The sequence below is a fragment of the Cupressus sempervirens genome, chromosome 5 (genome assembly GCF_028749045.1).
Source record: "Cupressus sempervirens isolate cs-2001-9-10 chromosome 5, ASM2874904v1, whole genome shotgun sequence".
Lineage (NCBI taxonomy): Eukaryota > Viridiplantae > Streptophyta > Pinopsida > Cupressales > Cupressaceae > Cupressus > Cupressus sempervirens.
In genome coordinates, this window is record NC_143122.1 from 182105896 (window position 1) to 182177984 (window position 72089).

Genomic DNA, 72089 nt, shown 5'->3' on the forward strand with positions numbered 1-72089 from the left:
TTATGTACCCAACATTAAAGAACTTTGCTTTCTACATGCTGTCCCATGGGTCGCCTCAAGTCCTGGGTCAGCGTACCATGTTCCCTCCCTTGGACAGCATGCTGGACCTTGGAAAGCGCGGGGGGGGGGGGGGGGGGGGGGGGGGGGAAGTAGGGTTTAGGGTAGGTGTTTGTAGGGGAGCTTGGGTTAGTAGGTAGGATATGGGGGGGGCGGGGGTTAATAGAGTTAGGTGATAGTTAGTATGGGTGTTAGGGTTTAGTCTAAGTTAATTTAGATTTAAGTTAGTTTAATTAGTATATTTTAGTAAATTGTTTTTGTTTGTTAGTTTAATTTATTTACTTTGTAAGGTATTTTAAATTAGTATGTAGTTATAGGATTAATTGAATTAGTTAATTAGTTTAGGATATGAAAGTTTGTTTAGCTTTTCTATTGTTGATTTTGTAAGTATAGTTTATATTAGTTTAAAGTATTAAAGTTTTTAAGTTAGTCTAATTTAAGTTAAATTAATTTTTTTTAAATCTTTTTTTTGTTAACCTTAACTTTTGCAAGGTCTTTTGCTCAAGTTTTAATATATAATTAATTTAGTATTATTCATTTTAGTATTAGTCATTAAAGTTAGTTGTTATTTAATCTAGTTTTGTTTAACTTTGTAAAGGTAAATTTAATTATTTTTATATCAAATTAAGTTAGTTTAGTATCAAATTAATATTAAATGTAATATAGTTTAGGTTTTAATTAGTTAGTATTTTTTTTTATAGATATATTTTAATATAGTTTAGTAGCAATTATAGTTATAATTGGGCGTTAATTGAATGGTGATTTTATTAGAATTAAAAGGATAAGTTCAATTTATAGGTCCTATCATCATTTAACTTGTGGAACTATAGTTCTCTTCTAATATGTTTTAAAATGTATTATTGATTTATATTTAGTTAGTACATATTAGATTTAGTTAATTGTTAGTGAATGTAATTTAAATTTTGTAAGTTTATGATAGTTTATTTTTATGTTAAAATAGTCGGAATGTTTAAGTTAATAAATTTTAGATATATTTATATTCAGTTTTAATTTTAGTTAATTGTTTTCTTAGAGTGACTTTCCTATATCGATTAATTTGTAAATTGATAATTGTCTAAAAGTTTTGTAATTGATGTTGGTTATATAACTCCAATGAATCTAAACTCAAATACATTACATTGTCATTTAAATAATTGTTTCTTATTGTTGAAAGTTAATGTAGAGAATCTGTACTAAAACTTTTATCTATCATTTCAAACTTAGAGCATGTTTAATTATTAATTATTACTCAAAAAAAAAAGATTTTAGAGTGTGTTTTTTCCCTTGTAGTTTGGGCATGACAAAAGAAATCTTATTGGCAATTCCAACCTATCAACTTTCTTATTCACATCTACCCATAAACATCAATTCTAAATTGGAAAACAAATTGCGCAACTTCTTTTGGAAAAGAAAAAAATAGCCTTAATCAGTTGGAGCAAAATATGCAAACCTAAAGAATTTGGGGGTTTAGGAGTAAAAAATCTAGAATCGCAGAACAAAGCTCTAGGCGCAAAACAAGTATGGAGATTGTATCAAGAAAGGGATAGGAAATGGGCCAAAATCATTTTCAATAAATACCTCAACCCCTTAGACATAACTTCACTATTTAGAATTAAAAACTCGCCCAAAGGTTCAACAGATTGGAATTTCCTTATTAACAGTCAAAATCTGATCTCAAAGTACCTTACTTGGGGCATAGGGAAGGGTGATGAAGCTCTGTTTTGGGAAGACTCTTGGAATAGATACCCCCCTCTAAGTAGTTTAGACTTTTCTCTAGAAGTAATTTCTCACCTCAAAAGTATATGGGGGACAAAGGTGATAGATTATATAGAGGTAACATACTTAGATATGGGTAAGTTATGGAAATGGAAATCGTTATCTGAATGTGGACTTAATCAACTAGAAAAGGAGAATTGGAAAACATTCTGAAGAATCAAACTATAAGAATTAAATATAGGAAGGACAAGTTAATTTGGGCAACATCAAAAGATGAGATATATAATGTTAAAGAAGGATACAAAATGATCACAAATTCGTAGAGATGGGAAGCTAACACCCTTCCTATTAATTTATGTTGGGATACAATAGTTCTTCCTAAAGCAGCTATGTTCCTCTGGGCAGCCATGCAAATGAGAATTTTAATTGCAGATAGAATCAGGAAAATGGGATTCAAAGGACCCTCAAGATGTATATTATGCAAAGAACATGAAGAAAATGCAGAGCACCTCCTATATGCACGTAAATTTTCTCAGGAATGTTGGAGGTGGCTCCAAAGAAAATTAAATTGGACTTCCCCACTAGCAAGCAAATGGATAGATCACTTACTAGGCTGGCCTAAAGATGCCTCTAAGAGAGTATATGGTAAACTATGGAATATCTCCCCAGAAATCTTAGTATGGGAAGTCTGGAAAGAACGAAATTGGCGTATTTTCCTAAATCAAAGTCTATCTAAGCAAGCCCTCTATGCAAAAATAGAAGTGGCTATTTTAGAAGTTATGAATAGTGATCTTAGGAAGAGATCAAGAGAAGAAGGATCTTTCTCTGAATGGGATGCTATAGTCAAAAAATTATGGCCACTATTGATCAACCCTCCACTATATTACAAAAAGAAAAATGATCTAGCCAGAAAAACATGCAAATGGGAACCCCCACCACAGGGATGGAAGAAATTGAATTTTGATGGGGCATCAAGAGGAAATCCAGGTAAAGCTGGAATTGGATGTATCATAAGGGATGAATCAGGTAATTGGCTAGTAAAGAGATCTAAACCTTTGGATATGGCATCAAATAATATTGCAGAACTTGAAGCAGTAGAAGAAGGAATCAAACTTTGTATAAAACTAAAAATATAAAAAATTATGGATGAAGGGGATTCCCAAATTATTATAAACGCTCCCAAAAAGGGAGTAACCCCAAATTAGGCATTAAATTCTAAATTAGAAACTATTATCAAATCTCTTTCAAAATTTGAAGAAGTAAGATTCTCTCATATCTACCGAGAAGGCAACAAGGAGGCCGACAAACTAGCCAATTTAGGAACTGACAATTTTAATACCTTAATGTTTAATCATAACCTTTAATCCTTTATTGGAATCGATTTTATCATTGTCACTTTATTTCTTTGCGTGTGAGCTAACTTAACACGAATTGGGCATAGTACCCAATTTGGAGAAAAAATCTCACTCTCGAGTGATATAATCTTTGGAATGATGTTTTCGAGAGGTACCTCAACACCCACTAGGACGTCTTTGCCATTATTATGCATCTAGAGCTTTCTCCCCTTCATATTTATTAGTGAATTATGGGCCCTATTTTCATTCTAACTTTGTTAATGAGCAGTATCAATAGAGCTGTAGACGGTGGTCTAATTTAGGTTTCCATGGATTCCAATATCTACCTTTTTCATGCTTTCAAAAACTGAACAATGGCTTTCTGTGGGCCGATAAAACAAGAAAGGTGGAATAGGCTTCTTAGGCAAATTGATGATATGAGCTGAGTTGCAATGAGCCGTGCATTAGGAGAAGGGATATTTAACTATGAATACTCTTGGGGGACCAACAGTGACATTATCAGGCTTTAGGTAGGTTTCCTAGCTAGGGTTGGAGTGGAAAAATGGGATATCATTAGGCTGACTTGTAATATCTTCGACAACTATTGGTTGATTGGACTGGAAATCGCGATTGCCAATATAGATGCAAGGATCCATATTCCTCTCCCTGAGGCTTACATGGAGTATGAAGTGGATAGTCTGGAACTAAATAGGAGCCCGAGGAATCCATGTTTGGTAATCAGGGATAATATCCAATTTTTCAGACAGTGGCTGAGAATAGAATCTAGCATCAACTTCCTGTTAAGATGGAAGGGAATCATTGAAGACCTAAGCAGGGATTGGCTCACTAATTACCTGAGGGCTTATGATGCATACATTCACTCGGATGCAAATCTTTCCAACTTAGAGGACGTGGAATTCTGCCTGCCCAATTATGACAAATCTAGCAGGGGAAGATTGACATACAAGTTTCCCCTAGACTCAAAAGCCACAACTTTGCATGAAGCCTCAGAAATTATTATGGTTTTCAATAAAACTTAAAAGATGTTTGTAAGCATTTAGGTCATTTTGTATGATATGTCGACCTAGTATTATGGTTCTTAGCATTCTGTTATAGGCACAGGTATTCACCTGTAGACAACTCATCCATCTTATATCTTTGGTCGAATAGTAGCATTCAAGACACATTTTAAATTCTGTCCTTTACAATGATAAACAATATTACTTTTTGTTATTGTGTATTTCATCTATAATAGAAATGAAAATAGTTTTATAGCTAATTTCAAGCCTCAATATCTAGTTGTGGTTACATTTATGGATATCATCATCTTTTTAGATTTTTGTTGAAATAAAGTAGTTAGAACTTGTGGCTCGCCCCAAATTTAACTGGGTGACATGTGACTTGTGCATTTATTTTTAGTTACTCACACAAATTTGTGATCAGGGAACACATTTATAGTATGGCTTTCGTGACACTTTGGTTTTATCATTTGTTCGACTTCTGTTTTTCCCCCATTTACATCTACTTCATCTCAGTTTGCTCCCTCTGGATTCCCTTTAGAGTTTTATTAATTTTCTTAATGTTAACCCACATTATTGACAAATATCAATTAAATATTTAATTAACTATCATAAATAACTAAGATTAGAATTGATTTAAAATCCTTATCAATAAATATAAGAAATTAACAATAATATCACTAACTTTATTAAAAAAATTAATTTTAAATCATCATAAAACAAAATTAATACTAATAACATTTATAAATACATTAACCATTCAATTCATTAATATCTCTTTATCATATAAAATTATTTGGAATTGGCTACCCCTGGTTTCTTGACAAGGATATGATGGATTTATCATTGTCTTCTAACCCTTAACATATTTGTTGGTTGTTTGTGTTGCTATGTGATCAGGGACTCTGTAGCCAATTTTTAAAATTTTCAAGTTGCACCTGAACGCTATAGACATAGTTTCCTAAATTTCATTATGATGTAATAAATTGGGGTATCCCCCTTTTATCAATGTATAATATAGGACTTTGGTCCTAGGCAAGACTGGAGGTTTTCTTTCCCCATTCTTTACTACCAGAGCCCATCAGAATGGTGGACTACTTGTACCTTTAAATTTTTTTTTTAATTAATAAAATTAATTAAGGCTACGGCTGTTTACCAATAAAAGAAAATAAAAAATAGAAAACCTCTAGTGTACAGACACCATAATTTGATCAAAATTTCAATTCTTTTTTTCTTTAAAAAAAATTAAAAATCAAAAGAATTGTATGTAGATTGATGACATATAAATTAATTTAAGAAAAATCATAAAATAAAAAAAATAATTAAAGTTTTAGTGAACCTTGTTATTTTACATTTAGATACCACCTTTGCTTAAAAAATAATGCAAAAATAGTAATTAAAATAATTACACTATAAGATTTATATTTATGAAATCAGGATAGTGAGAACTCTAATGAGTTTTTATTTCATAAAACAAATTGATTGGGAAGACCCTCTAAAAATTATGGCAAGGCCTAAATTTGTCAATTCAATGCCTTTGCCAAATCTTGAGAGGTCAAGGCATAGGCTTGGTCTCACCAAGACTATTTAGAATTGAAGTTCGAGGTGGAAGAAAAAAATCCTGCCCCATGTTGTAAGAAATAGACACCCATTTTGAAAAAGTATTTTCAACGTTTAAAATGCATTTTAAATCCCAACAAAAAAAAAAATTTGAATTTTTTAAAAATGAGCACCCATTTAAAAAAAATAAAAAATGGGTACCTGGTATTTGAAAAATATGTACCCATTTTTGAAAAAATCATTTTTAATTTTTTTTTCAAAAACGAGCCTCTGATTTAAAAAAATGGGTACCCATTTTTTGAAATTCGGATTGGGTATCGAAGCCTAATATGGGTGCTTGTTTCTAGGCATGATCTCAATCCATAGACTTCTACATAATTGAGACCCATCTTTGTGCACTTACTTGATAATAATAAGTGTTTTTTCCACTATTGCCAAAGGGGGAGATTGTTGACCCCAAAGGCAATCATAATATTGTCAATTATTGCAAAATACTTAGTCATTTACTATGAAATATTGGTCAGTCATCACTATGACCAAGAAATCATATAGGGCAAGCTATACAAAGAAGAAGTGAATAAGTTCAGTATTTGTCAAGGTAGTTATAGTTGTCAAGTGCACATAAGTGTTTCTAAGAAATCCATATGTGACGAGCATTTCAATGGTTGTCGATTGATTCAAGAGGCACCATCCATCTAGAAATTTAGAAGGTAGATTTAGTATTGGTTGAGTCAAGATCATGCTATGGGACAACATGAAAGAACAAGTAGAGTCAGTTGCCAGGAGCTATATGTGTAGAGAAATACAGTTTTGGTATATGAGTTTAAAATGACACAAACTCTTATGTAAATTGTTTGCTGAGCTAAAAATGTGTTTTTATGATCGAAGAGTGAATCATGGAGGTAATTGCACCTATAATACATGCAGGTATTCTTTGAGCTTTGTGGATTTGTATTGTTCAAATCCTTCAGTGATGTATGTGTACATCTCATATAATTGGGTGGTTTGATAAGACCACCTAGTTATGATTTGTATCAAACTATTTTTAAAAATGTATCACAATAAAGAAAAGAAACATAACTAAATTATGCACAAAGTAAAAACTAAATAAGAGTGTGTAGAAAATAAAAAATGTTCATGAAAATAAATAAGATTGTGATCATAAATAAAAAATGCACAAAAAACCTCTCTATAACACATTATAAAATAATGTTAGTACAAAAAATGGCATAACATGATGTACAAGATCTTGAATTGTTTGTAAAATGGTAGAACATTTACATGATGTATTTAAAAATAATGAAATGCATCCAATAGATACTTGCAATGCATAGACATGACCATATCCTAAAAAACATATAGATCAATTAAAGTGAAGTCATCTCATACAAATAAACATTGCTTATATGTTTGAAAGACAATATAATCAAGCATTTTATGAAATATGAATGTATTGAATACAATATACTTATAGTTGGAAAAATTTAATAGATAGAAGAGAGGAAATCTAAAATAATTTTCCAATCCCATAAGTATTACAAATTTAAAAATTTGGACATACATTATTAGTCTTTTAAAAAAGTTAGGATCTTAATTTGACAAGATACTAAATATACCAACAATTTTTTAAAAGAAAAATACAAGTGCTAGAAAGTGGACACAAATACATTTTAAATACATGAAAATATTAGAATAAATAAATTTGACAAAGAATGTTTTAGAGATATTTATTCGCCCATACAACAGATTTGTGTCATGGCTCACTAAATGGATTACTAGGTCTTTAATGAAGTATCACCGTAGATGTCTCTTATTAGGGAAATAATTACTAATGATAAAGTTAACACTCACATAACTAATTCTAGTGGAATGATTAAATATTTATGGAAAAAAAATCAAACCTCAAACCTTTCAAACAATTTATAAGCATATGGTTAATTGAAAGGGAAAAAAATAATATAGACATGCATTGTTTCTTTTTCTTTATCTATTTAGTGGAATAGATTGAAATGGTTTCAAAGAAAGATCACATGGAAGGGATTGCATTACAAAAATTAAGAATAATTGAGAGTCCAAATTATTAACTTGAAAAAATGACATGACATTCAAGGTTCACATCAAAATTTTCCAATTTTTCATGAAAACAATTAAAAAGATGGAAGTTGTTGTTCCCTTGCTTAATGCTTGTATTTTATTCATTATGAAATTGTTGTGACAAAGCACATGACCTTTTTTCCCTATTCACTCCACACATAAAAAATTCTACCACAACTTAGAAACAATAAACCATCTTCTTTGGACATGTCGTCATACTTAAAAAAATTGGTAAATTTTTTATCACCATATTTAATAAAAATTCAAATAGAAATCAAACTCTTTAAGACTACAAATTGTTCACATAATATGATTTAGAACTTATTTCATCAACATATTCTTGTATATATTTAGATGCTCCATTCTAAGACCATTTCTTCTAGTTTTTTCTTCTAGAAGTGATTATGCATGGTATATTTTGCACTAGTCAAATCCTTCTAAAGTCTTCATGGAGAAACATAGCAGCAATTGTAGGCTTTATATAAGATTATCCAAAGTGTGGGCTTTGGCTGATTTTTTTTGATAAAATGTCTCTTTTTTCAATGTTTAATATCATTATAGAAGAGCATGTTCTTGTACTCTTAGAGAAAAAATAATCTTCTCAATCATGATATTTTGTCTCTAACTAATCTATTTAATTTTCATAAATTAATTTGTTCCTCTTCTGGCATTTACCTATTTTAAACTTGTTCTTTTTATAATACGCTCTTTATTATATTAAATTAATATATATATTTTAAATCATATTTTATACCTACTATTTGAAAGAACTCATATTCTAAGAATTTTAAAAGTCACATATTCTAAATTGTAAAATACTATAATAAAAGAATTATGTCCAACACATGGGTTAACCCTTAAAGATTTGACATAAGTTTTATATTATTGAACGAAGCAGACTTTTAAAATCGAATGTAACATCTTTATCCATGTCTACTGAATGTCTTGATAAGGTTTAAAGAAATGAAGAGAAGTTGAAAATAATTGTTTTTAATACAATGCTTCAAATATTTTAAAGCGTGTCTCCCTTAAATTATTCCCTTCGCCTCATCTTTCATACAATGGATAAAATCTATTTTGTTGCTCATATGTAGCCCTCACGGAGAAGAGAGTTTATGAAGTGCTTACCAACCTGTGAATCTTGGGCTTCTACTATCCACCCTTTTTTTATTGACTTTTTAAACCAGTTAAGATCTTGTGCCTTATCAGTAGAGGATGCAAACTCTTTGAAGACTTCTGAATCTTGGGTCCACATGAGTATATGTACAGTATACCTAAATGCAGAGGACTGGATGGCGTAAACATGACCAAAAAATGTCACTTTAGTGTTGCAATATAGATGCGTTATTAGGTATAGAAAAATGGTGCCTTTCGGCTTCTGATAACCCTCCAACTCAGCGCTCTTTAAAATCCTCCACAATTTAACACCCTCGAATCTGCCAGCAACTCCGTCCTGCGTACATTTAAAGGAAACGCGCTGGTCAATTTTATCCAATTTCGTTCAATAGATATGCAAATGCAGGAGTAAATAGAATATAACTGACCAGTTCATCTACTTTCTTCGTGTTCATAGATGATTCGAAAAGGACAGCAGTTGATATACTGGGAGCACAAGTCTGCAAAATTGGCAGTGTCAAAAAAAAAATACTATTAGGTTACTGTGATATTGTTATCAGGATTTAATTTATAGTATTTGAGTCAAAATATCACACATTAAGATTTGAATCTTAGACTAAAAGTGTTAAATAGTCAAAGTTCACTTATTTTTCCAAGCTTATTTCTTCCTTAGTGGGTTAACCATGGAGAGTACACCGTAGTTGAGTAGTTTCAAGCTAGAGTAGTACTGAGATGGGTGGCCTCCTGAGAAGTCCCGGTGCTTCTGTGAACATCATCTTATCAAAAATTAATGCAGTAAGTCAGTTGCCTTTGGAGTCAAATGTCCACCTACCCACCTGATAGCATTCAACTTGGGTTGTGAGTTCAAATTTGAAAATGAGAGGGAAAACATTTATGCCAAGAGACAAAAGGAATGAATTTGATTCATTTAGTAAGCAGAAGAGAGTTGAAGAAAGCATAATAGAGTAGAGCACAGAGTAGAGAAGGAAGACGATCAACAGATTAAGTCAGAGTTCAGAAGACAGAAGGAAGTTTCAGTTTTGTGTTTGCAGTTGCATGTATTGGATCCTTTTGTTATTTTGTAAGTTCATTTTTGATTTGTCTTGTGAAGTAGTGATTGTTCCATGCATTGTTGTATGTAGCCATTAGTTTTGTAAGTTTAAAGTTTAAAGTTTTATCAGTTTGAAGATTTCTAAGGTTTTCTGGTTGAAACTGAATGCTCCCAGATTTTGTAATAGTTTCAAGTTAGTTCAATAGAAAGCAAGCAAACAAGCAGGCATACACATCCTTGTTGTCCCATTCTTCTATTCGTCATTGCATGGCATTTTGCATTTGATTATTTCATATTTGAAAGCTTCATCCTTCGACTCTTTGCATTTTAATGGTGGAAATATCTAGGCTATAAGCCTATAAAATAGTCCACTTAGTTTAGTCTTTAACCGAGTTGTCTCTCTGCTATTCTTACCGAGCTCACTCGATATCCTTTGTTGCCGAGCTCCACCTTGCAACGGTGATCAAGTTCACTTGGCATCTATACTGCTGAGCTCACTCAGCATACTCTGTGCCGAGTTGCCCTTTGTACTGAGCTACTCAACTCCTTCATGCACCGAGCTCACTCGACACCTATTCTCTGTCAGTTGGCATCCTTTGTGTGCCTAGCGAACTGTCACTCGGTGCTTTCTTGTGCCGAGCGAAATTATTAAAGGTTGTGATTTATTTTGTCACAAAATTCAATGAGTGCTAAGTGTTCCATCTATTCTAATGAGAGATGGATTCGGTGTGAATCGCTAATCATGAAACATGAGTCAATGAGTTTGACTTGAAAACTCATGCAAATGATCATAGAGGTGAAGCGCTGGGACTTTCTGGGAGGTCATCCATTCCAATGGAGTACCCTCAAAGGTTAACCCACTCTTCTTGCAACCCCATTTTCAAAACCTTCATCAAGTACTGTATCTTATTAACCATTCATTATAAAACCCCTTACGCTCATCAATCAATTCATTCTTATAGTTATTAAAGACAAATAAATCTGTTTTAGAATTAATGAATAAGTTTTGACATCTACGACTCACCAAAATGTCAGTGCAAGTAGATCTGGGCAAACTAGCGAGCGAGATCTGAAGATAAGACAAGTTTTGCAACTGCTCCAGCCGGCCCTGAATGCTCTACAATTTCGAACACTTGTCGGCCTTAAGTACTTCCATTAACTTGAGACCATCCAGATTAAGGCCCCGTTTGGTTGCTGGAATATGAGTGGAATAGGGAAACGAAATTAGAATATGTTTTATATTTGTTGTTTGGTAAGCTCAATCAGAATTGGGAATAGGAAGACATATTCCAATTTTGCCCCTAAAATGAGCATATGTCTATGCCAAAAAATATCTGTTATTGGAATAGGCCATTTCCATTCCCATTTCGATTTTCCATTAAAAAATATTTTTAATTTTTTTAAAAAAATTTTTTTTTTTTGAAATTTTTTTTTTTTGAATTTTGTTTTTTTTTTGAATTTTTTTTTTAACTTTTACTTTTTGAAATTTTTTTGTTAAAATTTTTTTTAATAACATTTTTTTAAATTATATCTATTTGTTTAATTAAATGAAAATGAAAATGAATTAACTAAAAAAAAAAAAAATTAAATTTTTTTTAGGAAAAATGTTTTTAAAAATACAAAACTTAACCTTATTCCTATTCTATTTTTGTACAACCAAACAATAGATTAACATATTCCTAGTCGAATTCCAAGTGCACCAAACATGATTGGAATTGCCTATTTCTATTCCCATTCCTCATTTCCATTCTCATTCCATTTTTCTATTCTAATTTTCTATTCCTATATGAAGAAGTTTAAGTCCCACTAGAGTAGCGAGGCCCGCCAGTATTCTTAAACTTGAACAGTTGAGGAGGTTCGGCGTTATCAAACTGCATGGTAACCTACTAATCTCTCTCAAATATGGGCTCCCAATATGCAATTCTTCCAGATTTTCCAGCTGTTGGAAATCCCGAGGCAATTTTGTGAGTTGAGTACGAAGCACATTTAAGTACTTTAACAACTTTTGAGCCTTTGTTCCCCTGGGTAATTTTTTGAGCATGGAGCAACCTTCACAGTCGATGTACTCCAGTGTGGATATTTTCCCCAGATTTCGGAGGACGAGCTTCCTGCAATCTCTCAGTGCTAAATATTGAAGTTGAGATAATTCTTTAGTAAAAGAATCTGGCAAAACCTTCAAATCGCTACAACCACAAAGATCTACATGTCTCAAGTTTCTTATTTCTTTGAACTTGATTGGGAGTGTTTTCAGGCCCGCAATATTTTGCAAAACAATCTTGCCCAAGCCCTTGAAATCCAACATTTCTAACCACGCCTAAAACCACTGCCCACAAGTTGAAGGAATATGACGTCGCAAAGAATATGATGGCTTTGAGGTTGAAGCTTTCTTTCGAAAACCAGCTGTTGAAGAATCTGCGAAGGAGGCTGCAAATATTGTTTTGATCATTACTAGTATTTACACCTACAAAATAGAAAAAACTCCGATGAAGTTGAAAAGCTGGGTCGAGGAATGAAGGATGTCCATACCTCACGATCATAAAACAATTTGTATAAATCTCGAAGGGTGACACCATGAACTTCCAACACTCTTAAGTTTGTGAGCAGCAGAGTAGGAGGAATTGAAGGAGTTGAAGTGCCCTTGGATTGATGCAGGCGGAACCATATCAAATCTCCGGACATACCATTGAATCGCTCAAGAGTAGAGCTTTCAATCGCCAGAAGTTTTAACCCGCATATATTTTGACTTTGCGAATATGATAGCAACCAGAATAAATCTTTGCTCCCTATTAGAGGATCTGGGACATCTCCACGAATTCCTCTTATATTGAACTTATCACACAGAAGCATCAACATAGTAAAACATTAATTTAGTAATTTATCATGAATATAGATATATTTTTAAAAATACTTTGGAAACAAATGCATTATAAGTTTGCAAAAGATGCAGGTCTTCTAAACAAGGTACTAACAGCTAATTAAGAAGCTGCCTCTATTAAATGCACACGACAACTCAGGTAGAGATGGTGGACTGAATAAGTTATCCATAAAACTTATAAATATTTTGGTGAATGAGATCCACAAAATCCTATTTTAATTTGTTATACAAGAATAAAGTATACATGAAAGCAATATGTAAAAGTCAAGAACTATAATACACTTTACATATTGTGAAACCCTATGTTAAGGGAAACTACTAATTCAAATATATAAATATTTATAAGGGTGACATTGATTAAGACAATTTTTAAAATAAAATAAAAATATGTACATGGAAACAGACTCACTAATAGAGAATTCGTCATCCAAATAAAGATGAATAAAAGAGAAATGATCAATGCTGTTTCACCTCTTCAACTTGATTGAAAGATTTTAAGATATCTTCCGCTCACTACTTCTAGTAGCTAACACATGAAAGTTCACAGTACATGACACAACAGTTCAGAATTAGTCATATCTATGCAACCATGGAGTCTTTCAAGTTGTAAATCCTCATCATAAACTCCCTTAACAATTCATCTTTTATTTATACCATCCTACATTTGTGAAATCTTCCAAGTTCATTTGAACATCTTAATTGAACATAATCCAAACTAGATTGGTATTTAAGCATTCTCGTAGAGTAAAAGAATGGAAAATGGGCTGCATCGCATCTTAACTAGGACCCAAAAAATACTACTTGTATCTTACTCTTCAATATACATTCACACCATCATTTTAAATAGAAGTGTAAGCATCCAAAGAGAGCCAAACTTAGAGTAGACATCATGAAACATTGAACACACACCTTAAAAGCACAAAATATTGTATCATCTGAACTAAACAAAGAAAAAATAATATAAACGTAAAGTCAAAACTATGATATCGGAAACCAACTATCAAAGAAATGTAAAGTACACATTTCTCATAGTAAACTCAATCAAACATTATTTCATATTGGTAACAACTAATTCCTTTGAATTGTGATTTGAAGCCCAAAATCCCAAATCAAATGCCTCTAAACACTACTGAACAACATATTTGATACATATTTGATTTGTGTGAAATAAATTTGTAGTATAGAAAAAGTGAGGAGCATAACTTTCAATTCTAGTACACATAAAACATAAGATCACATACATAAAAATTAATCACTAATAACAACATAAACATGTTCACAAAAATGAAAACATCAATAACTCATCCATCTTCTACTTCTACTCAAACCTACAAAACATATCACAGGTTGCCATTGATAAAAATATATTGACAATAGAAACTTTCTCATACCTCATTCTTTTCCAATAATAACCCTTTTACACCTAAGTTTATCTTCCTTTGAAATTAATGGTAAATGTAAGACTCAATTGCACCTTCTCATTCTACTCAAACCCCCATAAAGAATACATATGAACCCACAACTATTCTTAGCTTTGTCTAAACGGAGCTAGACTAACTCACTAGACTAATACATCTCTACATGTATCTAGTTTTGAAAAGGAGGTGCAATAACATTCCAATATCCTTCAATATTTGTTTAATTTATAATAACCATGTGCAACAAGATGGTACAATAATATTTTAAACTTTTATGGTATATAAAGATATTGGGTCCTATTTCTTAATTGACTAAGAAACCAACTAGGGTTCAAGGAGAAATACAAGCCCACTTGTACTTTTCATGTCATCCACACAACTTGCCCAATCTACATCAAAGTACACAATCAAATTGTAATGATATTTCTACAGATTTCATAATCCATAGTCTTCAATGCCTCTCAAGTATCTAAAAAATATTTTTACAATAGAAACATGTGTTTCTCTAGAAACTTGTTTGAGTTTAGTACAAAGGTAAACTATATGGATGATTTCCAATCTCGTGTGAGTATTACACAATATTTTTTCAAACATTTATTTATATCTACTCTTATTTATTTTAGGACATTTGACAACCCACAGCTACCTTTGGTAGTGTGGCTACCAAGATCGTGACCCCTTTTTGGGGGTTGATTAATTATTTAAAAGAAGTTATTAAATTTTTAATTATTATTAAATGTTTAAAATTAGCTTTAATTTATATTATTATTTTAAATTTAGTTTAAAAGAAAATTAAAATAAATTCAAATTCAAATTTAGTTATTATTAAAAGTGACTTAGGATTATTAAATGTTTGAAAATATGTTTATTATTTTAGTATTATTTAATTAATTTATATTCTAATTAATGTCAATAGGCATTCTACAATGGCAGAAATGGGGTGGAGTGGGATGTTGTAAACGTGTTAATGTTAACATTTATATTTCTAGGTTAATTTTTACAACCATTTACATGTCAAAATCCTAATATATATTATAAACAAATTATATTTTAAAAATAATTAATAAACATTCCATTTAAAATATTTTCTAAAATTATAAACTTTGTAGATATAAATAATCATTTAAAAAAAATTAAATTCCAAAAAAGAATGAAGATACATAGAAATATAAATATAAATATTTCTAATATAGTAAATTAAATTTTAATCATTTTATAATGGATATCTATCAACATTTCTTTAGATAGATTTGTTTAAGATATCTATACTAGTTTAGTTAAATTAACATTTTTTAGCCGATAGGCTATATGTGGGAACTTTGTTTATGTAAAATTACTTTTTGGACTGAAAAATTGTCAGCTTTTAATTGGTAAATTGTGAGCCCTTGTCGTTAATAATTTTCCAACCGATTTTTATTTCATTCCACTTTTGACTCTTACTTTTCTATTTATTAATTTAATTAGCTATCATCCACAATGTTAACTATTTTTTTTTCTTTCTTAAAAACTTAATTAGTTGTTATCTCCACTTTTAACTCGCATTTTTCTTACTTTAATTTAACTTTTGATTTTGAAAATTGATTGAAGTTTTAGTTTTTAAATTAAATTAATTTATTTTTTAAAATTAGTTTAGTTAATAGGATATTGTGGTAGCAGTTGCTATTTTTTAAATATATTTTTATATCTCTCATATTAATTTTTCCTAATAATTTTTTTGATGGAGATTTTTTTAATTTATATTTAAGCTGATAGTCTTTTAAGATAGTTTAGTTTTTAGTTTTTATAATTATTTTAGTTTATTTTTTAGTATTCACTTTATGCGTGCTATTTTTTAGATGATAGTTTATAAGTATATGATAAATTAAATAAATAAATAATATTTATTTAGTTTATTAAAAGAATTAAATTTTATTTTACTTAAATTGAAAATTAATTTTAATTTAATTTATGGACATTAAATTATAGTTTTAAAAAATATTACTAAAAACCTATCGACTAATCGTTGCAAGCACAAAAGCTTGGAACTACTAGTTTATATAGTTAGTGTAAAGTTAATTTGTTGAAAATTTAGTTAAGTTAGATTGTATTATATTAGAATATAATTTATTTAATCTATAGTTAACTTATGATAACTTTAGTAGAATTTGTAAATTAATTGAGTTAAATTATGATTTTTAAGGGAATCTTATTAAACACTAGTTGTTAGAATTTAAATATTAATAATTTAGTTCGATTATAATGAATTAAAATTTTAATCATTATTAATAATTATGATATTTCTATCGGTATTTCACTGTGTAGTTTTTGAGTCAAATTCATTGACTCATATATCATGAGTAGTGATTCACAATGAATCCATCTCTTATGAGAATAAATGGAACACTTAGCACAAATTGAATATAGGTGATGTTCATAGAAGCGAAGTCCTAGTGCTTCACCTCTATGAACATCAACGAATATCATCATGAACAAAAGAAGACAGTAAAAACAATACAGAGCTTGCATAATGGTATATCCATTTTGAAATGTGGGTATTGCACTTAATCTGTGGGCGTGCTCCTCTTAAGAGCGTTCTGTCAACAGGTCAATGACCAATATTAATTACAATCTTGACAATTAATAGTTTAATTTTCAAAGATGCCCACGGTATTTTCATTCTATCAACAGCTTATTTTGACTCCAGCAAAGATAAGAAAGAGTCATCTTAATAAAGTTGCTTCTTTCTTTTAATTATTATTTTTTCTCTACAGAAGTTGTGACAAGATCGGCCTTTCAAGTAAGTTCACTCTAAAATATGTAACGAGTTTGTCTTCAATTTTGTCTTAATGGAAAGATTCAAGTCAGAGATTTATTCTTACAATACCAGTCAGACTTTTCTGTGTTGATTGTTTTCTTCTGTCAATTTTCCACAACGTGCCAGACTTTTGAGCATTGATAAGATCAGCGATAAGATCGGCGTGTCGTGTAAACAATGTTAGCTACATAAATCAAATCTCACAAATCTTTTCTTGTGACGAATTTTCTCAAAATATCTTGCAGCTCTTGATTTATCTTGACCTCACTACGGCAGGAGGAGGACAGCATTTACTTTGCCTCGCAATCTACGCAACTTACCTTTCATCAAATTTAAATATTATTGAGATGACCTTCAAAATGTTTGCTTACTCTGCAGTGCCATAGTTAATATTTTTCAAATATTCGGGTCCCTAATTTTTCGCCTTGATCCGTGCATGGTACGTATGTGCGTTTATACTGCTATTATGATTGATTTTATGCGACGGTGCTATCCTCCTTAATGCAGTTGATCAATTTTAAAAAAATTAAATATATCATAGTTTTTTCAGCATTTAATCTTTATAATCTGTATAGTTTGTAGTAAAAAATAACAAAAAAATTAGAAAAAAATTACAAATCTGGAGAAAATAGATTTCTGCATTTTAATTTGTGGATAAGGGGGAGAGAGGGACCGGGAAGGGAGAATAGGGAAAAATACTATTCTTGGAGCATATTCTAATCAACATTCACTTTTTTGTGTATGGATTCTTAAACCTGTTCTCAAAAAAATGATAATTAAATACTTAATATTAAGGTTCAAGAGGAAAAAAGATTAATCTTTGACCATATTCTAATAGACTGTCACTTTTTTGTGTATAAAATCTTATAGCTGTGTCATAAATGATAATTAAATACTTATTGTTAAGTGATAACTGTTATTTTTTTGATTTTTATTATAATTAGTCTATTTGAACACTATTATTAGAACATTTGTACACTATTATTGAAGAAAACAAAGAAAAAAATGGAGATGTCAAGATCTTTATGTTTGTTACAAATCAATTGACGATTAAAATAAGAACTTACGTTAGAAATTTGTCGGGGGGTCGCTCTTTCCTTTCTATGGCAAAGGCGAAGGGATGATTCCTGTCTACCGATTTGTACTGCGAAGTCCCTCACTAAATCGTGCATTCTTATTCTTTTGAAACTTGTTTTCGCTCTGCTCGAAATTCCTATCTTCCAACTTACGAAATCAACCTGACAATCAATTACGGCAGTACATTACATTTCCAGAGAATGATATATAAGATGATCAAAACCCATATAAGGATTGCGAGTAATTCTTACACTTTTTATTGGCGGAAACATGTCCGCACTTTCAGGCTCCAGGAGGCATTTTTGACGGAGGCTCTGAAGGCAGTGAGAGCCGCTACCATTCAATCCATCCAAAACTCTCTCCACCAGATCTTCGTCTTCTCCAATAAAGAAGTGGGCAATGTCTAAAAATGCCTCTCTCTCTCTCATTTCAAGAGATTCATAGCTGCTCTTCACTATCCGATCTAATAAGTTACTCGGCAGTTGCTCACGAAGGTTTTCCAGTACCTCCTTCCATTTCCTTGGATCCCGTTCATTTTGGAGCTTCCCTGCTAAAACTTTCAAAGCCAAAGGAAAACCACTACACATTCCGACCAACTCCTCCACCATGACTTGCAAATTGTCTACTGGTCCAGAGCTGCCGAAGGCGTGCCAATGGAATAGCTTTTTAGCATCTTTTGCCTTGAGAGTAATTTGATATTGTAAATTTGTATATTATACTTGAGGAACAAAGATTGGTCTCTAGAAGTCAACAAAATCAGACTCCCACTTCCAACAACATCTTTCACAAATAACAGATTCTCTATTTGTTCCGTGTTTTCTATATCTTCAAAAACAATCAACACATCTTTCCCTCGTAGACGATCTTGAAGCATGATCTTTCCTCTACGCGTGTCCTCCAAACAAGATTTTGGATCCAACAGGAGATCCCTAACCAAAGTATTTAACAGAGAGAGCAAATTGCATTTGCTTACATCTGACAAGAAACAACGTCTCCAGAATTGAGAACGCTTGGAGTTGTAGAGATGAGTTGCTAGACTTGACTTTCCTGATCCACCAAGTCCGACAATACCCACAACCTTCGCTGTTTCTCTTTGATTATTCTGAAGCCACTTTTCGAAATCCTCTGCCGCTTCACGAAGTCCCTCCGGGTATTTATCCACATACACTACTTCCCTTCTCACCTCTTTTAATACAGTCTCCACAATTTTTTCCAAAAGCTCTCCTAGATCACTGAAACAATTCTACAATTACTTGTTGTAACCAAGAATCTCATGCAAATAACTCTACCAAAGGATTAGCAAATACTTACTCTGTCTCTGTACTGTGAACCACGCCAGATTTGTGAGAGGTTTCATTGAGAGCGCTTATCCAGCGATCAACTTGTTCTTTGGTAACTCTGCCTCTATGCTTCTGAAACGCGGAGGCGTATGCTCCCTTCTCCACGTGGCGAAGATCTGAAGGTTGAATGTCATAGAATATTGGGATGATCTTACTAGGGTTATGAGAATCAAGCATCCATAACAGCTCATTCAGACACCAAGCGGATTGTGCATATGTTTTGGAGAAAATAGCAATCTGAACAGAGGCACTAGAAATGGCGGATTTAATTGCAGGGGTTAAGGAATCTCCCGCTTGTAATTCATGTTTGTCAAGAAAGACCCTCAATCCGTGCAATTCCAGACGGTGATAGAGGAGACTTGCAAGAGTTTTCTTGACATCAGGTCCCCTGTGACTTATAAAAACATGATATGGTGGAAATACTTGCTCCATCACAGAGTTACACAGAGAAATCTATTCCACAAAAAGAAGGCAACACAGACTGAAGGAGATTAACGTGCCCCTCGTTTTACGCTGAGCGTCCGTCGTAAGGATAAGGGGATCAGCAATTGTCCACTCATTTCACTAGAAACTAATTTAATGCTTCAATTTGATGAGAGGGATAAGGGGAGAGAGGAAGAGGGAGAAATACTAGTCTTCGATCATATTCTAATCAACATTCACTTTTTCGTGTATGGGATCTTAAAGGTGTTCCAATTTAAAAAATATAATTAAGGAGGAAAAAATATTATTTTTTAGGATATTGTAATAGACATTCATTTTTTTTTATGGAATCTTAAAGGCGACCCAAAAAAATGATAATTAAATACTTATTATTAAATGATAATTATTATTTTTGTAAATTTTATTATAATTGGTCTAATTGTACACTATTATTGGAACATTTGTGCATAATTATTTGGACATTAGGTCATAAGTATTGACAATTTTGACTTCAAAGTTTATGGGCATCTTTAAGGGAGTTGTCTATCCGGATGCAAAAAGTAGCATTTTTATGTAGTAAAATATATATGCATAACATATATGTTATGTATCGCCATACTTTAATTGAGGAAGTGAATTTGGAAACAGAGAAAACAAAAGATAATGGATCACAGAGTGTGATTCAAAATGTTGATGGAGTGCCATGGGCCCCAATATCGTGAGAAACAAAAGATGAAGTCTCCCCAAGGTAGGAAAACCTATTATGTTGGATGAAGAGATTGTGATTCCTATTGTGGATCCAAAAAATTTGAGCATCGAACAAATGCAGGAATTAAGTGACTTGCTAGATAGAAAGGTAAAGCAAGCAGAGATGAGAAAAAGCTCATTAACATAGGCAATTATTAGATAACATCGAAGATATATTTCTTGAATCTTTTGTTACTGATAACTAGGATTAAAAGGCCCTTATTATTGATCAATTGGTAAATATTGTTGAGAAGGTTACTGATCCTGACATTGACATTAAGGAAAATCTAATGCAATGGTTAGAGGGGAAAGTTGAAAATAAGGTGATGGAGAAATTTGCAATATAAATTGTAGTTAAACATGTTGAATCTTGTAAATGATTTTGAAATGATAGTGCAAAATGTAAAACATTGTTTATGAAGCTATGTCATGTCCCATCATATAAAAAAAAAGAGAGAGATCAAATGGAAAAGATTAATGTTGATTTTTTAGCAGAGTGGAAAGACATTGACCTTGGACGCAAGTTCAAGTTTAGCACTTTTTTCAAAAATTAAGATTTTTACAAGGTAAACAATCTAAATTGATACAAGAGGAGTGTAAAATAAGGGCAAAGCTCACAACAATTCAAGCTTTGTTGACACCTCATTTGGAGGAAATGCAAAGACATTTGCAGAAAGCCAAGGATATGATTTAGAGCAATCATAATTTATCTATTGCAAATGATATGATGGACTTATCCATGAGATTGGAGATTGAACATCAAGTTCTTGAGACACTCAAGATAAATTGGGATTCTACAATGTCTCTTGTAGTCAAATGTCATCACCCAATTTTGGCTAAGTTTGCTATAGTTCCTGGTCCCCAGCTAAATGTTAACATGAGGCAACTATGACAAAAAAAGGGGAAATATTATATAGAGAAACAAAATACAAGGGCAAAATTTTGTATACCAAGGAGCAGAGCAATGTATATAGTTATCGAGTAAAGGCATGAAGCACACCCATAGGGGGAGTTACAATTTTGAAGTTTTGTTATGAATGCATTATTGACATGGTAAGTGTAAGAAGTTGGGTCTAACTTTTGGGCAAAAACTACAAGTGTTTTTCTTATTTTTGAAATTTCTTCTCAATTGATGTCAAAATTTGAGGCATTTAGATATTGAATATAAAATTGTTTTAGAAATAAAGATTGTAGTGTTTAGAATCTACTTTTTGAATATGTAATTTATTTGTGTATCCATATGATTTTATTTTTGGTATGGATCTTTAAAAATCACTTTTTCAAAATGCCTATTTTAGAACCATACCACACTCGTGTATGAACACCATAATTTGACACAAATAAATGAATTTTTGTAAATCCTTTTAAACAAAGTTACCTAACACACAAAATATTGATGAAAATATTTTTCTTTAATTTTTAATTGAATAATTTTTTTATTATTAAATTTTAATTGGCTCTAAAGGAAAATTTTAAAACCTCTAGTGTACGAACACCATAATTTGATCAAAATTTCAATTCTCTTTCTTAATTTTTAAAACTTCAAAAGAATTGTATGTAGATTGATGACATATAAATTAATTTAAGAAAAAAAAATAAAATAAAAAAATTATTAAAGTTTTAGTGAACTTCGCTATTTTACATTTAGATACCACCTTTACTAAAAAAATAATGCAAAAATAGTAATTAAAATTATTAAACTATAAAATTTATATTTATGAAATTAGGACAGTGAGAACTCTAATGAGTTTTTGTTTCATAAAACAAATTGATTGGGAAGACCCTCTAAAAATTATGGCAAGGCCTAAATTTGTGAATTCAATGGCTTTGCCAAATCTTGAGAGGTCAAGGCATAGGCTTGGTCGCACAAAGCCTATTTGGAATTGAAGTCCAAGGCGGAAGAAAAAAATCCCACCCCATGTTGCAAGAAACATGCACCCATTTTGAAAAAGTATTTTCAACGTTTAAAATGCATTTTAAATCCCAAAAAATAAAAATAAAAAAATTGAATTTTTAAAAAATGAGCACCCATTTAAAAAAAAAAAAAAAGGGTACTTGGTTTTTGAAAAATGTGTACCCATTTTTGAAAAATTCATTATTTTTTTTTTAAAACGGGCACTTGATTTAAAAAATGGGTGCCCATTTTTTGAAATTTGGATCGGGTATCAGAGCCTAATATGGGTGCCTATTTCTAGGCATGATCTCAATCCACAGACTTTCACAGAATTGAGATCCATCTTTGTGCACTTACCTAATAATAATAAGAGTTTTTTCCACTATTGCCAAAGGGGGAGATTGTTGACCCCAAAGGCAATCATAGTATTGTTAGTTAGTGCAAAATACTTACTCATTTATTATGAAATATTGGTCAGTCATCACTATGACCAAGAAATCATATAGGGTGAGCTATACAAAGAAGAAGTGAATAAGTTCAGTATGTGTCAAGGTAGTTATAGTTGTCAAGTGCACATAAGTGTTTCTAAGAAATCCATAGGTGATGAGCATTTCAGTGGTTGTTAAGTGATTCAGGGGGCAACATGCATCGAGAAATTCAGAAGGTAGATTCAATATTGGTTGCGTCAAGATCATGCTATGGGACAACATGAAAGAACAAGCAGAGTCAAATGCCAGGAGCTATATGTGCCAAGAAACACAGTTTTGGTATATGAGTTTAAAATGACACAAACTCTTATGTAAACCATTTGCTAAGCCCAAAATGTGTTTTTATGATCGAAGAGTGAATCATGGAGGTAATTGCACCTATAATTCTAGATCATTAATCCCTATGTTATGCGATCAACCAATCATAAAAAAGGGAAGGTCAAGTGATGAAAATGATGCATCCTAATCGTTGATCAAGATCTAGAAGCTTCATTAGATGGTTATTTAAGAAGGGTTTAAGATCTAATTTGAAGTTGTTGATACTTGTTTTTAAGATCAAGTACACATCATCATTTATAATCTATTTTAATTTCATGAAGAGATGAAAATAAATTTCATTATTTCTTGCAGCTATTTTTTCTCATGTTTTCATGGCATCATAATTGTAGCTCCATTGTTAAAATTTGAGTTCCCACATCTATTTTTTTTTTTTTTTTAAATTTAGATTTAAATTTCAAGTTTTACCAAATGTGTACCCTATCCAAGAATGTAACTATTCTAAAATAGAGAAAAAAAATGATGTAAATAGAAATAAGTAACCATTTTACCTATTTTGCTTTACTATAAAATGGAATGGGTGTCATTTTAAACATCAAAATGGTGACCTTTTCACTAGGTCTAGATTTTGGTTTATAAATTCAAACCTAAATATATACTCAATTTTAATTTATTTTTAAATGGTATTGAATCTTGATTCTTATGGAAACTCTTTTTGTTTTACTTTGTCCTATACATGGGTCAAACTTATTTAATGCACTCATTTATAATTTGAAACTTAACACATTTTTTCTTATATGGTTGATATGATAGATGGTCTTAAGACCCTTATTATTCTATAATTACAAAATAATATTTATCTCCTCGAAGAGTTATAAGATACTTTATGTTTTCAGCTTGTGCAATTGGTCTTATTTTATGTTTCAATATATTACATGGGGAAGCACCCTACAATTGAAGGATATTTTAAAGGAAAATGTCATTTGTCAAGTAATATTTTTTATAAAGTGATTGTTAGAGAAAAAGGTTAATTTAATTTAATTTATTAAATTAAATTATATTACCTTTTCCCCCTTCTTAATATTTCACTTTATGCACATTTTGCATTCTCATTTAATAATTATTTAGTAATTATTAAATAAAATTTACCTTTTAGGTTACCCTTTTTGGGTTTCAATATCATTCTATAAGGATGATCATTTGTAATTATCTTATATCTTTTTCATTTTTGAGAATACAATTTGCATATTTTCAGAGCAAAACCCTTGCCTCCTCTTGTCTTTTTCTTCTCTATGACAAGTTTTTACATGCAGGTATTCTTTGGGCTTTGTGGATTTGTATTGTTCAAATCCTTCAGTAATGTGTGTGTACATCTCATATAATTGGGTGGTTTGATAATACCACCTAGTTATGATTTATATCAAACTATTTTAAAAAATGTATCACAATAAAGAAAAGAAACATAACTAAATTATGCACAAAGTAAAAACTAAATAAGAGTGCATAGAAAGGAAATAATGTGCATGAAAATAAATAAGATTGTAATCATAAATAAAAAATGCACAAAAAACCTCTGTATAACACATTATAAAATAACGTGAGTACAAAAAATGACATAACATGATGTACAAGATCTTGAATTGTTTGTAAAATGGTAGAACATTCACATGATGTATTTAAAAATAATGAAATGCATCCAATAGATACTTGCAATGCATAGACATGACCATATCCTAAAAAACATATAGATCAATTAAAGTGAAGTCATCTCATACAAATAAACATTGCTTATATGTTTGAAAGATTATGTAATCAAGCATTTTATGAAATATGAATGTATTGAATACAATATACTTATAGTTGGAAAAAGTTAATAGATAGAGGAGAGGAAATCTAAAATAATTTTCCAATCCCATAAGAATTACAAATTTAAAAATTTGGATATACATTATGAGTCTTTAAAAAAGTTAGGATCTTAATTTGACAAGATACTAAATATACCAACAATTTTTTTAAAGAAAAATACAAGTGCTAGAAAGTGGACACAAGGACATTTTAAGTATGTGAAACTATTTGAATAAATAAATATGACAATGAAGGTTTTAGAGATATTTATTCGCCCATACAAAAAATTTGTATCATAGTCGACTAAATGGATTACTAGGTCTTTAATGAAGTATCACCGTAGATGTCCCTTATTAGGAACATAATTGGTAATGATAAAGTTAACACTCACATAACTAATTCTAATGGAATGATTAAATATTTATGGAAAAAAAATCAAACCTCAAACCTTTCAAACAATTTATAAGCATATGATTAATTGAAAGGGAAAAAACAATATAGACATGCATTGTTTCTTTTTCTTTACCTATTTAGTGGAATAGATTGAAATGGTTTCAAAGAAAGATCACATGGAAGGGATGACATCACAAAAATTAAGAATAATTGAGAGTCCAAATTATTAACTTGAAAAAATGACATGACATTCAAGGTTGACATCAAATTTTTCCATTTTTTTATGAAAGCAATTAAAAAGATGGAAGTTGTTGTTCCCTTGCTCAATGCCTGTATTTTGTTCATCATGAAATTGTTGTGACAAAGAACATGACCTTTTTTTCCTATTCACTCCACAAAAAAAAAATTCTACCACAAGTTAGAAACAATAAACCATCTTCTTTAAACATGTCGTCATACTTTAAAAAATTGGTAAATTTTTTTCACCATATTTAATAAAAATTCGAATAGAAATCAGACTCTTTAAGACTACAAATTGTTCACGTAATATGATTTAGAACTTATTTCATCAACATATTCTTGTATATATTTAGATGCTCCATTCTAAGACCATTTCTTCTAGTTTTTTCCTCTAGAAGTGATTATGCATGGTATATTTTGCGCTAGTCAAATCTTTCTAAAGTCTTCATGGAGAAACATAGCAGCAATCGTAGGCTTTATATAAGATTATGCTAAGTGTGGGCTTTGGCTGATTTTTTTTGATAAAATGTCTCTTTTTTCAATGTTTAATATCATTATAGAAGAACATGTGCTTGTACTCTTAGAAAAAAAATAATCTTCTCAATCATGATATTTTGTCTCTAACTAATCTATTTAATTTTCGTAAGTTGATTTGTTCCTCTTCTTACATTTACCTATTTTAAACTTGTTTTTTTTATAATACACTCTTTATTATATTAAATTAATATATATATTTTAAAATCATATTTTATACGTACTATTTGAAAGAACTCATATTCTAAGAATTCTGCAAATCACATATTCTAAATTGTAAAATACTATAATAAAAGAATTATGTCAAACACATGGGTTAATCCTTAAAGATTTGACATAAGTTTTATATTGTTGAATCAAACAGACTTCTAAAATCGAATGTAACATCTTTATCCATGTCTATTGAATGTCTTGATAAGGTTTAAAGAAATGAAGAGAAGTTAGAAATAATTGTTTTTAACACAATGCTTCAAACATTTTAAAGTGCGTCTCCCTTCAATTGTTCCCTTCGCCTCATCTTTCATACAACGGATAAAATCTATTTTGTTGCTCATACATAGCCCTCATGAAAGAGAAAGCTTATGAGGTGCTTACAAACCTGTGAATCTTGGGCTTCTACTATCCACCCTTTTTTAATTGATGTTTTAAACCAGTTAAGATCTTGTGCCTTATCGCTAGAGGATCCAAACTCTTTGAAGACTTCTGAATCTTGGGTCCACATGAGTATATGTACAGGATAGTTAAATGCAGAGGACTGGATGGCGTAAACATGCCCAAAAAATGTCACTTCAATGTTGCAATACGGATGCGTCATTAGGCATAGAAAAATGGCACCTTTGGGCTTCTCATAACCCTCCAACTCAGCACTCTTTAATATCCTCCGCACTTTAACACCCTCGAATCTGCCAGCAACTTCGTCCTGTGTACATTTAAAGGAAACATTCCAGTCAATTTTATCCAATTCCATTCAATAGATATGCAAATGCAGGAGTAAATAGCATGAACCTACCATTTCATCTACTGTCTTCATGTACATAGATGATCCAGGAAGGACAGCTGTTGATATGCTGGGAGCACAAGTCTGCAAAATTGGTTGAGTGCCAAACAAAATAAGTATTATAAGGTTTATGGTGATATTGCTATCAAGATTTAATGTATAGTACTTGATTCAAACTTATTGACCCATTTTTCATGAGGGGCTTAAACATCACACATTAAGGTTTGAATCCTAGCCTAAAAGTGTTAATTAGTCAAAGTTTACTTATTTTTCCAAACTTAATTTCTTACTTAGTGTGTGGCTGAGGGGGTTAACCATGGAGGGTACTCAGTAGTTGAGCGCATTCAAGCTGGAGTAGTATTGAGATGGGTGAGCCCCTGAGAAGTCTCCGTGCTTCACCTTTGTGAGCATCATCTAAATCCAACGAGTGCTAAGTGTTCCATTTATTCTAATGAGAGATGGATTCATGTGAATCACTACTCATGAAACATGAGTCAATAAGTTTGGCTCGAAAACTCATGCAGATGCTCATAGATGTGAAGTGCTGGGACTTTCTAGGAGGCCACCCATTCCAGTACTACTCCAACTTAAGTGCGCTTAACTGCAGAATACCCTTAATAATTAACCCACTCTTCTTGAAACCCCATTTGCAAAACCTTTCATCAAATACTGTGTCTTATGAACCATTCATTATAAAGCTCGTCAAGCTCATCAATCAATTCATTCTGTATACTTATGAAAGGCAAATAAATCTGTTTTAGAATTAATGAATAAGTTTTGACATCTGCGACTCACCAAAATCTCAGCGCAATTAGATCTGGGCAAACTAGCAAGCGAGATCTGAAGATAAGACAACTTTTGCAACTGGTTCAGCCGGCCCTGAATGCTCTGCAATTTCGAACAGTTGTCGGCCTTAAGTACCTCTATTGACTTGAGACCATCCAGATTAAGTGTTTTCAGTTTAACACGTCCACTTATTTGAAGAAGTTTAAGTCCCACCAGAGTAGCGAGGTCCGCCATTGTTCTTAAACTTGAACAGTTGAGGAGGTTCAGGGTTATCAAACTGCCTGGTAACCTACCAATCTCTCTCAAATATGGGCTCCCAATATGCAATTCTTCCAGATTTTCCAGCTGTTGGAAATCGCGAGGCAATTCCGTGAGTTTAGTACGGAGCACATTTAAATACTTTAACGACTTTTGAGCCTCCGTTCCTCTGGGCAATTTTTTAAGCATGGAGCAACCCTCACAGTCGAGGTACTTCAGTGTGGATATTTTCCCCAGAGTTGGGAGGACGAGCTTCCTGCAATCTCTCACTGCTAAATATTGAAGTTGAGATAATTCTTCAGTAAAAGAATCTGGCAAAACCTTCAAATCGCTACAACCACAAAGATCTACATGTCTCAAGTTTCTTGTTTCTTTGAAACTGATTGGGAGTGTTTTCAGGCCCGCAATATTTTGCAAAACAATCTTGCCCAAACCCTTGAAATCCAGCATTTCTAACCACGCCTGAAACCACTGCCCAGAAGTTGAAGGAATATGATGTCGCAAAGAATATGATGGCTTTGAGGCTGAAAACACTATTTTTGGGAAACCAGCTGTTGAAGAATTAGCCACGAGTGGGCAGGTGACTTTCAACTCACGCAGATGCGAAGGAGGCTGCAAAGATTTACTAGTATTTACTATTTACACTTACAGAATAGGAAAAACTCTGGTGAAGTTGAAAAGCTGGGTCGAGGAATTAAGGATGTCCATACCTCACGATCGTACCACAATTTGCAGAAATCTGGAAGGGTGACACCATGAACTTCCAACACTCTTACGTTTGTGAGGAAGAGAGTAGAAGGAATTGAAGGAGTTGAAGTGCCCTTGGATTGATGCAGGCGGAACCATATTAAGTCTCCGGACACACTACTAAGTCGCTCAAGAGTAGAGTTTTCAATCGCCAGAAGTTTTAATCCGCATATATTTTGACTTTGCGAATATGATAGCCACCAGAATGAATCTTTGCAGGGGAATGTGCTCCCTATTAGGGGATCAGGGACATCTGTACGAATTCCTCTTACATTGAACTTATCACACAGAAGCATCAACTTAGTAAAACATTAATTTATGAATATATATATTGTTAAAAATACTTTGGAAACAAATGCTTTATAAGTTTGCAAAAGACAACTCAGATGGAGATGGTGAACTGAATCAGTTATCCATTAAACTTATAAATATCTTGGTGAATGAGATCCACAAAATCTTATTTTAATATGTTATAAATGAATAAAGTATACATGAAAGGAATATGTAAAAGTCAAGAACTATAATACAGATTACATATTGTGAAAACCTATGTTAAGAGAAGCATTATGGAAACGACTAATTCAATTATATAAATATTTATAAGGGTGACATTGGTTAAGGCAATTTAAAAATTAAAATTAAAAACATGTACATGGAAATAGACTCACTAATAGAGAATTTGTCTTCCGAATGAAGCTGAATAAAAGAGAAATAATCAACTGCTGTTTCCAAATGAAGCTGAATAAAAGAGAAATAATCAACTGCTGTTTCACCTCTTCTACTTGATTGAAAGATATTAAGATATCTTCCCCTCACTACTTCTAGTAGCTAACACATGAAAGTTCACAGAGCATGTCACAATAGTTCATACTTACTCTCACAGTGCATGTCACAATAGTTCATACTTAGTCATATCTATGCAGCCACAGAGTCTTTCAAGTTGTAAATCCTCATCGTAAATTCCCTCAACAATTCATCTTTTATTTATAACCATCCTACACTTGTGAAATCTTCCAAGCTCATTTGAACATCTTAACTGGACATAATCCAAACTAGATTGGTATTTAAGCATTCTCGTAGTGGAAACGAATGGAAAATGGGCTGCATCGCATCTTAACTAGGACCAACAAAAAATACTACTTGTATGTTACTCTTCAATATACATTCATGCCATCATTTTAAGTAGAAGTGTAAGCATCCAAAGTGAGCCAATCTTAGAATAGACATCATGAAACATTGAACACGCACCTCAAAAGCACAAAATATTGTATCATCTAAACTAAACAAAGAAATAATATTATAAACATAAAGCCAAAACTATGATATCAGAAACCAACTATCAAAGAGACGTAAAGTATGTTTCTCTCATAGTAAACTCAATCAAACATTATTTCATATTGGTACCAACTAATTCCTTTGAATTGTGACCTGAAGCCCAAAATCCTAAATCAAATACCTCTAAACACTACTCAACAACATATTTCAATTGTGTGAAATAAATTTGTAATATAAAATAAGTGAGGAGCATAACTTTCAACTTTCAATTCTATTACACATTTGAAACACAAGATCACATGTTAAACTTAATCACTAATAAAAACATAAACATGTTCATAGAAATGAAAACATCAATAACCCATCCATCTTCTAATTCTACTAAAACCTATGAAACATATCACCTTTTTTATTGATAAAAATATATTAACAATAGAAACTTTCTCATACCTCATTATTTTCCAATAATAACCCTTTTACACCTAAGTCTATCTTCCTTTGAAATTAATGGTAAATGTAACACTCAATTGCACCTTCTCATTCTCCTCAAACCCCCATAAAGAATACACATGAACCCATAACTATTCTTAGCTCCGTCTAAGAGGAAGCCTAGACAACATTAGTCTAAGAGTAGAGTTTTGAATCACTAGAAGTATTAATCCACATATATTTTGACTTTGCAAAAATGATAGCAACCATAATGAATCTTTGCAAGGGAATTTGCTCCCTATTAGGAGATCTAGGACATCTGTACGAATTCCTCTTATATTGAACTTATCACACAAAAGCATCAACATCAATTTATGAATATTAGTCATCTAAATTAAGATGAATAAAAGAGAAATGATCAACTGTTGGTTCACCTCTACAACTCGATTGAAAGATTTTAAGATATTTTTCACTCACTACTTCTAGTAGCTAACACATGAAAGTTCACAGTGCAGGTTAACAACACTTCATACTTAAATATCTATGCATACATGGAAACAATTTCTCTTCATAAATCCTCATCATAAAAGTTCCCTCAACAATTCATTTTTCATCAATAACATCCTTACACTTTTGAAATCTTCCAAGATTGCTTGAACATCTTAATTGAACATAATTCAAACTAGATTGGTATTTAAGCATTCCCATAGTAGAAAATAATGGAAAATCCATTGCATCACATTGGAACTAGGACTTAATAATACTACTTATATGTTACTCTTTAATATACATTCACGACATCTTTTTAGGTGAAAGTGTAAGCATCCAAAGTGAGCCAAACTTAGAGTAGACATCATGAAACATTGAACACACACCTCAACAAAAATAAAATAAAAATCTATCATCTAAGCTAAATAGATAGATAATATTTTAAATACAATGCCAAGACTACGACATTAGAAACCAACTAGCAAAGAAATGTAAAGCATGCATTTCTTATAGGAAACTCGATCAAATGTTGTCTCATATTGGTGAAAACCATTTCCTTTGAATTATTATTTGAAGCCCACAATTCTAAATCAAATACCTCTAAACTCCACTCAATAGTATATTTGAATTGTATGAAATAAAATTGTACTATAGAAGAAGTGAGAAGCATAACTTTCAATAGTAGCACACATATAATATAAGAAAATTAAAAAAAATAGTAATAACTAATAATAACATAAACATGTTCATATAAATTAAAATATGAATAACTCATCCATCATCCAATTCTACTCAAACCTACAAAAGCTAACACCCAAAACATATTAACAATAAAAAAAATCACACGCCTCTTTGTTTCCCAATAATAAGTATTTTACACCTAATTCTATCTTCCTTTGACATTAATGGTACACATGTAAGCATCAAAGGTGCCTTCTCATTCTACTCAAATCCTGCTAAAGAATACACATGAACCCACAACTATTCTTAGCTCTCTATAAGAGGAAGCCTAGACACCAATAGTCCAAATTAAGATTGTGCAAGGAATCTACTAGACTATTACATCTCTACATGTATCTAGCTCTGAAAAAGGAGGTGCAATAACTCCAAATTCTTTTACAGATCTTGAAAAGCACCCTTAGAGCCTTGATATAAATGTGAACAATCTATTCTTTTTAGACACATATTCACGTGACCTCATTTTTTTAGTAATTTCTATAATACAAAGTGGTGCTAGATTGAAATTGTTTTTCCTTAAATGCAATACTAGATTATTTGAAATATTTATTAAACTAATTTTGTCACACAACATAGAAATAAGGTCGATAAATAGTACTCCAATATCCTCAATATTTGTTTAATTTATAATAACCATGTGCAACAAGATGGTACAATAATATTTTAAACTTTTAAGGAATTAAAAGATATTGAGTTATATTTCTTAATTGACTAAGAAACCAACTAGGGTTCAAGGAGAAATGCAATCCCACTTTCACTTTTCATGTCATCCACACAGCTTATCCAATTTGCATCAATATACACATTCAAAGTAAAGTGATATTTCTACAGATTCCATAATTCATAGTCTTCAATGTCTGTGAAGTATCTATTTTTTTTTTAACAATAGAAACATACTTTTCTCTAGAATCTTGTTTGATTCTAGTTGAAAGATAAACTACATACTTCATATCCAATCTAGTATGAGTCTCATATAATATTTTAAAAACATTGATCTATATCTAATCTCATTTACTAAGGAGATTTGATATACTTACTCACTCTCTCATTGTAATTTTAGTTAATTTTTCTTTTAATAAAGTAGTTAAGGAATATACCTTCATGTTGGGAACATACAATTGGAATAATTGTTGTTTTTTCATTGATGTAAAATCTATTGATGTGCCATATTGCACCTAGAGGAAAGGTTGAGTTATGAAAAGGAAGCTACAATGGACATTTGATTAGATAGACTTCGATAAACCAAAGTGATTGTCTATGTCAAGAAAGTTAAGCTAAGCCAAGCAATAGAGTAAATGGCAAAGGAGTGTCAAGTGATGCTAGTGTCACTTGAGCCATAGTTAGTGTTGAGAAAATCTAGTGTTGATTGAGCATTAGTATTGACCAAGCAAGCTAGTTGATGCCGAGCCAAAAAGTTTTATAGCGCTCGAGTGTTTAGTGATTACCGACTGCAAGAACTTAGTGATTTCTTAGTAACACTATTGAAGATGAATTCGAGAAAATCATGATTCCCATCCAACTCAGTTGATTTCTTGGGAGATGTAAACCATGTTGAAGATAAGATTGATGAGTTGGATCATTAAATTCAAGGTGAGGATTAGGTAAAGACCTAATAGACAAATTCTAGAGAAGTTTCTAGAAGAGGATCAAGAAGATGGATAGATACAATGAATTGTGTTGAACCTAATTGAAAACCATAAGATCTATAGTGATTGTGGAAAATAAGAAAGTAATAAGTGCCTATTTAAAGAGGTTCAAAGTTGAATAATGTATATGTGCAAGTGCGTATGTGAATAGAGGCATATAGAAAAAGGTGGGTCAGAGACACACAAGTGTGAGAGTGAATGTGAAGCTAAAAGAGATTTCTTATGCGAATGTTTCTGGTAGTGATAAGTGAAATCTAAGAAAGAAGGCTTAAGTTTTTTTGAAGGGGGAAAACTGATTACTTTAAGGATTTCCAAGTGAATCAAGAACAGAGATGACAATGGAGAGATTATCAATGAATCAACACCTAAATTGAATAGAGATTTGAACTTACAAAGTGAGTTGTAATCACATAGATCAACACCTACTATTTTCTTTCTAATAATTGTAAACAATTTGTATTGAAATCCTTTTAAGAAAGGTTGACCTAATAGTCATTTGAAAGACTTGACAGTCTATGTAAATCCTTTCACAAGGTGACATTCTAAATAGAATGATTAGAGTCCTCTGACAAGGCCACTCCTAATAGGGTGATTAAATCCTCTTACTAGGTCATATTTAACAATGTGTATTGTAACCTTTAACAAGGTTGACTCCTAATAGAACTTACTTCAAAAGAGTGAAAAAGTGGTGACATATTGCTAGTTTTTCCCAAATTGGGTTTCCATGTAAAAATCCTGGTGTCAAATCTATGTAGAATGCTTTATATGTTGTACATTTTATATTCAACAAAGCATGTTATATTTGGAATAGTAAATTTTGTTTATAGTAGAGACTGAGCACCAACAGGATAAGCATAACAATAAGTGTTTTATTGTTTAAAAGTTCAAATGGTACTTAAGAACCTTGAGTAATTGATTCACCCCCCCTCTCATTTATTCTTAACATTTCTAAAAATTGGTATCAAATCTCAGTGCTTACAAAGAAAAGTTTGAAGTTACTTAAAGCTAAAGATCATGACTCATAAGAGAGATGTACCCAAGCTGAACAAATAGAACTTTCCTGCATGGAAAACCTTGATGAGGTTGCACATATCCAATATCAATGACACTGCTATCAACTTTGTGGATAATGAGTATGTAAAGGTGACCACTACTCTGATAATTGATCAACTAAAGCAGAAGCATGAACACAATCAAGCAATGTTGGAGATTTCCTTAGCCTTAAGCTATTTCAAGTTTGATGACCTAAAAGAATGTAAAAGTGCAAAGAAAATGTGGGAAAAACTAAAGACCTATTTATGTCATTAGAGTGTCTACAATCCAAGAACTGAGATGCACACCAGGTAACGCTTTGACCTAGGAAGGTGTAACTGGTAGACTTACTACTTTTGAAATGTCTAACTTTGATAACTACACACCTGCTACTATTGAATTTGCTTTTAAGTCACAATTGGCTCTTAGCAAAAATAAAGGAAAATATGTATAGAGTGAAAGTGATAGTTTTGATGATGAGATTGATGAACTTGAAGCCCTTATTGCAAAAAGATTTAGAAGGGGAAAATGTAAATACAAAGGTAAACTACCCATCATCTATTTTTCATGCAACAAAGTAGGTCATATTGAACTACTAGGTGTCATGACAGAGAGGATAAGGATGAAAGAAAGGAGAGCAAGTAAAAAAGGAAGAATAGATGATCAAGACTTCAAGAGAAACAAGGATGAAAGAGGTAAGGAATCTTGTTACATTTCTTAAGAAGAAGCTAATAGTGAATATGAAAGTAATGATGATGAAGTAATCAATGTTGCTATGAAAGAAGATTCTAATGAAGATGAGAAAATTGCATTGATTTCATATGTAAACAAAAATAATTAATAGTGGATGTTCAAATCATATGACTAGTGATAAAGAGAAATTTGAGGACATTGGTCCATACAAAGGTGGATGTGTAAAATTTAGTAACATTTTGATATTCTATGTGTTGTAAAAGGTAAAGGAACTATTCAACTGACTGATACTTGATAAAATGTGACAATGTCTACTAGGTTGAAGGACTTAACTATAATTTTTTGAGTGTTTCATAGTTGAAAAAATCAAGTTACACAGTTGAGTTTCACAACAGGAAAGTGAAGACATGTGTTGTTGATGGTAAGCTAGTTGGAAGTGGTGAACAGATAAGAGGTAACTTGTTCTATCTAGATTTACCAAATGAGACATGTTTGTTTACACAACAAGAAGATTCTTGGTTATGGAACAAGAGGTTGTGCCATGTAAATTTTGATAATTTGGTGAATATTAGTAAGATGATGAAAGTAGGAGGATTGCCTAAACTAAAGAAGCTTGATAATGCCATGGGTAAACTTGATGTCAACAAGGAAAAATGACCAAGTCTAGTTTTAAGAGAAAAACATACACTACTAATGATATTTTGGAATTGGTTTATACTAACCTATGTGGACCCATTGATGTTCAAAGTTACTGTGGAGATAAGTATTTCATTCTATTTGTTGATGATTACTCTAGGGTGATGACTATGATATTTCTTAAAGCTAAATCTAATGCTTTTCAATTATTCAAGTGGTATTTAGATAGAGTTGAAAAAGAAATAGGGAAGAGTTTGAAGTGCTTGAGATCTAATAGAGGTGGTGAATTCATTTCCAATGAGTTCAATACATTCTGCAATGACAGAGGAATTAAAAGACAGATGTCAGCACCAATGACCCCTCCTTAGAATGGAATAGTTGAAAGAAGGAACACATCAATAATGGACCGCACAAGGACATGAATGATGGAGAATATTTTATCAAAGAAATATTAGAGAGAAGCTTTTAGTACTATTGTTTATACCCTAAATAGAGTATAAGTCAAGAAAGGTACAAATGCTACACCTTTTGAACTGTGTTATGGATATGCTCCTAATGTGAAATATTTCATAATTGAAAGTAGATGCTATATACTTAAATATTTAATAGAAGTGGAAAATTTGATGCAAAAAGTGAGGAAGGCATATTCCTAGGATATTCCACTAAGAGGAAAGCTTATAAGTGTTTGAACTCTAACACTAACAAAGTTGTGGAAAGTGTGAATGTGAAAATTGACGACTTTGCAGAAAAAAGTGACACTTCATGCAAAGAAGAACCTGAAGACTACAATATGTACATTCATCTATGTGGATGATGATTCTCCAAGCATTGCTAATGAACAAGAAATCCAAGCTGTAATCTCTCAGCCATTAGGAAATGTTACAGAGCAATAAATTGTCAAGCAACAAAGAGTGGGTGCCAAGCAACAGACTAAAGATGGTGAGTCATAGATAGGTAATGTTGACCATCAGATTGCAAGTGCCAAGCAAGAAAAAACTAGACCAGAACCTAAACAAGGATGAGCAAATGAGCTTAAGATTAATTTTCAAGATGAACTTGTAGAAGAAAAAATAAGAAAACCACTTATGCTAGCAAGATATGTCAGAAAACATATCACAAACCTAAAGAAATCATCAGTGATGTTGAATCAAGTGTTATGACAAGAAATAGACTCAAAGATGACACATTCTTACTTTGTGAATTTGAACCCAAAACAATAAAGGATGCTTTGGAGAATGGAGATTGGATTTAGGCAATGAACGAGGAAATTGAAAATATTGAGAAGAACAATACTTGGACTTTGGTGCCAAGACCCAAAGAAAAAAAAAGTCATTGGGAAAAAGTGGGTTTTTAGGAAAAAAACTCAACGAGAATGGAGAATTAACAAGAAACAAGGCAAGTCTGGCATGCAAGAGTTATGCTCAAGAAGAAGGAGTTTATTATGGAGAAAGTTTTTCTCTTGTGGCAAGACTTGAAGGAGTCATAACTCTACTTGTATATTCATCCTACAAGAATTTCAAAGTATATCATATGGGTCTCAAATCTACATTTTTAAATTATATACTAGAGGAAGAAGTATACATTGATCAACCAGAAGGATTCATAGATCTAGACAAGAAGAATATGGTATGTAAACTAAACAAATCCCTGTATGGATTGAAACAAGCCCCAAGAGCATGGCATGAAATATTGCATAATTATTTCACAAAGATTGGTTTGATAGGACAAATGATAACAAAAATCTACATTTGAAGAATGGTAAGAATAATGAAGTACTATTATCTAAAATATTTATTGATGATACTATATTTGGAGGAAGAGAAGCATTATGAAAATCATTTGTTGATGAAATGAAGAAGGAATTTGAAATGTATATGTTTGGTGAGATCAAATTCTTTGTTGGATTAAAAGTATGTCAAATGAAGTTTGGTATTTTCATTACACAATCCAAATACATCAAGGAGATACTACATACTTTTGGAATGAAATATTCAAGTCTAGTGAGCACCCCTATGTCAATAGGACATAAGCTATCTAAGAATTATGAATCTTCTAATGTGAACCAAACCTTATATAGATCCATGATTGGAAATTTTCAATATATTATTCATAATAGATTAGATGTTGCTTTATCATTGGGATAGTTGCTAGATTTTTAGAAAATCCTTAAGAGAATCACATGATGGTTGTAAAAAAGATATTGAGATATCTAAAAGGTACATAAAAATATAGATTATATTACAAGAGAAGTGATAAATTTGAACTAAAGGTATTCATTGACTCATATTGGGCAACAAATATTGACAACAGAAAAAATATAGTGGAGATGTGTTCTTTCTAGGAAAGAGATTGGTGTCATGGACAAGCAAGAAAAAAAATTGTATTTCTCAATAATTAGTTGAAGCTAAGTATGTGATGCAAGGGAGGAATAGGAAACTAGGGCCAAAGGTGGGTGTAACTATCCAATGCACCTTGCAAGAATTAAAATAGCGGAAACAACACATAAGAACAACACCAAGGAGGGAGAGAACAAAATATTTCTTATTGATTCATCGACTTGATCAACATACATGCCTAGCTGTAAGGCCTTCTAGGTTACAACCAGAAACAATAAAATCTAGAAAGTTTGCATTCCAATCATCTAAGTCTCCTTCTCTCTGCTACTTCTCTTGCAAAAAACTACCTAAAACTCAATCCTAGACCTCTATAAATACTTGCCAAAATGGCTTACAAAAGATTCTAGAACAAGAGGGGCCACAAGTCAGCTTGATGCAAATACCAATTAATAAAATCTTACATGTGTAACCACAAGTTGGCTCACATTAGATATTAACTACCTATACCAAAATTAAATGCAAGCAAAGTTGACCCAAACTAGAACCAAACACAAATTACTCGACAAATGAAAGCTTTTTCAAAATTGGCACTCGACATCCACTATAAACTCGACATCCAAAGGAATCACTCAATAGTAACTACAAACTCGACATCCTCCAACACTGAGCAACCATGGAGGACTTGGCAACCAAAAGTCACTCAACAGCCAAAGAAACTCACTCAACAACCAAAGGAACTCAAGAACTAAAGAAATCAATCAACAACCAAAGGAACTTGACAATTGAAGAAATCATTTGAAAACTAAAGGAACTTGGTAACTAAAGAAATCGCTTAGCAACCAAAAGAACTCAGCATCCACAAGAATGACTCAATAACCAAAGTAGAAAGAACAAAATTGTAGGATTACAAAGAAACCTAGGATGCTCTTGCATTAGACAACCAAAGTTGGAGAAAAGATTGTCCTGAATCATTCAAGTGTCACAACCTGAGTTGCATCCAACTTAGATTGAGAAATCCATGTAGCATCTTCAACTTGTCTATTCTTCCACTTCACCAAATATTCATAGTAAACTTTTCCTCTTGTACTCTTGCCAATTCTCTGATTCAATATCTGTTCAACTTCTTCAATCTGTTTCTTAGGATAATCATCAGGTACACCAACTTCATCATTTGTCTCATGATACTTATATAGATCAACAACATTGAATATAGGATATATATCCTTGTCATTAGGTAACTCAACTTCATAGTTATTGCCACTATCAAACTTCTTCAAGATTTTACAAGGTCCAAACTTCTTCATCTTCCACATACTGTATGTTCCAATAGGAAATCTTCCTTTCTTTGAATGAACCATCACCTTATCACCAATTTAAAAAACATGAGGTCTTCTAGACTTATCAACATTCTCCTTATACTTGTTATTACTTTGTTCTAACCTCAACTTCACTTCCTTATGAAAGGATTCCATAAAATCAACAAATTCTTCTCCTGTAGTGCTTCTCTTTTCTTCACCAACAACATCCCTCAAATCTAATACTCCTCTAGGCTGCATTCCATTAAAAATCTCAAAAGGTGTCTTCCCTATACTCCTATTCACAGAATTATTATACACAAATTTAGTTTTGCTAATACCATTTCCCAATTACTTGGCTTGTCTCCTACTAAATATCTTAACAAATTACCCAAGCTTCTATTCACAACCTCTATTTGTCCATCTATTTGTGGATGGAATATAGAACTAAACTTCAACTCAGTACCCATCTTTTTCTACAAAGTCTTCCAAAAATAACTAACAAACTTACGATTTCTGTCAGAAATAATGCTTTTTGGTAATCCATGCAATCTCACAATCTCTTTAAAGAAAAGTTCAGCAACATGCTCATCATCTAATATATTCTTACATGGTATGAAATGAGCCATTTTAGAAAATCCATCCACCACAAACACTATAGAATCATACCCCTTCACTATTTTAGGCAATCCAAGAACAAAATCCATACTGATGTCACTCCAAGGTTTCTCAGGAATAGTAATAGGTGTATACAAACCAATATTTTGACTTACTCCTTTTGCAACTTGAAAAACTCCACAACTCTTCAAAAATTTCTAAACATCCTTATACATTTATGGCCAATAATACTTCTTCTTCAACAAACTTAATGTTTTATCAATTCCAAAACGTCCAGCTAATCCCCCACTATGCTTCTTCTTGATCAAATTAACTCTCATAGAACTTCTAGGGACATACAACTGAATACCTTTGAGTAACATGCCTTCTTGAATGAAATATTCATCATATTTACTTATGTGATCTATTAAATTTGGTGCTCTGCACTCTCTCCACGCCTCAGACAAATTAGGATAAGCATCGTACAACTCTTTCATTTCATCAAAACCTAGAACTTCAACCTTCATTTCAGTCAACAAAGAACATCTTCTACTCAATGCATCAACAACTTTGTTAGTAACTCCACTTTTGTGCTTAATTACAAATGTAAATTTTTGCAAATACTCAACCCACTTCATATGTCTCTGATTCAATTTATGTGGACTTCCCAAGTACTATAAAGCTTTATGATCAATATACAACAGAAACTCCTTAGGAATCAAATAATGTCTCCACTTCTTTAAGGCTTGAACAATAGAATAGAATTCTTGATCATACATAGAATACTTCCTTCTAGCATCATTCAACTTCTCACTAAAGAAAACAATAGGTTTTCCTTCTTGACTCAATACAACTCCTATTGTACTACCACTTGCATCACATTCAGCTTGAAATACCTTATTGAAATCAAGCAAAGCTAAAATAGGAAACTTAGCAACCTTTTGTTTCAAAGTCTTAAAAATCTTATTAGCTCCATTTGTCCACTTTAAATCCCTTTTATTTCCTCTCATTGTCTCAGTCATAGCATTACAAACAAGACTGAAATTCCGTATAAACTTTCTATAAAAACTAGCCAAACCATGAAATGATCTTACCTCACCCACATTCTCAGGTGTAGGCCATTCCAAAATTGTTTTAAACTTCTCAAGATCCATCTTCAAACCATTAGATGAAATTAAAAATCCCAAATATACAATCTCTTCTTTCATAAAAGAACACTTTTTCAAATTAATCAGCAACTTCTCTTTCAATCTTTGCAATACTTGTCTAATATGCTCAAGATGTTCTTCCTTAGTCTTACTGAATATCAAAATATCATCCAAATAAACAATCACAAACTTACCCAAGAATCTTTTCAGAACTTCATTCATCAATTTCATAAAAGTACTAGGTACATTAGTCAAACCAAAAGGCATAACCAACCCTTCATACAAACCATCTTTTGTCTTAAAAGTAGTCTTCCATTCATCACCTTCTCTAATTTTTATATTATGATAGCCACTCTTCAAATCAATCTTGGTAAAATACTTTTCTCCACTTAAACAATCCATTATATCATCCATCCCAACATAGGAATCTATATTTCACTATGATCTTGTTAATAGCTCTGGAATCAATACACGTTCTCCATTCTCCATTCTTTTTAGGTGTTAATACAATAGGTACAACACATGGACTCAAGTTTTCTCTAATCAAGCCTTTCTGCAACAACTCATGCACTTGTTTGTTAAGTTCTTCATTCTTTGTAGGTGTCAATCTATACGGTACTTTATTTGGAAAACTAGCTCATGGAATCAGATCCATACAATGACTTATACTTATTATTGGAGGTAAACCATTAGGTATATCCTTAGCAACAATCTCTGTATACTCCTTCAGCATTTTCTACAATTTCTTTTGGTACTCGATCAATACTATTAGTTGTCACTCGGTAACCACTGACTAGTACTCAGCTAACACTATTTTTTGGCACTTAGTTACTATTGACACAACTTGGTTTCCTTTGAATTATAGAAAAATAGATTTAATTCTTTTTCATTTCCTTTTCAAATTGTTTCCCATTAGCCATACAAATTTTCACAGTAGTACAATTAACCTCATCTAGACTTTCAATCAAAGGCAACGATATTTATTTCTTCCCATTCACCCAAAGAGTATATTGATTCGATCTTCCATCATTTATAGCATATCTATCATATTGCCAATGTCTACCCAACAAAATATGGCAACAATCCATAGGCATAATATCACACAAAACTTCATCAAAGTAATGTCCAATCTTGAACTTCACAAGTCATTGCTCACTTACCAATATCTTATGCTCATCTTTGATCCATGAAACATGATAGGGTTGGAGATTTTTTAACCTCTATAATTGCAAATTTTTAACCAACTCTTCTGATGCCAAACTTGTAGAACTTCCACTATTAATGATTATCTTGCAACATTTTCCAACCATCTTACATCTTGTCTTGAAATGACTTCTCCTTGAAATAGGTTCCTCATCACTTCCTTTATTACACAAGGTTATTCTCAACATCAGATTTTCTCCAGCCTTAGGTCCAGTTGGTGAACCCTCGTCATCTCCTTGAGTCACAACATTTCTATTACCTTGCGCACTTTCAAAAGATCTAGACTCAAAATATCTGTCCCTCTTTACCACATTTGAAACAATTACCATGAAAACCACCTCTAGAATAAGAATTACCTCTTCCTTGGTAAGAACTAGTACCTCCTTGGTAAGAATTACCACCTTTCCACTTTGTCTTGCCTTTGTCATCATTCTTCCATTTAGATTTTCCTTTATCTTGCACAAAATTGTTAGATCTGACACTTTCACCATAAGATCTACCTCTGCCTCTCTAGAATCTACCACCTCTACCTCTTTGTCTTTGTTCATGCTTCTTTGTCAATATTTGCTTAGCTTTCAAGGCACATTGATATATTAAAGAGGGAGAAATCCTTTTGGATTGTATGGTAACCAAGTGAGATACATTTGATACATTGAGATATTGCTAATATTGAGATGTAGAGATTGTTGGAATATAGAGATGCTGCCATTAATTCCAAACTGGGATATTGTTGGAAACTTACAATTGGAATAATTGTTGTTTTGTCGTTGATGTCAAATCTATTGATGAGATATATTGCTACCTAATATAAATATCATATCTATTTGATTGATGAAGAGGGTTTGCAAAATTTCTCATAAAAATAGCACCTAGAGGAAAGGTTGAGTTATGAAAAGAAAGCTACAATGTATATTTCATTAGATAGACCTTGATAAACCAAAGTGATTGTTTATGTCAAGATAGTTAAGCCAAGATGAGAAATAGAGTAAATGGAAAAGGAATGCCAAGTGATGCTAGTGTCAACTGAGCAACCGTTAGTGTTGAGAAATTCTAGTGTTGACCAAGCATTATTATTGACTAATAAAGCTAATTGATACTGAGCCAAAAAGTTTTACAATGCCCAAGAGTTTAGTGATGATCGAGTGTCCGAACCTAGCGATTTCTGACTAACACTATTGAAGATGAATTTGAGGAAATCATGATTCCCCGTCGACTCAATTGATTTCTTAGGAGATGTAAACTATGTTGAAGATAAGATTGATGAGTTGGATCATTGAATTCAAGGTGAGGATTAGGCAAAGACCTAACCAACGGATTCCAGAGATTTTTCTAGAAGATGATCAAGAAGATGGATAGATACAATGAATCATGTTGAACTTGATTAAAAACTCTAAGATCTATGGTGATTGTAGAAAATGGTAAAGTAATAATTTCTCATTTAAAGAGGTGTAGAGCCAAATAATGTATACGTGCAAGTGTCTACGTCAAGAGAGACATACAAAGCAAGGTAGATTAGAGACACAAAAGTGTGAGAATGAATGTGAAGATAAAAGAGATTGCTTATGCAAATGTTGTTGACAGTGATAAGTGAATCATGAGCAAGAAGTCTTAACTATTGTTGAAGGGGGAAGAATGATTGCTTGAAGTTTTGCCAAGCAAATCAAGAACAAAGATGAAAGTGGAGAGCTTATTAGTAGATCAATAGCTAAACCAAACATAGATCTAAACTTGCAAAGTGAGTTGTAAGCATACATAATAATACCTACTATTTTCTTTCTAATCATTGTAAACAATTTGTATTGAAATCCTTTTAATAGAGGTTGACCTACCAATCGTTTGAAAGAATTAATAGTCTCTGTAAATCCTTTCAAAAGGTGACATTCTAAATGGAATGATCAAAGTCCTCTATTAAGGCCACTCCTAATAGGATGATTAAATCCTCTAACTAGATTACATTTAACAATGTGTATTGTAACCTTTAATAGGGTTGGCTCCTAATAGAGCTCACTTCAAAAGAGTGAAAAAGTGGTGACATATTGTTGGTGGTTTTTCCCAAATTGAGTTTCCACATAAAAATCCTATTGTCAAATCTGTGTTGAATGCTTTATATGTTTTACATTTTATATTCAACAAAGCATGCTATATTTGGAACGATAATTGTTTTTTACAGTAGAGACTAAGCAACAACAAGATAAGTATAACAATAAGTGTCTTACTATTTAAAACTTCAAATAGTACTTAAGGACCTTGAGTAACTGATATCACCTTGATGAAGTGCCTGAAAGAATACCTGATCCATTGGAAGACCTTCTCTTTCCATAATTCCAAAGGAAAACCTAGGAGATAAATTCAAACTAGGGCCATTCTTTGTAGGTTAGCACTAGGGTTGAAACTAAGCTTCCATTTGGCTATGACCAATATGTTTTCCCCCAACTTCTAGAAGCCCACCAAAACCTAGTTCCTATCATTGTCATTTGTGAACCTAAATAGAAACATTGTTCCCATCATGACATCAACTTTGACTGATCCTTTAAGCTTCCACCTATTAGAGGCCCATTTCTTAACCATCTCTATGGTAGGTATATTTAACCTAGGAACCTTCCAACGAGGCTTAGTGAAAAGGTATTGGAGAAATTATACACAACCACATCTAGCAAGGATATCTTTAGGCTAGAGTCCTCGTATAGGACAGTGGGATGATCTCAGGGGTGAGTCTAGACACATTATTGCCCACCAACATGTATTTCTAGCTCAATATAGGGTCATTCGTGGGCCTAGATCTAGCGTAGGATTCCTAGGCCTAGAAGATTGCAAAAAAGTTGGATCCTTGGCAGATCTAATGAATCTAGGATTGTCAACACCCCTCCACCCAAGGTACCCCCATTCTTCAGGTCTTTCCCATTTGACATGACCAACCATAAGTTTGGGCAGACCTCTTGAGCAGGAGGGGCCAAATTTTCTCACATAGTTACCACCATTAACCACCATTAGCGAGTAGAGTTGCAGAGGAGAGGGGAACTTGTTGTATATTCTACTTTGATGTTGTAAGGGTAGACATGTGCCACTTTATTTTAATAATTATCAAAAAAGATATTACAATCATTACAAGTAAATCATCTTTCTTTAATCATTTTATTCTTCTATCTATCTCATTCTCATCCATAGTACTCAGTATACTAAACTTTTTTAGAAACACTAATATTTTATTTAAGAAGTAATCTCAAGTTATTATAGAGAAAAAATACTTTAAAACAATGAATTACCTATCATGTTTTTGGATTCTTGTTTTTATTTTGATGTGGGAGAATCCTTGGGTCATTTCCATTCTTGCATCTCCTCAAGATATTTCTTTTCTTTTTGGATATTTAGTATTCATTTGGATATTTTTCCTATTGTTTTAGGATGTGATTGCCCGTATGGTTGTTCTAGGCATCATGAAGATCCTATGTCTAGATTTCTAGCTTCTTTTGATGTTTTTGGATAAATTTATCTTAAGTTTGATCTATTCCTTTACTAGCTTTCTTGTTCTAATGGTCAAGGTGGAAAGTTGTGACTTGTGCTAAAGATTTATGACACTTGATACTTAATGATGTATTGTTATGTATTTTTATATGATTGGATGACTCTCTAAATCACATTTTCATGGCTTATTATATCTATTTTGGGTTGTTTTTATGGATTTGGGTCCTCACCTATTTTCTTGTAACATATTTTTGTTATCTTGAAGATTGATGAATGAATATGCCAACTTGTGGTTTGTTATTTTATATATGAGTAGGGTATTTATTCTAGTAGTGGTAAAAGAGGGTAAGATATATGTAGTGGTAAAATAAGATGAGACATCTTTAAGGGTAGTATCAAATTTTGTAAATAAACATGCATACATGCTTCAAATGTAAGAAGGATTATACCCAAAAATTCTAATCTACATTTGTAGGCCAACTTGATCATAATTGAAGTTAATGTTTCCTTATTAAATTATGTTATTAGTGGTTTATATTGTTATTTATGTTGAAAAAGTTTTTTTTGCAACAAGATTGAATGCATCATTTTGGGAACTCTCTGAACTTGACTGGATCAGCTTGGACTATAAAGGTCAATGAATAGTAATTCTAATAGCTTTATAGAAGATTTTTCTCTAAAGTTAAAACTTCTCCTTGTTTTATTTTTAACTTGATAATCTTTAAAAATAGCATTATAAACATTTCTATAGATACCTCATTTCTTGAACTAAACAAATCCTTACCATGTTATAAAAACTATTGTGACATGTCATCTAGTGTCATAACTAGTTTTCACTAATTTTTACACATTGTCTTGCACTAACAATATTTCATTGATAGATATTTTTATTTGTATTATTTCTAGAGGAAACAATAATTTGTATAAATTTTCTCAAATTTAGTAGCAATGATTCTAAAAACCTAATTGTGCACATTTCTATACATTTGACTAACACTTAGAAGATAATGCCTTGAGCCTTTAAAATAATAAAATTTGTTAGTATTATTCTTTCCATCAATAATAATTAATCATATTACAACAATCTTAGTATTTTGATAATCTCTAAACCTCCATCCTATTTCTTAAGCTTTTAAAACTTAATTTTTTCATTGGTTATATGATTTAAAATGTATCTAGTATCAATAATATAGCTATCCTTTCTAGCATGAAAACAATTCACCACTTATCTTCAACTTTAGCATTATCTTTTGAGGTTTTTCTTTTACATGTCCACCATAATATGGAAAATAATTTTCTTCCTTTATAACTTGAAAAATCATTCATTATTTTTGTAATAATAATTCATCATCTTAATAATTATACTCATCACCTTCATAATTATACTCATCATAAAAAGTGATAAAATCTTCTAAATAGAAAAATAAGTCTTCTTATTTCATCTTTTACTTGTTCTCCTTATTCTCATAATGCATAACTATATTAGGGCATCTATAAGCATAATGACATATCTAGAAACATATGAAATGTTTGAAGATAAACTTAGCTTTGTACTTTTTGGTTCCTTTTGTTGTCTTTTTGACAAGGCTAACTTCAATCTCATCAAATTTTTCCTCATCAAAATTTATAGCCTTCATTGATTTAGATTCTTTCAATGCAAACTATGCCTTCACATTGTTAATATCAAATCCACTCATCTCAAAACTAAGTAAGGAATCATACATATTTCTCTCATATACCTATAACTAATTATTTTTTCATTTATAGAAGAGACCTTACGACTATAAATCCTATTAAAAGTTCTAATGTTGATTTTGAGCTTCTTACATTTCTAGGATCAACTAGCTCTCATAACACTTTTTAAAGATGTGTGTGTGCACACGTGTGCATGAGTGCATGTGCTTCTATACATACATGTGTGCAAACGTGTGCATGAGTGCATGTGCTTCTATAAATACATGTGTGTGCGCGTGTGCGTATATGTATGCATGTTTGTGCTCTCTCTCTCTCTCTCTCTCACACAAACACACACACACACACACACACACACACACACACACGCGCGCGCGCGCGCGCGCGCACGTGTGTATGTGTTTGTGTGTGCACGTGCATGTGCAACCACACATACATACATACATATATACATACATATATAAATATAGATAGATAGATAGATATATGTATGTACGTATGTATATGTATGTATGTATGTATAATATATATATATATATACATACATACATACATACATACATACATACATACATACATGTAGACACCCCACAATAATTTGGAGTGTAATCAACTTGATTATATTGGTGTGGAAAAGGATTTAGAAAATAATAAGTGACCAAATAACTATAATTATAGTCATATATTAAGAGATTGGTCCTCAAGATAAAGAAAAGTAAGAAAATATGGAGGTTGTTCATCACAAATCAATTGACTCTTATAATACTATCACCTTTGAAGCATTAAAATTTTGAAATCCTATAAAGAAGTAGTCAATATTTAACTACTACAATCAATCTAACTATTATACTTATAGAAATTTAACAATCAATTAGTCTTTCCTTGAAAACTAGGCTAAAGCTTTTAACTTATAGTTTTGATCATTTATTGAATTTTCATTCTATTATTTCTATTTTGTGATTGGTTGGATGTAATATTCTTGAATGTAATTTCTATAGTAGTGATCACGTGCAACCTCTACATGCTTCCAAATTTCCCTACATCCTCTTCATGCTTCCACATTTGGCTTGCATGCACAAAAATTATAGATTTTTAAAATTGTAATGCTTCAAACATTGTGCTCATTTTTTCCCTCATACAATCCAACTTTTTCAGAGTTCAAAGGTATGCATTTGGACATGTAATTGTTAATAATTTACAATTCTAGTTAACATTATTTTTGCAGGTGTATGATTAGAGAGGTAAATCAAGGACACAATGGATATAGTTGACAACTGCAATATTTTTCTTGCTGAAGTGTTTCATTTCTTTATTTATAAAACTTTTTCTTTGTTACTTGATAGATCCTATAGTGCCACCTACCAGGGTAGTTCGTCTTGATGCATGCATTTACAAGGGCAACATATGTGGGCAGGTATCATGTTAGAAAATTTAGATGAGTTCATTCCAAATCTATGCTACAAGTGTAGGTACAAATCATTTGTTTCTTCCTTCCCCTTGTTGTTAACAATTAACTATAGCATACCCAATATGCCATTAGAATTATGCTTTTTTACTCCTAAAGCTTGTAATTATTTCAGATACCTTTTTTGAGATGCTTTAGAGTGTCAATTACTTATATATTTCCCATGAGTAGGTTCTAAGAACTTTTCATTATTCTATGTTCCAAGTTTCATTTCAAAGGGAATTTTGTTTGATATATTTTACTTATTTGGATTTTTTTTTGCATAATTGCATAGTTTTCTCTTCTCCTCTTTTGTTCCTTCACCTGATATTTATTAGAAGCATAGAAGTTGAGTAAAAAATTTGGATGTTGGACTAATAATTAAATTTATTTCATTTTTGTCACTTTGTTCTTTTCATAAATCAACATTACACTTAATAGGACAACATCCCTTCTATGCACAAGGCACACCACTAAGCCCTTGCTTAAACAATTGAATATAGGAAAAAATTATTTCAAAAGAGAAGCATCTCAAGTAAATTTTATACTAGGGTTAAAGCATGGTTGTGTTGGAGGTCAGTACGCCTTTGGTGGAGGGTTAAGATACTAATCCAAAGTTCACAATTGGCAGACTAAAAAATTGTTACCAAAGGACAAACTTTTATGTAGTTTACAACTAATTAAGGAGTGATTTTGAAACACTTCCATCACAGGATGACGAGGAAGTTGATTTTTTTAACTTCCTCTCAGATAAAAACCCTATAAAAAGTTCAAACCTAATTTATGATAATGGTTGTTGGACTTGTTTGTATTGTTTGAGCCTTATTAATTTACAGTAGGAATCATATGGAAGACGGTAATGGAGAATGCTTTTTCTTATTTTGTTTAGATATTTTTATTTATGATGAATTACTGAATCTCATACAATTGAATTTAGAAACAATAGTATCGTAATTCAATGAATTATAGATAAAGGAATGCATATGAATGAATTTGTATTTTTTAATCTACTACTATCTTCTCTTTTATGAAAGCGCCTAGAAAATTTCCACTTTTATTAGTCAATTATGGATTGATCGATTCCAGTTTTAAAAAATTTATATGCTTTTGTTGGTTTCCCTGCATCTCAATCAGAGTTTGGCAATGCCACATAGAAACATCTATTAGAAAGGGACACTAGAGAGTACAAATAAATGGATCAATTGCCTCTTATAAAAACTAGGGAACTAAAGCAAAGCAAAGCTTGGAGCGGAACAAGATTTAGAAACGATAATATTTTGTACTTAGAGATTGAAATATGAGTATTGGTAGGTGATTTTGGATTAGAAATGCTTGATGCCTAGTGATTAGAATTTCTAGTGGTAGTAATTGCCTTGCTTGTCGATGGAGGGACAATGCCGTTGTTTTTATTGTTACATGAGCCACCTGTAGTTGATTTTGCATTTTTGTGTATTTCTCTTCAATATTAATTTGTGTGTTCCTAATTTTCTTTGGGGATTTAAGGTTTCTCACTTTCGTTTACAATGACAGCATCCCTAATTGTAATGGGGATAAGTTAAAAAATATTTTCTTAATCTCATCATAAGGATAATTAATTTGGAGGATTTCTAAGACTCTTTGATTAATGCTTCGATTTTTGTATTTTAATATTTTTGCCAAGATAATAGGAAAGAAAATATGATGTCTTAGATATTATTTATTTAAGAATTAGATTGTAGATTTAAACATATGTTGAAGATATATATGAATTTGTATAATTAGAAAATATAGAATAAATAGATATAAAAATATTAAAATTTTCAATACGAGATAATCAATTTAATTTTAATAAGGAAAATTAGAACAAGAACTCTCGTCTAGCTTTTTGTCTCGAATGCAGTGAATCTTTGTATATCGCAACCCAAAACTTACATTCCAAACAAAAAGACAAAAGGACTCAAGCTCGACCAGATAAGATTTATGATTAAAATAAGAACTTACATTAGAAATTTGTCGGGGGGTCGCTCTTTCCTTTCTATGGCAAAGGCGAAGGGATGATTCCTGTCTACCGATTTGTACTGCGAAGTCCCTCACTAAATCGTGCATTCTTATTCTTTTGAAACTTGTTTTCGCTCTGCTCGAAATCCCTATCTTCCAACTTACGAAATCAACCTGACAATCAATTAGGGCAATAGATTACATTTCCAGAGAAAAGTATAGATGATCAAAACCCATATAAGGATTGCGAGTAATTCTTACACTTTTTATTGGCGGAAACATGTCCGCACTTTCAGACTCCACGAGGAATTTTTGACGGAGGCTCTGAAGGCAGTGAGAGCCGCTACCATTCAATCCATCCAAAACTCTCTTCACCGTATCTTCGTCTTCTCCATTTAAGAAGTGGGCAATGTCTAAAAATGCCTCTCTCTCTCTCATTTCAAGAGATTCATAGCTACTCTTCACTATCCGATCTAATAAGTTACTCGGCAGATGCTCACGAAGGCTTTCCACTTGCTTTTTCCATTTCCTTGGATCCCGTTCATTTTGGAGCTTCCCTGCTAAAACTTTCAAAGCCAAAGGAAAACCACTACACATTCCAACCAACTCTTCAACCATGGCTTGCAAATTGTCTACTGGTTCAGAGCTGCCGAAGGCGTGCCAAAGGAATAGCTTTTTAGCATCTTTTGCCTTGAGCAATTTGATATTATAAATTTGTATATTATACTTCAGGAACAAAGATTGGTCTCTAGAAGTCAACAAAATCAGACTCCCATTTCCAACAACATCTTTCACAAATAACAGATTCTCCATTTGTTCTGTGTTTTCTATGTCTTCAAAAACAATCAAAACATCTTCCCCTCGTAGACGATCTTGAAGCATGCTCTTTCCTCTACGCGTGTCCTCGAAACAAGATTTTGGATCACAGAGGAGATCCCTAACCAAGGTACGCAACAGGGAGAGTAAATTGCGTTTGCTCACATCTGACAAGAAACAACGTCTCGAGAATTGAGAACGCCTGGAGTTGTAGAGATGACCTGTCAGAGTTGACTTTCCTGATCCACCAAGTCCGACAATACCCACAACCTTCACTATTTGTCTTTGATAGAAAAGCCACCTTTCGAAATCCTCTGCCGCTTCACGAAGTCCCTCTGGGTATTTATCCACATACACTACTTCTTCCCTTCTCACCTCTTTTAATACAGTCTCCACAATTTTTTCCAAAAGCTCTCCTAGATCACTGAAACAATTCTACAACTTGTTATGAACAAGAATCTCATGATGCAAATAACTCTACCAAAGGATTAACAAATACTTACTCAGTCTCTGTACTGTGAACCACGCCAGATTTGTGAGAGGCTTCATTGAGAGCGCTTATCCAGCGATCAACTTGTTGTTTGGTAACTCTGCCGGCCTTGTCTCTATGCTTCTGAAAGGCGGAGGCATATGCTCCATTCTCCACGTGGCGAAGATCTGAAGGTTGAATGTCATAGAATATTGGGATGATCTTACTAGGGACACGAGAATCAAACATCCATAACAGCTCATTCAGACACCAAGCGGATTCTGCATATGTTTTGGAGAAAATAGCAATCTGAACAGAGGCACTAGAAATGGCAGATTTAATTGCAGGGGTTAAGGAATCTCCCGCTTGTAATTCATGTTTGTCAAGAAAGACCCTCAATCCGTGCAATTCCAGGCGGTGATAGAGGAGACTTGCAAGAGTTTTCTTGACATCAGGTCCCCTGTGATTTATAAAAACATGATATGGTGGAAATACTTGTTCCATCACAGACTTACACAGAGAAATCTATTCCACAAAAGAAACGGGAACACAGACTGAAGGAGACCAAAACTTTAATCACATTGATCCCAAAGAGAAAAGGGATTTCCGCATTTGGCGTTGTGGGTGGGCCAGTCGTTTTACGCTGAGCGTCCGTCTTAAGGAAGTAGATCAGAAATTGCGCACTCATTTCAGTACAAACTAGAAACTAATTTAATACTTCAATTTGATGTGGACGGATAAGGGGAGAGAGGAATAGGGAAAAATACTAGTCTTGAGCATATTCTAATCAACATTCACTTTTTAGTTCCTGTCATGGGCATGCAATAGTCACTTTTAAATAGTCAATTAGAGTCAAGAATTTTTAACACATGTCTATTAACTATAGCTTGAAATTTTCCATCTATTTAAATGATTTAAACAAAATAATTTATCTCTTCTTTGATTGGCTTAGAGCAAAAATAGTATGGAGTAAAATTAATTTTCTTCATTGGAAAAATTAGAATATTTTGTACACTCTACTTTTAATACATTAATTATAGTTTATGTCATCTTTACATTAATTATAGCTTATGTCATCTTTCATACAAATCTTCTTTCACCATAGAAAATCATTTTTAGAACTATTTTAAACATAAAAATCAAATAATAATTATATCAATGACATGACATGTTGACTATTTTCTTTATATAAGAAATAAAACTTAAATCTTAATATTTTTCAATCTAATTTTATTTTATTTATGCTATTTTATATTATTATGTTCAATTTTCTATTTTACTTTTTCAATTATTGATTGTGAACTATAATATTTATATAAATATTTAATCACAATAATTTAATATAAATATATTAGATTTTATTTTATTCATAATTATTTATTTATGAAAGTTTATTCAAGAACATTATAAAAACTTTAGGAATTAAGCTTTTACATTCTAAAAAACCAAAGAAATTACAATAAAAATTTAGTAATTTTTTACATTTTAAATTATATTTGCAAATTTTAAACAATATAAAGACCAACAATTCAAATATTTTGTTATGAATATATTTCTCTATTTTTGCATTATTTTCTTTTAACTTATTTATCTTTTATATTTCTTATATTATAAGGTGAATTTGGTGCTAATATACCAAGGCACCATCTTATCTAAAGCTAGATTTCCTATCTAATGCAAATAAGCTACTTTCAAGATTCAACATAGATAGTATCATGTAATTATCAATGTTTGAATGGGAACATTGCTACTTCTATTTTCTTTAAACTAAAAATTCAAATGGCAAGAACTGTGACGCTTGCGTCACTTGTTTGTGTATGGATTTTTAAAGGTGTCTCAATTTTAAAAATATAATTAAATACTTATTAAAAATGTTGAAGAGGAAAAAATATTATTTTAAAGATATTCTAATAGACATTCTTTTTTTTTTGGTATGGAATCTTAAAGGTGTTCCAAAAAATGATAATTAAATACTTATTATTAAATGATAACTATTATTTTTGTAATTTTTTAATTATAATTGGTCTTCTTATACACTATTATTGGAACATTTGTGCATAATTATTTGGACATTAGGTCAAAAGTATTGAGTTTTTTAATTTATGAATAGTCCTTTTCTATTAAAAAAAAAAAATACTAAGTTACAATTCACAAAAAAGGGCCAGGGGATATAAGATCACCTCGTGAGAGTTCAGACAACCTAAGCTAGAATCAATAACTATTCATTAAAATAAAACTTATAAGAAACATCTTTAGGCTGCCAAAGCAGTGCTAGCTAAGGGTGGTGGTTCATCTCGATTGTGGAATCCCTAGTCATCCTTGGGATTGGTAGGCGGGTTGGGAACAATCCAACAATCAACAACATCGTCAGGGGCCTAAGCTTCATCCTTGTTATCAACCCACAAGGGCGAGATGGAAAGATCCAGATGAACAAGCCATTTACCAGGTACAATATGCCAAGTACCAGTCGAGGGAGCCGTTGGGCTCAAAGACCACCATGTGCCACCTCAGGGCAGAGAAATTGAGTGGCAACCCCAACCTCCATCACCACCATTGGGAGAGCGATGACGGGAAGCCTGTGAGCAAGGCGTGTGCAAGCAACAGCCTGAGGAGCTGCACCCTTGGTGGTGGCCCCTGGGGGGAGTAGTGTCAGCAAAGACATCAGGCGAAACTCTGGCAATTATATAGGGAGCATTACCCTAGTGGTTAAGTAGTTCTTGAAGGTGGGCCACCTCGAGAGCCACCTTGTTGGCTTGTACTTTAATCTGCATCATTACATTATTACAAATGCAAGCTCTAGTGTACATAGCAACATTTATGTCGAGAAAATAGTGAGTGAAAATAGCAACATTCCTATCTTTCCATAAAGTAAACAAAATCTCCATCCCGAAGTATGCCAAATCTAGGTAAAATTCTTGGGAAACTTGAGAGAATCACCCAAAATAACCATATGCCAAAAAAATGTTCCCGTCGAAAGGGTTGAAAAAAAATCATGGATCCAGTGCCAATATTATTGAGCAAGTCTATAGAACCAAAAGAGATGCAAAAATGTCTTTGGTTGCTTGCAGAAAGGGCACTGAGGATCCAGAACCCCAATATGTTTGGGCTAAGGCCCAAGGGGAAGACCTTGAAAAACTAGTCACTAAGAAAAGTGGGCAATCTTGGGTTCCATAATGGCATTCCAAATGGTGTCAAAACACTTTCTCCACTACAAGAGAGAAGACTGCAAATGCCAGCGCTGGTTGAGAGTATCTACCATTGGAAGATGGAGAGAAAGCCAAAAATATCCCAAGTTGGGCTTATAGGTAGTGAAGGGAGTAGCCGGATAACATTTCTAGTTAGTCCACTAAGGATGAACAGACTGAATACCCACCTTATGAAGCAGATGATTTGGAATTGTAGCAACCAATAGATCAAAAGTCTGCTAATCTGAATGAGCAAGACAAAAATGAACTTGCATATCTTCCCATGATCTAAGGCTCATAGTGACCCTGGAAAAGAGGTCCTTAGGGGTCTTGATGCCACGTTTGAAAAAATACAAAACACAAGCACCTTGAGTCTTGGCCAAAGGGATACCGTGGGTGGAAAATAGAGGAGACCACCATATGTTTTGTTGATTCAAAGAGAGACATCCATCTTAGAATCCATCACTAGACCAGCGAAGCCAAGGCTTGACAATTTCCCAAGCTTTCCAGATGCTCTTGATAACAAAAGAGCCTTGTATGTGAACATGTTCGTGCATAATAAGAAGGGTTTGAAAGCCAATCCCCTTCCATGCAGGTTTGTTGGCAGGAATGCAAGAAGAGATGCAATGCCGAACGAAAACTTTCCAACCTTCATCTCTCGTAATGGCACGAATGATCAACTTGGCACGAAGAGCAAGCCCTTGCTTTCGAGTGGAAAGAAGGCCAAGGCCTCCAGACTCTTTGGGAAGGCAATAGTAGTCCCAAGCCACTCTATGGAAGCCATGATGGTTAGAGCCGGAAGCCCAAAGAAAGTCATGAAGTAATCTTTCTAATTTCATATAAGAGGCTTTGGAGGGGCCCCAATAGGAGGAATAATAAGGAAGTAGATCAAAAATTGTGCACTCATTTCACTAGAAACTTAATTTAATACTTCAATTTGATGTGGAGGGATAAGGGGATAAAGGGACCAGGGAAGGGTGAATAGGGAAAAATACTAGTCTTCGCTTCACTTTTTTGTGTATGGAATCTTAAAGGTGTCCCAATTTAAAAAATGATAATTAAATACTCATTACAAACGTTGAGGAGGAAAAAATATTATTTTTTAGATATTCTAATAGACCATTTTTTTCGTGTATGGAATCTTAAATGTGTCCAAACAAAATGATAATTAAATAGTCATTATTAAATGATAACTATTATTTTTATTATTATTTTGTTATAATTGCTCTTCTTGTACACTATTATTGGAACATTTGTGCATAATTATTTGGACATTAGGTCATAAATATTGACAATTTTGACTTCAAAGCTTATGGGGCATCTTTAAGGGAGTTGTCTACGTACTACAAAATATATGTATAACATATATGTTATGTATCAACATACTTTAATGGAGGAAGTGAATTGAGAATCAAAGGAAACAAAAGATAATGGATCACAGAGTGTGATTCAAAATGTTGATGCAAAAATACCAAACACAATCAATCCCATAAACTACATCTCTAAATAATGGAGTGTCATGGGCCCCATTCTTCTACAAACTTTTTAAATATGTTTTTATAACTCTCTTGCCTATTTATGGGAATGAGAATGTGAACGGCTATAAACTTCACAATCCTATTTGTAAAAAAAGGTTTTATAATTTTGTAATAAAAAATTAAATGTTTGGATAATTCCAAATTTTCATTATGATTTATTTTAATAACTATTTTATTATAATATATAAATAAGTGAATTTAAAGAAATATATGATATGGAATTTATATTTTTGATGGAGGTTCAACATTTTTTTGTCTAGTCTCTTTGGTTAAGAACCAATGATTGAGAGCTATACATTCCGCCAAATTCACCCGGGGCATGATCCTGACCTCATCCCTTTTAGATGTCGGGCGCTTTGCACTCAGCGAGACTTGATCCCTGATGGGCTCTTTCCGAGCCTTTCAACTTCACCAGTAGACCAAGAACCCTATGGAAACTTGAATAATTTTCTATTTAAAATTTTAAAATATATAAAAAATAAGTAAACAAAATAATAAATATATAAAAATTTAAAGGATAATGTTAATTATTATCACATATGAATTGAATTAAATAAGTAAATTATGAATCAAAGTTATTTTTAACGAGTTTGATTTATTTTTTAACTATTAACTTTAGTTTTATTTGTAACTTTTAATATATATGTTAAAACTTTAGGCTTAACATTTTCATATAATTGACAGTAAGTTCTATAATCTTATAAAAATAATAAAATGTAGTACGTAATATATATAATAATCATTAAATAATTTATAAATAAACTAGATGATCATTGAATAAATTAAAAAGTACTTAATATTGTTCTAGATATATTTAAGATATCTATAATAATACTATAATCATTACATTCAAAATTTGATCCATGATTTGATATAAATGAGTGCTTTTCCATTGATATAATTTACAAGCTAGATCTATTTGTTCACTAGACTTATTTATCACTGATCCGATGGATATTTTTAGTGAAAATTGAAGTGTCTCATTTCTCTCCAAAATCTACACCATGGGAAAGATCTCAGCGTCCTGATTCCAATGCAACTTGAATGGACAAAAATGGAATCCGAATGGAGAAGTTACGCTCGGTCAAAGTTTTGGTCAACGGGTAGACCAGAGGGCTAGATAAGAGGCAAAATTAGACCATCTCGAAAGTGGTCAACAATATATTTCAAATAAAGAGCCTGATGAGAGCTTTCCAACGGTATTCGTTTCATTAAAAACGGAGCTTGTATGAAGAAGTTATGGCAATTTGAATTTTGGAGGCAAAAGTTTAAAATGGTGACATCAGCATGATGTCCCAAAATCATAAAGAGAGGGAAAACATTCAAATTAAAATTAAAATGGATATTTAATTCGAATTAAAGGAATGAGATAATGGGAGTTGAACTCCTAACCATTGGCCTCCTAAAATTAAGGCCAACCAATGGGCTATTTATGGCATATGCAATATTAAGAGAAGAGTTGTTATCTATCCATAACAAATCCGCCCAATCTTAGTTAATTAAGGGTATTTGTTGAAAACAAACCCTTAATTTTGGTATGAGATCATAACAAAATAATGGTAAAAGGGGCAAATTCGAAAATATGTAATCAAAATAGGGGATTATGTTTGTTAATTGTTTTAGCCCATTTTTGGCTAAATTTGATGTATAAAATGGGGGTAGTAGGCTTTGGAAAGGCATTCAGGTGGTGAGAACAGGAGAATGTTTAAGAGATTTTTGAAGACTATTCTGCACGTCGAGGGCATGCTATGTTGATGTGTTTAAGGGAATAAGTCTTGGTGCATTTGTAATTGATTTTGGAGAATAATCGGATCGATCATACTCTATTGGAGCCGACCCGGAGACGTAGTCACATTTGTGGCGAACTCCGAAATCAAACTTTGTTTGCACTCTCTATCTTCTTCTCTTTCAATTCTGTTTATTTCACCTTAAATTATTAAGTTTTGATGCATAATTTCATTTATGTATGCATGTAATAAGACTTCCGCTAAGTTGTGATTTATTTAATTTGATTTTATTAAGCATTCATTACTACAAATAGTCTAGATCCGTTCATCAGATCAATCACTGTACCTATATAAGTCATAGATTTTAAAGTAAAAATGTATGTCCATCTTGATAAGATTCCATTGTAAATTTGAAGTTTTGGTATGGATATTAAGGTTACAAGGTTTAGAATTTAGGGTTTAAGCACTACTATTGGGTTTTTATGGTTATAGGGTTTAGACTTTTGGGATTAAAATTTAGGGGAGAGAGAGAGAGAGAGAGAGAGAGAGAGAGAGAGAGAGAGAGAGAGAGAGAGAGAGAGAGAGAGAGAGAGAGAGAGAGAGAGTGTTAGAATGTCTAGAATAACTAAGAGGGGGGGCTGTTAGCAGGGGGGGTGGGGGGGCAGAGGGGGTTGAATTAGTTACTGAAGGTCCATATGAATCAATCGAACAATCAAACAATTTAAACACTTTTCTATCATGCTTATCTTGCTACAACTCAGTCTCTACTGTAATCCAAATAACAATATTAACTAGTAGTTTACTGTCCTAATATAACGAACTTGTTGAATGTAAACATTTGAAATGTAAAACACCATAACATATTCAACACAAGTTTGACACTAGGATTTAACGTGGAAACCCAATTTGGGAAAAACCACCAGCAACATGTCACCACTTTTTCACTCATCTAAAGTGAGCCCTGTAAGGAGACAACCCTATTAAAGGTTACAATGCACACTATTAAATGTGACCTGGTTAAAGGATTTAATCACCCTATTAGGAGTGGCCTTGTTAGAGGACTTTAGAACATTCCATTAGAATGTCGTCATGTTAAAGGATTTACATAGACTATTAAGTCCTTCATGACTATTAGGTCAACCTTTCATTAAAAGGATTTCAATACAAACTATTTACAATGATTAGAAAGAAAATAGTAGGGTTTGATCTGTATGATTACAAATCACTTTGCAGTTTCAGATCTCTATTTAGTTCATGTATTGATTCCTTGATAAGCCTACCATGTCAACTTTATCCTTGATTTGCTTAGCAATCCTTCAAGAAATCATCCTTCTCTTCACAAAAAACTTAAGCCTTCTACTTATATTTTCTTATCAACCTCAATAGCTTTGTCCCATCTCACTAGAAACATGCACTTCTCTACTCTTTTCGCTTCTTCACATATCTCTCTTTTATGCACTCCTTAAATTTTGTCCCTATGCCTCCTTAAATTGGTAATTCTAGTCCTTTTCCATTTCTCACAATCACCGTGATCTTAGGGTTTGCGATCTAATCCAATAGATTCATTGTATCTGTTCATCTCCTTCTTTTCTAGAAACTTCTCATGGAATTCATTAATTATGTATCTTACCTAATTCTCTCCTAGAATTAAATGATCCAACCTGTCAATCCTTATCTTCAAAACACTTTCCATATCTCAAGAAATCAACTAAGTTAGTAGGAAATTATGATTTCTCATATGCATTCAAAATACTGTCACTCAATCATCACTAGATTTTGACACTCGGTCATCAATGATTTTCTCGACCGCTATAGAGCTTCTAGCTTTGCATTAACACTATCACTCGATTGATACTGATGCTCGGTCAACACTAAGTTTCACTTAGCTTGTACTAGTGCTCGACTTGCTCTGTTTTGACACTCAGTCGACACTAGCATCCCTCGACATGAACTTCAAGTTAATCTTCTATTGTATTCCTTGATCAAGCTTAAGAAATCTATCACTCTCTTCTCATGTCTTCATAATGTAAATAATCAAATTATCTTGTCAAAGTCCAACTAATCAAACATCCATTGTATCTTTCTTTTCATAACCCAACGTTTACTCTAGGTGCTTTTGTTATGAGAAACTTCTCAAATCCTCTTCATCAACCAAATTGATATGACATTTAGATCAGATAGAACCATGCCTCCTTAGTAGATTTGGCATCAATGAGAACATAATAATTTTTTCAATTGTAGTTTTCAACAATCTCCCTCTTTGACATTTACGACAACATTTGAAATATCTTATATTTCTTGTGAATAGAATCTCCCACTTTGTTACCATGCAATCCAAAAGATTTCACTTCCATGAGTAACCAATCTCCTTATTTTCATTTTTATTCTCATTCATGCAATCTTAGAAACTTCCTCTAAGTTCTGAGTTCATACTTCCTCTTGTATCTTGTATACATACTCTCCCTCTAGCATTATGTACATCAATCTCTCCATCTTTTTTTTAGACATTTCTATTCAAATCTCTCTCTCTCTCTCTCTCACACACACACACACATACACACACACACACATTGAATCTCCCCCTCTTTGACATTAATGCCAAAGAAATTATCTCTCCTGACTTCACATCCTTCATAATGTTCCCGTAGTGACACAACCACAAAACCCTCCTCTCAATGTTCTCGTTCAACAACCACTGCCTCCTATAAACCCTTAGTGTATAAAATTACATCATTTAACTAGTACACAAGAGAACCTCATAAATCACCTCTCACAAAATAGTGCTAAAATTGCCCAAATGGTCAATAGGTTGTGGTCATCTACACTTGATCACCACTCAACCTAGCAAATACACTTGAACAAATGACCCAAAATATAAATGAGGTGTCTAGGGAGGTTATGAAATGGCGTACATGGAGGGATAGGTGTCATGCATTTTATGCCGATGTGTTATCATATCTGCAAATGAAAGATAAAGACATATAGAAAGGTACTATATGTTCTCTTTTCATCGATCCTATATTTGGAAGCTCCCTATTACACACAACCAAAAATTTTCATATTCATTGGTCCACTCATGCTAGGATGAGATCATGTTTTTGGGATAGGTGGTATATGGTATTTGACCTACCACAATGTAATAATTATGAAGTGGATCTATATTTTTTGAGAAAACTATATTGTGAGTCCATCCTTGGTGAGAAGCTAAATTACTTTGACATTCGTTAGTTCCAGGGTAGAGGGAGAGGCTTTGCGTAGGATAGACTTGAGGCTCATAGGGTGGTACCGCAACATGAGAGGAGATGTACAACACAAAAAACCATGCCTCATGTTATGCTCCCATTAATTGTAAAGGAGTCTATTTATTTATAGACTCTTCATGTGGTTGCATAATTGACAAATGTTATCATTCAACATGGCTCATAGTTAGGTGGTTTTCCTTCACTTATGGCACCCTGACCATCATCAAATGCACCTTTAGGGTCATCAGAGCATGTAGAAGCTCCATCATCATCACCTATGGCACTAGGGTCATTAGAGGATGTGACAGCTCCATCATCATCACCTATGGCACCTCGGTCATCACAACCTACAACAGCTCCATCAACATCACTTGCACCACCAGTGTCATCTTCACTTGTGTCACCTGCACCACTAGTGTCATCTCTACTTGTGTCACCTGCACCACTAGTGTCATCATCACTTGTGCCACCTGCATCATCATCATATGCATCATTATAGCCTTCGGGCCCCAACCAACATTTTTGTTTTAGTTAGCAAATGTGTGATGAGATAGATATGGAGGTGACTCAGGATGGAGTGTCATCTCATCCATGTGTACGTTTTGTGCATACTTTTTATTCATACAGAGGTGGGGGTTTCACACTCACAGCTGATTTGATGGTGATGGTCTTCGGTGGACAGGGGACACAAGTTTTTTTGTTTGTTTGAGTTTTGACATAATATTATTTAATCACCTATATATTGTAAAAGTTAAATATATAATATTTTATAGATCACTCTAGATTGATATGTGAACAATATGTAATGTATGGTGTAGTAAGCAGTACAAGAACACCACAGAGTACTCATCTTGCTAGAGGTGCAAGGGTAGGAGCAAAAACACCTGAGGTAAAATTTTTAAAATATTCTTAAAAGTACAATAATACACTGGCTTAAAAATATTATTTCTTAATTGGTATGACACTAACAAACCACTTATAGATCATCTTCTATCTCCTACCATCATTGAAACCCTCTCATTCATCAAATCCATCCAATTCCCATCCACATCTCTTGCTCCTAGAATTACCCAAACCCCATCTAATGAACCTCATGAGTTTTAACATGATATTATTTAATCACCTAGAAATATTGTAAAAGGAAATATTTTTAAAATTTTATTGAGCACTTTAGATTGATATGTTCAAACAATATGCAATGCATGGTGTAGCAAGCGGTATGAGAACACCGCATAGGATTCGTTCTGCTAGAGGTACGAGGCTAGGAGCAAGAACACCTAAGGAAAAGTTTTTTAAATATTCTTAAAAGTAAAACAATAAATTGGATTTAAAATATTGTTTCCTAATTGGTATTCTTAAAAGTACAATAATACCTTTCCATCTCCTACCATCATTTCAACCCTCCCAAATTCATCAAATCCATCCAATTCCCATCCACATATCTTGCTCCTAGCATACCCAAACTCTATCTAATGAACCTCATGTAAGTTCATCCTCCATATACCCATCCACATTGAAGAACCTCCATCTCACATAGGGTGTCTTTAAGAAGTGTAGGGATCATGAATCTCCACTTTTATTTCTTGACAAGGTGCCAAAAGTTCATTCACATCTCTCTTTTCCTTCTCAGTCTCTTTGTTTTCAATTTCTAGGCCTTGTACTATCCTTCCAATATTGTCCTTCAAGTCATTTTGCCTTCTTGTCATTTAAAACATTATCTCATATTTAAGCAATACTCTTTACTATTTTATAGGGCTTGTCCGAGGCTGAAATTTCTCAAATTGATGATGCCACGCTTTCTGCCACTAACTTTGGCCTTGAGAGATATCTAGTATCATAGCTTACACACCTATCAAATTTATGATTTGAGTTCAACTCATGATGTGTCTTATTGATTCCTCTTATGTTATATTTGTTTCTTCTTTAGGGTACTCCACATAGCTCGAGGTTTGGAGGAAAGGGAAAGAAATCAACAAGAACACCAAAACAAAAAAAGGTATTAAATACAAGTCAAGTTTATATTTTGAAATTTAGTATGAATGAATGTATATACATGTACTCAATATTGATGAATACATGTTGACTTTTTTTTTGAATATATGTAGAAACAATTTAGTTTTGTAGAGTTGATGAATGCTCCCAAGACTGCCGATGTTGAGGCAATGGAAGAGGTAAAATTTCATAATTTCCTTCTCATAAATTTTAGGTTATAGTATGCATTTTTTCTATATAGATATTAAGCAGTTGTATTTACAAATGAGTACATGTTTTTTTCTAGTTTTATAATAATTATCAATAACTTGACTTATTAACATGTGTTATTTATCTTTTACCTATTACAATAGTCTTTGAAACTTTGTGCAAATCCTTTCCCATTTCATTTTTTTAGGAGTCCCAAGCGTCAAAGACAGGGTCAAACCCAATAGAGGCTAAAGGTATGTATGTAGAGTCTTAGTTGAAGCCGTTTTGTGATCTCAATTTGGATTGCTTGTGTGAGTGATAGAAATACCTAATGCCCAATCTACAATTCTAACATTTTAATGCTCACCATACAGGTTGTGCCTCATACCAACATTGATTCATCAATGCTTGTACCTCCTACTGGCAGGGGAGGTCTAGCTCAGACTACAATACATTTTTTGTTTTTTTACTCTATTTGTAATCCCTAATACCACTCTATAATGCTAACATTTTATTGCTTATCATACAGGTTGCGCCTCCCATGAGCATTGATTCATTGGTAGTTGTGTCTCCCATTGTCACTCTACCTCATCATTTTGTGAGGAGTCCCCACCCATTATTATTCAGTCTAACTGTGGGACAAAGGGAAGAGGTAATGAACTACTCAACTATCCACAATTTAGAACCCCATTTCTAGTTATTTTCATATTACTTATGGATAAGATATTCGATAGTGTATTTTAATTATTCTTCTGTAGACACTTGGTGAGCCACAAACTGCATCAAAGAGGCTTAATTTTGACAATTATGCATAGTCATAGATATTGATAGTGATATACATATGTAGTTGTGGTCATCACATTGTTGGAAATATAAGAGAAGTAACTGAGAGGGGAGGGGTGAATCAATTACTACAAAAATAAATCCCAGATCCCTTAGATGTTAATACAAATCAAAACTATGATTAAATTGTATTCAATTGTAACTTGGAAAACATAGATGCACTCGGTTTACACTAGCAAATACTATAACTCAGCCATAACTGAATATACTAAACTTAATGAGATTAACCTTAAGTTTAACTTAGTTGCATACATAAAATAAATAGCATGAACACAAGTGACACCAAGATTTACATGGAAACCCAATTTGGAAAAAACCACCAATTGCAACTAGTTAGTGATTTTCACTCTTCTAAAGTGAGCCCTGTTAGGAGCCAACCTTGTTAAAGGTTACAAAACACACTGTTAGGTGTGACCTAGTTAGAGGATTTAATCACCCTGTTAGGAGTGGCCTTGTTAGAGGTCTTTAGACACTTTAATCTAGAAATATCACCTTGTTAGAGGATTTACAAATAGCTATTAAACCAACTCTGTTAAGAGATTTAGATCACTACTAAAATGGTTAAAAAGTAACAATGAGATGACTTGATTTCTGATGCAACTGAATTGCTGATTATAGATCTCAATTCTGGCCTAAATACTTGATCCTTCCTAATCAAATGTATCTTTGCAGCTCAACAAGGATATTCTTCTTATCCTTCTAATTTGCTTCCTCTAAGCATCATCAATTCTTCTGTTATGTTCCACACATTCAATCCTCAACTTGACCTTATATTTATGTCTTACACATTGCCAAATCAACTTGAATAAAACTTAGAAACTTAATATTCATCTCCTCAATTGGCTAGAACCAATAACTAAATCAATTGAACTCAATATGCCAAAACAAGAAAATCCTTCGTTAGCTGACCATGCTCGATAGAGACTAACTTGAAAATTATTTTCCTATGTTAACCAAGTGAACTAGGTTAACATTGCATATTCACAAAGTTCCTTTGGTAACCAAGTGAGTTTCGTTAACACTAGTTTTATCCAACATTTTCTTTATTAACTGAGTGAACTCAGTTAACACTCAACTTTTGCAAACTTTCCTTTGACGACCGAGTGAACTCGGTAGACATTGTCTTCTGAACTAGGCAAACTCTGGAATACTCGACCGGCACACGAAACTATCTTCATCACCCGAGTGAGCTTGGCATACATGGACTAGAAATGATATGACATTTTGTGTAACATCAAAGACAATACACAATTAATCAATTATTTTCAACAATCTCCCTCTTCGACATTGATGGAAACACAACATGTCATAATAAAATAAAATTTTTAGAGCAAGAATAAAGTAAGGAACATATCCTTAGTTTCATTCTAATTCTCATCCATGAGAAATCCCTCTATCAATGTGAACTCACTTTGCCTTTAGTTTCTCCCTCTATTAGCAAAACTCTGTCTTCAACATCTTCTTTTGATAGAAAACTTTCCTTCTTTGATATTAGACCAAGTTCTCTTTCTTTGACATCTCTAAAGTAATAAAATTTCTATGAGATGTGACAAAAAAAATTCTCCCTCTTTGACGTCTCATGCCAAAGAAAATGTTCAGTGAATATCAATGTACCTCATGTACTGATTCATTTGCAATGTGCCTTGTCAATACTACATCAACTATCTAATCTTCAACATGCTCTAGTTTATGCATTACTAAACTATATTTAGTGAGTTTCAGATAGGGGAATGACCCCTAACTTACCTCTTAGATACAAAAATGCATCCTTAGGTAATGGCTTAGTGAATATATCTACAATTTTTTCTTTAGTATTCACATATACCAATCTTACCTCTTTATCTTGTACCAATTCTTTCAAAAAATGATATTTATAGAAATGTGCTTGGTTTTGGTATGCATCATAGGATTCTTGGATATATTAATTGCATTGGTGTTATCATAGAAGATACCCACTCGATCCCTGATATCTATCTTCATACCTACCAACAATTGCTTGAACCAAACAACATTGGAAAAATTAACTACTATTGCCACATATTATGCTTCTATTGTGGACTAAGAAATATAATTTTGCTTCTTGCTTGTTGAAGACGCTAGTCTTTTACCAAGAAAGAATGCTCCACCACTTGTGCTCTTTCTGTCATCAACACTTCCTACCCAATCAATATTTGTGAATTCTTTCAAATCCAAATTGCCTCCTTTTTTTATACCATAATCCATAGTCTTCAGTACCTTTCAAATATCTCATGATTCTCTTGATTGCCATCGTGTGATTTTATTTGGGATTTGCTAAGAATCTTGCGACCATACCAACTGCTAATGCAATATCAGGCCTTGTGTGCACTACATATTGGAATTTTCCAATCATTGATTTGTATGTGGTTTGATCTACATATTTGGAATCATCATTTTTGGAAAGCTTATGTCTAGTAGACATAGGTGTTTGCTAAGAATCTTGCGACCATACTAACTGCTAATGCAGTATCAAGCCTTGTGTCCACTACATATTGGAATTTTCCAATCATTGATCTGTATGTGGTTTGATCTACATTTTTGGAATCATCATTTTTGGAAATCTTATGTCTAGTCAACATAGGTTTTTGAATAGGTTTGGAATCTTCCATTCCAAATTTCTTTAGTATCTCCTTGATATATTTAGATTGAGTAATATAGATGCCATCTTTCTTTTGTTGAATATGCAATCCAACAAATAATTTTATCTCTCCAAACATGGTCATCTCAAATTCTTTACTCATCTCTTTTGAAAATGCCTTGCATAAGTCATCATTTCTTGTAAATAAAGTGTCATCCACAAATATTTCTACCAAAACAATCTTCTTGTTTGGTCCTTCTTTGATATATACAGATTGCTATTATCATTTGTTCTTTCAAAACCAATTTTTATCAAGTAGCTATGAAGTCTTTCATACCAGGATTTAGGAGCTTTCTTGAGACTATACAAAGCTTTGTGTAATTTGAAGGCCATATCTCTTTTTCTAGGATCTACAAAACCTTTAGGTTGTTCTATGTAGACTTCCTCATCAAGATTTCCACTCAAGAATGCAGATTTTAAATCCATTTGATAAACTTTAAATCCTCTGTGTGCTGGATATGCTAGTAAAGTTATAACACCTTCTAATCTTGCAATAGGAGAAAAATTTTCACCATAATCAATACCTTCTTCTTGAGAATAACCTTTACAAACTAACCTTGCTTTGTTTCTTGAAACTTTTCCATCTTCATTTAATTTATTTTTGAATACCTACTTTGTGCCAATTACATTTTTATCCTTGGGTCTAGGAAAAAGAGCCCGAGTCTTATTCTTATCTAGCTATTCTATTTCTTCATTCATAGCTTCAATCCAAATTTCATTATCCAAAGCATCTTTGAAATTTCTAGGTTCAAATTCAGCAAGAAAACATGTACCTTTCAATTTCTTTCTTGTCATTGTTCCATCTAACTTGTCTCCAATGATCTAATCAGGTGCATGGTGCCTTTTAACATATCTTGCTAACACAGGTACTTTGGATTTAGAATATGTTCCACTATCCTCTTCACGATCTTCTATATAAATCTTGGGTCCCATTGTTTGTAACTTAGGTCTATCTGACTCAATCTTCTCTGGCAACAACTCGGTAGCTTATGACTGCAACTTAGGTCCTTTAGACTATGACTCAGGTTGCACTAGTTGCAAATTGATAGCTTTTGGATATTTTGGGGACTCGGGAGGTGAGGCCTCCTAACTTCCAAATAGATTTGGCAATGTAATAGGTTCATAGTAAAAAAATCTTCTGTAATCCTCAAGTTCTCTATTGCTTTCTTCTTGACTCTTTTATGCAAATTCATCAATTCTCACATGTGCACTTTCTATGATCTTATGAGTAGTTAGACTCAAACACTTGTATGCTTTACTTCTGTAGTAGTATCCTAGGAATATTCCTTCATCACCTTTGACTTCAAATTCAACTTTCCTAGATTCTTTCAAGATATAACATTTGCTACCAAATACTTTCAAGTAACTTACATTAGGTTTGTAGCCATACCGTATTTCATAAGGAGTTTGATTTGAGTCTTTCTTCAACTATACTCTATTCAAGGTATGCACTATAGTACTGATTTCTTCCTTCCAATATTTGATTGCAACACTCTTTTATATCATTAAGGTTCTTGCACAATCCATGATGGATATGTTCCTTCTTTCAGCTATACCAGTCTATTGTGGTGTACTAGGGCCTAGAGCCTGATACTTGTCTCTTAATTCCTTTGTCAATGTAGAATTCATTGAACTCATTGGAAAAGAATTCACCTACTCTTTTTGATCTCAAACATTTCAGCTTCTTTCCTATTTCTTTCTTTACTCTTGCTAGATACCACTTAAACTTTTGAAAAGCTTCAATTTTTTCTTTCAGATACATTACAGTCATCATTCTAGAATAATCATCAAAAAATAGAATAAAATACTTATCTCCACTATAGCTCTCTATTCCAATAGGTCCACATAAGTTTGTATATACAAGCTCTAAGACTTCTTTTAATGATAGTCTTTGCTTTTGAAACTTGTCTTTCCTATCTTACCAATTTGACAATTTTTGCATAGACCCATATTAGGTTTCCTTAGACTAGGAATACATCTTAATCTTCAATTTTTTCTTATCTTTATTAGATTATCAAAGTTCACATGACACAACCTTTTATACCATAACCAACTTTCTTCTACTTGAGCAATAAAACATGAACTTTCATCGAGATCTAGGTAGAATAGGTTACCTTTTGTTTGTTTGCCAGACCCAACTAGATTACCTTTTCCATCAAACAGTTTGGCCTTCCCATTCATAAATTCTACCTGGAATCCAATGTTATTCAACTATGCCACACTTAGTAGATTATTCTTTAGTCCTTCAACCCAATAAGCATTGTCACATCTAAGTTCATTGGTTAGTGAGATACAACCATTTCCCTTTATGCAACAAGGTTCATTGTTTCCAAATCTCACACTACCACCATCATAATATTTCATGTGTTAAAATTTTATTTTATCACCAGTTATATGATGTTAGAAACCACTATAAATAATCCACGTATGATTTTTTCTAACATGAGAGATAAGTGTCATTTTATCTCCTTCATCATCAGATTCATCTTTTACAACAATATAAACCATTTCATCATCTTCACTTCTATCTGAATCTTTAGCCATAAAATAAGATTTCTTACCTTTGTCCTTGTAGTCTTTATAGTTTTTGAAATCCTTCTTGCCTTTGTACTTGTTGTGCTTCTTTTCATCTTTTTCTTCTCTATTTGGGCACCTTGCAGCAATGTGTCCAACTTCTTCACAAGAGAAATAGATTACAAGAATTTTACCTTTATACTTTCCTTTGCCTTTGGGATACCTTCTTGCAAGAAATGCTTCAATGGCTTCAAGATCACTGTCAGAATTTTCTTCCTCTTCAGTTTCAAATTGTTTGTTTTTAGATCTTTTAGCTTTCTTCTTGAGTGACACCTTGGCTTCAAATGTAGACTCAAGATTTCTAGAACTAGGAGTATAATTGTCATAGTTGTCTAGTTGAAATGTTGTCAATATTCCAACTAGAGCATCCAAAGTTATATTGTTATTTGGATCACATCTCATTTCTTGAATAGTAGGAACTCTAATTGCATAGATAGGAAGAAGGATTTTGAGTACCTTGCTTACCATTGTTACATCCTCAATTGTTCCTCCAAAGGATTTGATAGCACTAACACTAGCTTTGATTCTTTCAACATATTTTGCAATGTTTTCATCCTCTCTCATTTTCATTTGATCAAACTGTCCTCTAAGACTTTCAACTTTGGCTCTCCTTACATTGTCATCTCCTCCATAGATGGCTTTTAGCTTGATCCACATTTCATAAGCAGTTCCATAATCTTTGACCTCATCAAATTCAACATATTCGAGAGATGAAGCAATATCAATCATATTATGACTCTTCTTCTTTGCAATTTCTTCAATAGTCATAGTTCCAGTAGGAGCTTTGTATTTGGCAGCTAGATACTTTAGCCTTAAATCTCCAATGGTTTCCAAGTGTAGCCTCATGAGTTCCTACCATGCCTTGTGTTGGTGTAAATAAGTATTTACTTATTACACTTAAGTTTACTTAGGTTAATGCATTATTTTATTATTATTTTAGGTGAGACACTTAGGAGTTTGTGTACTCTCAGTGAGTAACGCAACTCTAATTATACACATGGTGTCTACAACATAGGAGTATGCATCATTCACTGAGTTGTCATGTTGACAACACAGTTATTCACACTCCTCATTTAGCACATGTTGTCTACACCACTAATTTGCATGCTACACCATTGTAGGCTTATCCTCACATCATCACACTTAATCCCTTGCTTAATGGAGGATAATCCATATCTATTGGATATGTTCCTAGTTTGTATGAAATATCATGATGCTAACTTCTATACATTCTAGAAGCTCTCCTAAGGCATTTATATTCAGGAACTCCTAGTGTACTCTAATCCAGTTATTAAATGAATATCATCATTCTGATCATACTCTATCTATTTTGGCCTACTGTGTGCTTGTGTTGAGTTCTTTAGTTCTTGGGTGAATTTTGGCCTAAGCCAAATTCCTACATGGTATCAAAGCTAAGGGAGATTCTCATTATGTAGCCATTTGAGACCGTTCATACTTCAACATCTCGACTCAAATTTCAAAGATCTACAAAAATTGGGAGCATCTAAAGCCAGATTTGACCTCACTGTTGCATCCGAAGCATTGATTCAGTGAAGATTGACTATAAATTTGCCTATATTGGGTGAAAGTTGATCATGAGGCAATTTTTTTTTGCAAATCAGAACCAAGAGGCCCCAATTTGCAATTGGGGTAGGCTATTTATTATAATAATCGAGCGTTGCAAATC

The 72089-nt window shown here is 32.6% G+C and overlaps 1 protein-coding gene and 1 pseudogene across 2 annotated transcripts; both read right to left on the minus strand.

Moving 5' to 3' along the window:
• Nucleotides 1-8788: 8788 nt before the first annotated feature.
• LOC149555017 (TMV resistance protein N-like) lies at nucleotides 8789-19899 on the minus strand (annotated as a pseudogene). Its single transcript, XR_016364459.1, has 8 exons — nucleotides 19423-19899; nucleotides 18363-19343; nucleotides 18102-18272; nucleotides 12474-12776; nucleotides 11725-12408; nucleotides 10972-11064; nucleotides 9325-9429; nucleotides 8789-9233 (listed from the first exon to the last, which is right to left on the minus strand). The product of XR_016364459.1 is annotated as a TMV resistance protein N-like (transcript).
• A 6942-nt stretch (nucleotides 19900-26841) lies between these two features.
• LOC149555018 (TMV resistance protein N-like) lies at nucleotides 26842-52976 on the minus strand. The gene is made up of 8 exons (XM_089829140.1): nucleotides 52491-52976; nucleotides 51433-52411; nucleotides 51175-51345; nucleotides 31736-31750; nucleotides 29043-29357; nucleotides 28084-28944; nucleotides 27301-27372; nucleotides 26842-27210 (listed from the first exon to the last, which is right to left on the minus strand). The coding sequence occupies exons 1-8, from the start codon at nucleotides 52958-52960 to the stop codon at nucleotides 26842-26844; spliced, it is 3252 nt and encodes a 1083-aa protein (XP_089685266.1). The 5' UTR covers nucleotides 52961-52976.
• Nucleotides 52977-72089: the final 19113 nt, after the last annotated feature.

Coding starts and splice junctions, on each gene's coding strand:
- LOC149555018 (XM_089829140.1), bottom strand. CDS start 52,960: ATGGAACAAGTATTTCCACCATATCATGTTTTTATAAATCACAGGGGA. Junction 51,346..51,432: donor TGTTTCCGCCAATAAAAAGT/GTAAGAATTACT, acceptor ATTGATTGTCAG/GTTGATTTCGTAAGTTGGAA. Junction 28,945..29,042: donor AATTGTGGTACGATCGTGAG/GTATGGACATCC, acceptor AAATCTTTGCAG/CCTCCTTCGCATCTGCGTGA.